Source organism: Amphiura filiformis, chromosome 10 (genome assembly GCF_039555335.1).
Source record: "Amphiura filiformis chromosome 10, Afil_fr2py, whole genome shotgun sequence".
Lineage (NCBI taxonomy): Eukaryota > Metazoa > Echinodermata > Ophiuroidea > Amphilepidida > Amphiuridae > Amphiura > Amphiura filiformis.
In genome coordinates this window covers 11,257,780-11,329,868 of record NC_092637.1, presented here as the reverse complement: position 1 = coordinate 11,329,868, position 72,089 = coordinate 11,257,780, and the positions used below count along the sequence as shown (strand labels likewise).

At 35.7% G+C, this 72,089-nt stretch overlaps 4 protein-coding genes across 4 annotated transcripts; all 4 read right to left on the bottom strand.

The window, feature by feature from the left end:
• Positions 1-3,673: 3,673 nt before the first annotated feature.
• LOC140162116 (melatonin receptor type 1B-B-like) lies at positions 3,674-5,207 on the bottom strand. The gene has a single exon (XM_072185391.1). The coding sequence runs from the start codon at positions 5,204-5,206 to the stop codon at positions 4,253-4,255; it is 954 nt and encodes a 317-aa protein (XP_072041492.1). The 5' UTR covers position 5,207; the 3' UTR covers positions 3,674-4,252.
• An 11,558-nt stretch (positions 5,208-16,765) lies between these two features.
• On the bottom strand, positions 16,766-26,631 carry LOC140162495 (uncharacterized). The gene is made up of 8 exons (XM_072185734.1): positions 26,583-26,631; positions 26,040-26,219; positions 25,733-25,888; positions 24,401-24,535; positions 23,269-23,385; positions 21,417-21,536; positions 18,311-19,684; positions 16,766-16,803 (listed from the first exon to the last, which is right to left on the bottom strand). The coding sequence occupies exons 2-7, from the start codon at positions 26,215-26,217 to the stop codon at positions 18,318-18,320; spliced, it is 2,073 nt and encodes a 690-aa protein (XP_072041835.1). The 5' UTR covers positions 26,218-26,219; positions 26,583-26,631; the 3' UTR covers positions 16,766-16,803; positions 18,311-18,317.
• A 1,100-nt stretch (positions 26,632-27,731) lies between these two features.
• LOC140161658 (uncharacterized) lies at positions 27,732-34,606 on the bottom strand. The gene is made up of 10 exons (XM_072184958.1): positions 34,470-34,606; positions 32,800-32,921; positions 31,299-31,418; positions 30,770-30,865; positions 30,382-30,501; positions 29,799-29,894; positions 29,016-29,105; positions 28,660-28,755; positions 28,224-28,319; positions 27,732-27,919 (listed from the first exon to the last, which is right to left on the bottom strand). The coding sequence occupies exons 2-10, from the start codon at positions 32,849-32,851 to the stop codon at positions 27,732-27,734; spliced, it is 954 nt and encodes a 317-aa protein (XP_072041059.1). The 5' UTR covers positions 32,852-32,921; positions 34,470-34,606.
• A 6,723-nt stretch (positions 34,607-41,329) lies between these two features.
• LOC140162114 (MAM and LDL-receptor class A domain-containing protein 1-like) lies at positions 41,330-47,559 on the bottom strand. Its single transcript, XM_072185390.1, has 4 exons — positions 47,499-47,559; positions 44,539-44,652; positions 43,698-43,811; positions 41,330-41,604 (listed from the first exon to the last, which is right to left on the bottom strand). The coding sequence occupies exons 1-4, from the start codon at positions 47,545-47,547 to the stop codon at positions 41,600-41,602; spliced, it is 282 nt and encodes a 93-aa protein (XP_072041491.1). The 5' UTR covers positions 47,548-47,559; the 3' UTR covers positions 41,330-41,599.
• Positions 47,560-72,089: the final 24,530 nt, after the last annotated feature.

The following is a 72,089-nucleotide window of genomic DNA, read 5'->3' as shown; positions in this document are numbered from 1 at the left end:
GACCAGCTTGATTTCGATGGAGCGGAACCAAATTGGCTGCGGAGGAGACGGGTCATTTGGATATGCAAATTAGGTAGTGTCGCTGCCCTGGTTTGTGTAAATATCGGCTGTTCATAAAATAAAACCTACCGGATTGAAGATAATTGGTGTCGCATTGTGTTGTATGTATATGCTACAACGCGCTTTATTCACCGATTCGGTTAGTTAAATTTAACAGATACTTCCCCGTCAAATGTAACGATCGATCTCATTGGTCTACTAGTTAATCGTTATATCGCCAACAATTGAACCATTAACTCCATCTTATCCTTGCAAGGGCGTAAATCGGATGGGGGACTTTTCAAAGTGGGGGACACAATATCAAATGTCCCCCCCACATTATGGTCCCCACCCCCAAAAAAAAGGGAAAGGAGGAAGAGAAAGGGAGAAAAGGAGAAAAAGAGAAGAGAAAGGGAGAAAAAGAGAAAAGAGAAAAGGGAGAAAAAGAGAAGAGAAAAGGGAGAAAAAGAGAAGAAACTAGAGCGGTTCTCGACTTTCGCGGTTCTCAGCATTCGCGGTTCTCAGCATTCGCGGTTCTCGGTGGGTTTGTGGTATAGGGTAGGGGAACCTTGTTGTGTGATCCTGGATGGTGTGTTTTATTGATTGGGCTGTTTTGGCCCGTATGTGTCGTTTCTGTTCAGAACCTTGTGTGATTCGAATGTGTATTGTTTTCTTTGTGGTATTTGATGTGTTTTAAATATATAGGCCCTATATGTTTGTCTGCCTGTGCAATTGGAATAACTAATGCAAGAAACATCATATGTGACTCCTCGCCACAACTGAGCCCGGATGTCGCCAGTGCCACTATTGAGATATGCTCCATCGAACTTAACAATAAACAATAGGAAACAAAGGATTTATTGACTGTTTTATTGATTTTTCACTACTTAAATGTCAAGTACTATAGACATGATATACATCATTTTAAAGCTAATTTAAAGCAGAATATTTTGGTTGAATATCTCAAAAATGATGATTGGCGACTTCCGGGCTCAGTTGTGACGAGGAGTCACATATAGTTTGATTTGAAGATGACAGTAACGCACAGTGTCATCGCCCCGATATCTTCATGGCAGAAATCGCCATGGTAGGTTGCATCCACAGCCACGCATGGCCATTTTGTTCCGACCTTTAAGACACATAATGAGCCGAAGGACATCCCGACTAAGGCTCCTGTCAATACCTCGGTAATTGCCTTTTCTAGTGTGTAATTGAAACACATTGTATTGGAATAAGGTGAACTTTTTGGGTTCCTTTTAGTAGTGGCAACACTGGTTGGTTGTTTATAAACAGTGATTTCAGCACTGCCGAGTGCCGACGCCTTCAGCTCATTTTGCTATAAATAAAAATAAATTTGAAGCGGTCTCAAAAAAGGAAGCGGGAGGGGATGAGAAACATGTTTTATTTTTTACTCGGCCTTATCATATTTACCGATGCTATTAACAACCGCGTGAGACATGGATTTGTTTGGATTTGTGAATAGACAAAATGTTTTTAAGGGTAGGCCTGCATAGCTGTTGAATCAATTGACACTTTATATCGCGGGTTGTCTTTCCAGATTTTCTGTTTGTTTGTGTAATACACAACCATTAACATTCATGCACCCTTAACCCAGCGCAAACATTATAAACTTTATCAAGTGGTAATTGTGTTTACTTTGCCAGCACTAGTCTGCTACAAAGCCGGTTTCTGTCGGTCCTAACACTCGTCGTTCCTAACAAACATGTTTGTTCGGGATAGCCACACACAGTCTGGCCCGAGACTAGGCCATCGCAAGGAATGATCAATTGCCAGAACCCCTAAACGATAAATATAAGCTCCCCCAAACAGGCGCCCAAAATAGCCTAAACCCACGCCAGAATGGGTGTATTTGGACAGGAAAATTCCAGATTTGGGCTAATTGTACGCAATTGTCTGCAGTGTCGAATTTTTTTTTTCGGCGTTTTTCTCATTAAATTAGGGTCCCGTTCAAAAAAAAAAATAAACTGGTGTCTAGATGTAAGCACAGTTAACACACCAGGAAAATTATAGAATATACAACCAGCTAGTTAGGCCGGTTCAGCGCGAACAACATGCACCTGGTCGGATCGCTTATGTGATTTCCTACGGATACTCCTACGAATCACACAAAAATTTTAAATTGCACGTAATTGAGTAGGCCCATCACTGCTCATACCTAAAAATCCGCACAAACGTGTCGATCGTAAGTATAATATATTATAGGCCTGTGATTATTTTGGGCAAATTGCTTGAAGGCGGGTCCTCGGCACAAAAGCCTGTACTGCGGGCCCGTCGATATGCAGGGCCCGTCACATTTGATCACCAAAGTCAGTTTTAAGACGGACTCAATGCTGACTTCAACATCAATCCATGCATGCTTTAGTAATAATTCCGAATCTCAAATCTCAAGTAAAATTTTGCAAATTGAGTTCGGTCCCTTTTTTGTTTGTTTTTATGATAACAGTGTAAAAATTATGCACCAAATGACTTCAATTGGACCTTCATTTTGCAGAATTGTCCAACGTTTTCCAGACACCCCCCTGCGTATACATAAACAAGTGGTCGCTTTCGCTTCTGTTTTAGTGAAGACTTGTCCACAAGTTATGCCGTTATTTCACAGTTTTTCAGCTGTTTCAAGCCAAAATTGTACACAATAATAGTGCCAAAATGGTCCACCAAATGGCTTCAAATAGGTCTTCATTTTGCACAAGTGTCTTACTTCTGAGGGAGGAACATCCCCCCTCATACACCCCCTGCGTATACATAAACAAGTGGTCGCTTTTGCTTCTGTTTTAGTGAAGACATGTCCACGAATCGCTTATTAGGCCGTCATTTCACAATTTTTCAGCTGTTTCAAGCTAAAATTTTCCAATAGTGCCAAAATGGTCCACCAAATGGCTTCAATTAGGTCTTCATTTTGCAAAAGTTTCTTACTTCTGAGGGGGCACATCCACCCTCAGACACCCCACTACGTCGCGGGGGCGCGACGTGCAGCGCTGTCGCGCCGAAGTATCAATGACTAATAATTTTCATTGTGTCCCCCCCACTTTCAAAAATGGATTTACGCCCCTGTATCCTTGGCTTATAATATATTAAATAAATTATACGAATTGCCATGGAAACATTGTTTTGTTTTTAGTAGAAAATGAACATGTTTCGTTTGTGTGAGCCCAATACTCACACAAACGAAACCCAAACGGTATTTGAACTATTGTGAAACAATAAATTTCGCAAAATAATTATCTAAACTCTTATCTTATCTTACATTACCTTACACTTTCAAACCGCTTATTTCTAGCAGCCAAAGCTTTAAATATTAGGAAGCTCATTAATTATCAATACAAATGTAATCCTTTAAAATGATCCTTATACCACAAAAGCACAAGCTCCTAAAAACTTAAAAATGTTTATAAATAAGCTATTTTGTAATAAGCAGTTTTAACAGGCCACATTTTAATATCAAATATTTTTAAACACATAATGTTATCAAACTTTCTTTGGTTGTTCCATATGTCTATATGAATCTTAAATAAATGTACACTGTGTAACCTTATCATCAGACAATAAAGCATAAGATCTTTTATAATACATCAATTTCCACTGTAGTTTTGTTTATTACTTGCCTTATGTCCCTTACAAACCTAACAATGAAGTAGCTGATAAACAATGTACTCATCACCAACCAATTTATAATATATATTTATAAATCTGACCAAAATGAGGTTCTCCCTGCAAACGCATGCGCAAAAAGTACATTTTGGTTTCTCGCGCTTTTCGAGCAACTTGTCAGAAAGCTTTTGCAAAGCGCACATGGCAAATAAAGCACGCGTTTCACAGGCGTACGCACACGCAACAAGCACTTTGCGGGTAGAACCTTGTTTGAGATGATCGGCGAATAACTTGAGAGATGAGATTGTCAATGTATGACGTCTTAAGGTAAGCTAATCTAATTTTAACAAAAGAAAGGAAGGCAATATTGGTTTAGAGCGTGGCATCAAATTGAGCATAGTAAATATCACCCACGCGTAAGATGACCTTACACTTGGCAAAACGTATCAGTATTTAAAAGGAACTCCTTACACTTACAAACATGACAAAAGAGTTGAGAGTAACATTAGGTGGAATGTGTATCTGGATACGAAATTTAAGACCCTGAACATTATCATCCGTAAACATAATCGGTCTCCGACCTGCTATGTTTTGTAAAATTTGTTTACGCCACAGAAGAATTTGCAACGTTTATATCTTTGATATCTTTGAAAAACGGACAAAAAATATACTTTTTAAAAATGTAAACATACGCAGTACGAAACATGTGATTAGTGAGGGCATATATACACCAGTTTATACAACTATAACTGTGCATTAATCCTGTTGAAAACATCCAAATTTTTCCAGTGATTTTTCCATCATCAAAAAGCAACGTAAACGAGAAAGGAGTGTAAAGTATTAGACCCATAGTACCTATAATGGCAACGGTGCGTATTAGTTTAACATCGGCAGGTTTTATGCTGCTCGTCGATACTACTACTACAGAGATTTCACTTGCGATTCGGTTCTGCAACCGACGCTTATTTTGGAGCACCAAGATGACTATTCGGGTATAACATATGCTGGTGATAAACACGGGAATAACTATGCTAGATACTATAAAATATATTCCATAACCTGAGTTAACAGTATCGAAGAAACATGTAGCTGTTCTCACATGGAAGACATGTCTCCCAAATCCAATAAAATTGGGGAGGTCGACAAGAGTGCTGAGTACCCATATACCAATAAGCACGAGAAACACTGTCCGGCGTGTGAAGATTTTAGGGTAATATTGTCGATGGCAAATATAAACGTATCGATTTATTGCCACAGCTGTGATGCTAAATAATGAGCTACAACAACTTATGACACAAAGTGATGCTAAAATTTCGCAAAGAACCGTTGGTTCATGCTCTACGCCATTGTAAAAATATTCCGGTCTTATTATACCGAGCGCTGTGAAAGGATGTATTATGCCTGCTACAAATAGGTCTGCCAGAGCAAGGTTAGCGATGAATAAATTGCTGAGCACTCGAAGTCTTTTGTGTACAAGAAGAGCGCAGATAACCAAGGAGTTTCCGATGATTCCAACAATTGTAACGAAGATCGTAATAATGAAGTACCCTTCATTCATTGTAAGAATATTTTCGCACAAGTAGCTGCAGAGTTTACGATCACAAGTCCATTTATTTGGTTGTTTTTTTAACCAGTGGCTATTCTATCTTCAGGCGTACTTATCTGTAGTAATCCTGTTGATCTCCTGCTGCATTACAAAGTGTTCTTGATCAAGATCCCAGTCTGGTAATTGTTCGCATGATATTTGATTAGAGAGTCGATGGCCTTTACCCTTTTGTCAGACGCTGCTCTCTATTAAAAATGCAGTCACAGATAGTCCGTATAGAGGGGCAGAGATGCCGTTCATAAAATCCAATGGCTTGTGCATAGACTGCTTCCAAGATTTAAGAAGTGAAGATAAGCATCGAGTGCTTTCAAGTAGAAAGTCAGATGACTTTTGTGTCTGCGTCCGAGGTCGGCGTCCGTAGATTATCATCACACTAGCAATATGTTGTTCCTGCATTCCAAAACAATAAATTCATTTTCACAGAACCATTTGTATAATTATATACATTCAACTCAGCAAAGAACAGCTGTTTGGGCTATGCATGTACGATTTAGGTTTGTGTAAATATCGGCTGTTCATAAAATAAAACCTACCGGCTTGTAGATAATTGGTGTCGAATTGTGTTGTATGTTCATGCTACAACGCGCTCTACATGCTCTATTCACCAATTTGGTTAGTTTAATTTAACAGATACTCCCCCGTCAGATGTAACGATCGATCTCATTGGTCTACTTAATCGTTATATCGCCAGCAATTGAACCTCCATCTTATCCTTGGCTTGTAATATATTATACAGAATACAGATAGTTGCCATGGAAACATTGTTTTGTTTTGTTTTTATTTGAAAAAGGAGCATATAGCGTTTGTGAGAGCCAAAAACTTCGCAGTATTTAAACCTAGTGTATCAGAAATGACAAAATAAAGTGGCTTTAATTGGAAAGCTGGCAAGGGGAAGGTGTAAACTTTAGGTCACCACCTGCTAGCATAGCCTTGATTATCTAGGTATAATAAGTATGTCAATCCATAGAATTGCAATTACAAGTGCAATAAATCGGCCACGACAACTTACATATAAGTAGATAAGGTTTCAGTTAGTTGACGTCAACGTTTATTTCTTGCAAATAATTTTACAGGTAGGAAGAAAACAGTGTATATAACAACAGTTTACACACATTTCATGCTCTCTCTCTCTCCCGGGGGTGGGATGACGAAAAGGGTAGAAACATGAATCACCGGTATGGTCGTATTTTAACCTGTTACTATAAACGATGGGTTATTTTTTTATGATACTACTATGTGAATAGGTCTTTTTTGTCAACTTGACTAAACAAATGGGTCGTTTTTGGCTGGGGTTGGTCAATAGCACTATGATAAATGGCAAAAACAGAAGAGACTTTAGGCGTTCAATTCAAAAAAGGTTTTAAGTGCAATATCAGATATTTATTTAGTAGGGTTGGCCACGGTCAAAATTTTTTTTCTTGCTGAGGTGAAAGGACTTTGGTTGGAGGTTACAAAAATGCATTTCGAAAATTCAGCTGAAGTCCGTTGCCATGGCAACGGCCCGATTTGTGTTTTTTACAATTTTCGCCTATTTTGGAGCTAAAAAAGTGAAAATTGCCCTTAAAAGGACGCCTTGTTGCCTTAATATACAAGTTGGTATTTAAAAATAAATTATATCATAAAAAGCCTTATCCTTGTTCTATTTACAAACGAAGTTGTGTTTAGAGATTTGTTTTCTAAATATCGATTTCAGGCCTGGCAACACTGCAAGTTTTTCAAATATGAAAAATGCCATTTTTTACCGATTTTGGCGATACGAAAAATTAACTTTCGCGCTCACCTGGGATTTTGTCGTTATGATTATTCGTAGAACATACCTTGCCCCCAACATATATAATAAGAACAGCTTGGGGAAAGTTATTTCTCTAAGGAAGGTGTTGCCAGAAAAACATACATTTTGTAAAAATTCAAAATTCTCATAAAAGGAACATTTGCTGCAATTTGCCCTAGATTTAGCACATGTGATGTAATGAGTCATTTTATCATCATGGTCAACGATTCTGAATGTTTGGAAACAATAAATGAAGTTTAATTTTAATGCGGTGTTGCCAGATGCCCAAAATTATGAAAGCTACATTACGCAAAATAGCCCAAATAGGTCAAGTTATCATGTATATTATAAATCATTTTATCATAATTTTCACCTGTTCTGAATGTTTGGAAACAAAAAAAGTTCCTCATACAGTGTTAATTGCCAGATGCCAAAAAGTAGAAAAGGTACAATTCTGGTTTACCCTATGCACCCTGTGTTTTCAATACCATGTTTGGTTTACCGTGCGCAACCTATTTTCATAAAAGGACATTTTTTCCAATTTGCCCCGAATTTAGTACATGTGATGTAATGAATTGTATGTAGAGTCACATTATCACCATGGACAACTATTCTCTATTTTTCGAAACTTTAACTTGCAGTGTTGCCAGATGCCTAAACTATGAAAAATAGGACAAGTTTTTATGTATGATAAATAATTTCTTTAATGATGCATCTAAAATACAATTAAATTATAATAAATTATGATATGACCCCTTAAACTATTTGTTTGGAGATTTGATACGGCGCCGAAGACCACAGCTGTGCCATAATAAAACTGAAACCCTGTTTCCAGACGAAAATTTGTATGTTGTTACAAGAAATTCAAAGTAATTTTATCATCAAGGGACCCACATAGAGCAATACGACATCGATCGTGAGCCAATCTGCATTCTGTTGCCTGGAAAAGCCGAAGATCAGAATGAAATTTTGAAACGACCATGACCAGATATTTTTCTTAATTTCTTGGTAAACTTAAAACATATCAAAAACGCCAAATTGCAGTCACAAAATATATGATATTAGTAAATCACCAAAGCGAATGGTATGTGCCCAAAGATTTGTCTTTGACATGTCGCTTTTTTGAAATATCACCAAAAATGTTACATTTTGGAAAAACACCCCAAAATTTAGAACGTCAAAACAAACACGAACCTTCCAAAATAAATACATATTCACACTCGGCGGCCAGCCACTACCTGCTGCTGTGATTTGGGGTAACTCGTTGCTTCCCTTCTTCAGATACCTGTACTTCAAGTATACCCCACGCCCACAGCAGCTGAAGGGAGTATCCCATCATGCATCTGTTGCTCCATAGCAAATACATACAAAACATAAGTACGAGATGTACGAGATGGCAACCATTGTTGCAGGGTAGCAAAATTTGCAAATGAAATTCTCACACTTCGTCAATCTATTGTGTACACTAAGGGATAAATAAATTGTAATTATTATTTAGCTGTCTCCTCATGTACACGTCAACATCATGCTTGCTTCTGCCATGTTGCGCATTTGCGGCTTCTTGCATTTATTTTGTTCTTTTGATCTAGGCCTAAAAGCATGATGGGCGTTTGATGAGGTTTCAGCTAACATTGCCTTGTGTTTATTTTTTTTAAATGTATATGCATGTTATTGTTTAAAAAAAAAACCTTGACTATATTTACATGTATTATTATGTGCTATTTATATGTATTATTTATGTGTTATATTTTTATATTGTATATTATTGTTTTGTCACTCATAAGCCAGAATTGGATGGTCTCTATGTGAGAGTGTGACGTTAATAAAGATTTAAACTAAACTAAACTAAACTACGAGTAGCTTAGATATTGAGCTTATATGGATAGTTTCACAATACTTTGGAGATCATATTTTTTCAAACAAAAGTCTTAACGCCCCTGAAAGTTGAAGTGAGGGATTTTGTGTACACTTTCTATGGCAGGTGCAATTCTACTGTGGTACTGCAGAGCATGATGGGATACACCTATCTGCTGATGTGCCCCACGCCTTAAAGAAATTTGTGTATTAAGGGTACTTGCCCATGAATTTCATTCAGGGGCGCGTTTGAAAAACGGCACAGCGTATTAGTAAAAAGAATAAAAAATACTAAAAGTTACACCAGGGTTCGAACCACTGCCGATACACTATGCTGAACAGTGAACGATGCCACTGTGCCACGGCGGTACCTGTGGTTAATGTCTGACGATTTTCAAAGATATACATATCAACACGTTTCTAGTGTATTAAAAGCAGATTTTGGTAGTAATACAGTCATAGTAAGACATTGGACTCTACTTGTTTGTTTGTTTTTCATTTAATATAAATTAATTTGAATTAATTGAACTGGTATGACTCTTAGGACTCGTAATAAACGACGATTAATTTTCTAATAAATATAATAAAAACGCTGGGTCATTCAAGACGTCCTTGTAATTTATGTCAAAACCAGGGGAGCGACAACACACCTCTACGTGTATAAGCCTACTTGCGCGATCGATACTGTCTCAATGATCCAGACAATAGCATTTGAATATACCGCCCTTATGTATGCATCTGCTTGACATGCCTGATACCATAATAGCTTCCAATAGAGGCCTTGCATTCTTTTATCGATTGGCTCCAAACAAAGGATTTGAACCGGTGTCCTTCACCGTAGTTATGGCGGAGTGCAGTCCATTCAATCAAATGTTGTCATCAACCTATTCGATCGTAGTGCAGGGTTATATGAGCGAGACGAACTGTCACGGTAGATTGCAATCATGCTTTTGTTGAATGCATTTGAGTAGTCCGCCATATTTACGGGATGATACGTCACATGCAAGGCCTCTATAGCCTACCCCACCGTAATTGGCTCTATTCATTTCCTCGCTGTCCCAATATATACGTGTCACGTACGTAATTTCGAGGCATATTTTGTTCAAAAATGATAGGAAGGGACTGTTTTAAGCCAAAATATTGGCTGTCACTAGATGCGCAATGGTACCGGGAAGTGTTGCAGAAAGGTAAGCGTACTCATTATTAATTCAATATATCACATTTTAATGAATTCGGATGCGAAAACCGAAAAGGGATTGACAGGTCAAAATTCTCACACTAGAAATATTGTGAAATAAAATCAAATCAAATTTAGGCTCCGCAAACAACGTCCAATTATTCCCACTGGGGTTTGCTACACGTGTATATAATAAATTATGATTTGGGGCTAATTTGAGAAGAGTTATGGCCTCGAATTTCAAAATACACCGAGTGACGTTTTTGATCATAAACCTCGTCAATTCAAGACTCTGTAAAAACAAATCAAGAATTTTCTGGGATAATTGCAACTAAAGTATATGAAAGTTATGATCTAAGCTACCAGATGCATCATTAATTTCCTGACTATGATATTTAGTTGTGGGAAAAGATTACTTTATATTTGTGCGGGATTATTTCCCGCCAAAAATTTTCAACCAAAAAGAGCATGTAGCCTTAACACTTTCTAGGGTGTTAAATAAAATTGTAGTATAAGATGCATTGAGATTACAAGTAGATAGTGTGGCAGAATGGTGATAGACTGTAGACAGTGTCTGTTAGGTTAGACCTGGTAAGAGTTATTGGAATGGCTCCACAGTATTCAATACTTCAACGTGCTTTCATAATTAAGAATTACTGGTTGACACGAAGCTATGGAGAAGTGCAGAGAAGATTTAGAAGACAGTTTCCAAGAGCATGCAAACATAATTTCAAAACTTTTCAAAATTTGATGCGGGCAGTTACAGAAATGGATCTATCCCAGGTGTTAAGCTCATTTAAGATCACGGGGCTTCACCACACACTGTCAGAGTCGTAAGGCAGAGACTTCGGGAAGTATCTTTCTAAGAGTATGTGTACAGCAATTTCATGTTATGTAGACTGAAGTGAGATAATGCTTGAGAGCATGTATGCAATAAATAGTTCAAGCAGTGAACCTATTCATCTTGTGCTGTCTAAGTAAAACAATGCTTAATTCGATCTTCGCTTAAATGACTGTAGCTCTCAGATGCATCAACCTGTTATCTTCAGAGTATTAGAACAATAAGTTAACATATTCCCCTTTCTATTTGTTTTAGCAATTTTTTGTTGATATATTTTTGAAAATGTCACATATCCCGGTACCAACCATTTTGATACACCCTGTACATCAAGAATGTCTTGTTAAACTCAAAATTATGTTCTGGGAACACTTTTTGATCAAATACCTGGTAATATAATCATGATAATGGAACACTGGTAAAGAGTGTATGTGTATTGATAAGATATGATTGGACAATTCCTTTTCCAACTTTTCAGCAATATCTGAAATGAAAATGAAAATCGGCGATACTGAGGACTTCTATTAAAGTAATGAAATTACAATTTTGTTGTAAACATGTTTACTGGAAAGTTTATGTCAATGTTAAAGTGGTTAAGTAAAGTACAAGGTTTAAAAAGCTCTGAGAGTGTATGGCATGTATGGTGTATTTTTTACAAAATCCTCCTATGTCTGCGAGTATTTGGCATCTGGCAACACTATGTCAAACATTCACAACTGACAAACAGATAGGTTAACATGGTTAAAGGGGTCATGTCGAAATGTATTATACATGTAATTTAATTGTATTTTAGATGCATCATCAAAGAAATGGTTTATCAATATCATACATAAAAACTTGTGATATTTTTTTATATATAGTTTAGGCATCTGCCAACACTGCATTAAAATTAAAGTTTCGAAACATAGAGAATAGTTGTCCATGATGATAACGTGACTACATACAAGTCATTACATTACATGTACTAAATTCGGGGCAAATTAGAAAAAAAATGTATTGAAAACACAGGGTGCACAGGGTAAACCAGAATTTTACCTATCTTTTCTACTTTTTGGCATCTGGCAACACTGTATGATGAACTTTTTTGTTTCCAAATATTCAGAACAGGTGAAAATTATGATAAAATGATTGATAATAATAGACTGTGATTTAACTGGATTGATTAGATTCATACATGAAAACTTGACCTATTTGGGCTATTTTGCGTAATGTAGCTTTCATAATTTTGGGAATCTGGCAACACCGCATTAAAATTAAACTTCATTTATTGTTTCCAAACATTCAGAATCGTTGACCATGATGATAAAATGACTCTACATACAACTCATTACATCACATGTGCCAAATCTAGGGCAAAATGCAGCAAAGTTTCTTTTTTATGAGAATTTTGAATTTTTACAAAATGTATGTTTTTCTGGTAACACCTTCCTTAGAGAAATAAATTTCCCCAAGCTGTTCTTATTAGATATGTTGGGGGCAAGGTATGTTCTACCAATAACCATAACGACAAAATCCTAGGTGAGCGCAAAAGTTAATTTTTCGTATCGCCAAAATCGTAAAAAAATGGCATTTTTCAAATTTGAAAAACTTGCAGTGTTGCCAGGTCCGAAATCGATATTTAAAAAACGAATCTCTAAATACAACTTCGTTTGTAGATAGAACATGGATAAGGCTTTTTTATGATACAATTTATTTTTAAATACCAAGTTGTATATTAAGGCAACGAGGCGCCCTTTTAAGGGCAATTTTCACTTTTTAGCTCCTAAATAGGCAAAAATTGTAAAAAACACAAATCGGGCCGTTGCCATGGCAACGGACTTCAGCTGAATTTTCGAAATGCATTATTGTAACCTCCAACCAAAGTCCTTTCACCTCAGCAAGAAAAAATTTTTTGACCGTGGCCAACCCTACTTAATAAATATCTGATATTGCACTTAATACCTTAAACTCCTCAATCATGCCTTTTATTCAACCCGTGGTTGAAACCTATAGAAAGTGGAAAATAATTGATATGCAAAACAGAATTAAACGGTCGATCTCATTGGTCTACTAGTTAATCGTTATATCGCTATCTTAGCCTTGGCTTATAATTTATTATACGAGTTGCCATGGAAATATGTTTTTGTTTTTATTAGAAAAGGAACATTTTTTGTTTGTGAGAGCCCAATACTTCGCAATATTTACATCTAGTGTATCAGAAGGTACAAAATAAAACAGCTTTAATTGGGAAGCGGCCAAGGTAAAGATGTAAACTTAAGGTCACCACCTGCTAGCATAGCCTTGATTATCTATAAAGTTATAATAAGTGTTTCAGTCAATAAAATTGCAATTACAAGTGCAATTTCAATCGGTCACGACAACTTAATACATATAAATAGATGATAAGGTTTCAGTAAGTTGTCAACGTTCATTTCTTGCAAATGATTTTACAAAAGTATTTTACGGCCAAAAATTCTGCGAAAAAAGCGAATTTCACCGGATTGTCTCCTAAACTACAAAGTTAAAAGTAAATATCTCTTGGAATAATTTCACAAGATCTAAATGAGAATCATGGATTTTACTGTGGAAACCTATGGCGGGTCTCAACAACCCCGTTGGTATCTTTGATGGTCGGCCCTCCCACGGGTAAAGTCCGGGGAAAATAATTTGATCACTAATTAGAGCAAAGTTTGGATTGACGATTAGCAAAGTCTTTTGGATGTAAACAAGAGCATTTTTGGGGTACAACCCTGGTATAGAACATAATGTATTTACAACTTGTATAATAGCAATTCTTAAAATAACATGAAACAGATTTATGTGTCCATGAAAAGAAGACAAAACTCTGTGTATTTTATTTTCTTCTATACAAACAGTTATTTGGCTCTCTACTGAGAACATACATGTGGTGCTTTAAGATGAAAAACATCAGCGCACAAAAAAAAATCAGCGCACAAAAACAACAACAAAGAAAGAAATTAATATAGAGAAGCAACAAAAATCAATATGGGAATGAAGACGTTTCAATATACGGTCGAAACAAGACACAGACTCTGCTTCACGGAGCTCTATGGGCATTTTATTCCAAATTTTTATTATTTTATTTGTACCTACAGCAAAGGAGGAATCACCGGCCATTCTTTGAAATCTCATCACTTCCTGCTCAGAGTAGGCAGGGGCCCGGGGCAGGGGTTGTAGTCACAGTGAGAGCGGAGTCAGTATCTAAGAAGGCGGAAGTTACTCGGCTTTTGTTACTGCGCGAGTCAATAAAGTCACGCACGCGTAAATTCACATAAGCGGACGCAAGCCACGCTTTACGCCATTCTATATCAATACACAGTGTTATGAGTTCTTATTTTTCCCCTTATATAAGCCAAGCAACCTTTAGTACCAGGTGGATTATTACGTTTTTGTAAACATATTCGCTCTTCCAAATAGGAGCTTCACCATGAATCCATTTGTAAATATACAACAGGATCTTGTACAGAAATCGATCTTTAAATCGGCAGAGGGCTGTCTCGGCCACGAGTAAAAACTGATCGCACAGCTTTTTTCGGCACTCTCGAGGTGTAATGTTTTGGACTAGTCTTTCTTCAAACCTGACATCTTCTAGTTCACTCAATTGCTTTAAATACAATAAGAACAAAAATAATCGATTGTAATAGTTTTGTCTTTTCCCAGTAAATTGTTTTCACATCAATTTTCAGCTGTCCCTATCTTTGTCTTATTATTATTATCTCATCCTATATCATTATATTTTGGATAACTTGTCTTGGTCTTGTCTTGTACTGTCCCGTGTAGGAGGGCGCTGTAACGCCACGCTTTGCGTTTAGCAATGTCCTCACCCCCGGCCTCATCCTCATATTGCATATGCGTTCAAAAATGATTTCTATATCAATGTAGCTACTATTTCGACTTAACTTAATATTTAGTTGTTTCAATATCATTGTTACCATGTCATTATTACCATGTGCAATATATATGTAAAAATGATTATTATGATTATTATTATGATTATTATAATGCATTCTCAGGAACTTTGCATAAAATATTGAATCTTACTATAATTCACCAGAATCTGTACATCTGTCCGTCTGTTTGTCTGTCTGTCCGCCTCTTTTCTCGGAGACTAGGGGTCGCGCGTTCCTCAAACTTGGTGGGTGGGTGCAGCTTGGTATGAGGAAGAATGAGTTTATATTAGTTAGTGGGTCAAGGTCATCCAGGGGTCAAATTAGTAAAAACTGTTTTTCTCGGAGACTGGGGGTCGCACGTTCCTCAAACTTGATGGGTGGGTGCGTCTTGATCCGGCACAGAACAAGTTTGTATTGGTTAGTGGGGCAAGGTCACCAGAGGTCATTTAGGGGTCAAATTAGTAAAAACTGTCATATGGGCATGAAACTTGGTGGGTAGGTACATCTTGACCTAGGACAGAACAAGTTTGTATTGATTATTGGGTCAAGGTCACCCAGGGGTCATCTCAGGTCAAATTAGTAAAAACTATCGTATGGGCATGAAACTTGGTGGGTATAAAATAATTTTTTATAATTATAATTATAATTTTATAATATTTGCTTTCTAATTTTTTTAATAATTTTTGGAAGGTCATTTTGGGTCATCCGGGGTCACCCAGGGGTCATCTGAGGTCAAATTACCAAAAACTGTTATATGGGCATGAAACTTGGTGGGTACAGTCAACATTTAGAGCCAAATTTTGGAAGGTCATTTCGAGGTCACACGGGGTCATCTGAGGTCAAATTAGTAAAAACTGTCCTATGGGCATAAAACTTGGTGAGTAGTCACCATCAGCCAGGTAATCGCGACAGCCGAGAACCGCCAAATACGGGTAACCGCCTAGTTACTATTAATTTCTGCAGTTCTGAGTTACGAGCATGTTGCATAGTATTATTTGTACTACACAAAATCGTTAATATATTTTACCTAATACATAGAGTATTACTCACACTGCATTTATATTGTGCGTGCATTGTTGGATAAATGAATTTGATTGAAATTGATTGATTAAAGGATATGCTTGCTTAGGGTGTTGAAAATAAATGAATTCTTGCTTAGGGGTAAAAAATGCCAATACTTGTTTAGGGTAGGAAATTATACTTGTTTAGGGTGTATCAGTCCTTGCATATACTTGTTTAGGGTGCTTTTATATATTATAAGGTTGATTTTTGTTTCATTTCAATAGGAGGTCATTTATAGTTTGATCAGCTCATAATAGGCGGGAAATGTTAGGAGGGAAGCAAAAAGAACTCTTCATTTCAGTTAAAATGTGTAGGATTGTTATACTTTATATGCCAGTATTAATTTTGTTTCACCGCTTTTTACAGATTATGAGTTGTATAATATTGGGGGGGGGGGGTGGAGAGAATAAAATGACTATCCCGGATGTCTTGCCAGATTGACACCCTTTCAGCCAAAGACCCCGTGTTGCGGGAGGGATGTTGCTTATCTCCCAAAGTGACCAAAGGATCTCCTCTTTAAATAGTTCTAAACGGATTCTAAATCTCTCTCCGAATGATCTCTTAATTTTTCTAAGTATACCAAAATGTTTCGATGTTTTTTAACTATTATCCACATTTTACGCAATCTTAGACTCTTCTATTCCACATTTTCGTTTATAGAATTTATCATCGGCACTGTTATCATTTGTTATGGGCCCTGCATTGTCCAGGTCGCACTGAGTGATATTAGGGCATTCTTACTTAAATGACCCACTTTTGTGCGTCAAAACTCTTACAGGAAGACTCTAGTTTTGAATAATGCTGTCCGCAAACCCACATCACTCCGAAATTCGAATCCCGCTTCTACTCGAGTGTACCTTTACAAGTATTGTGAATAAAGCTGCTCCAGTTTAGCCTCGGTGTTGATAATACTGCTGAGTATATGTTTGGTTTCCATGTTGAGTTATATTTAGTCACCTGTAATGTCAGAGAAATTAACAATATCGAAAAAAGCAAGTTATATAAGGCACTGAATAATAATGCTTAAAGATGTTAATTTTTTGGCACAACGTTGGCTTGTTGTTTGTTACAGGACCATCAAAATTGACAGAAGTAGGAAATTTAGTAGTAGTAAAAACAAGTAGGAAACTTGTAAATTGGTCATGGAGAAATAAAACAACAATAAAAGTGGCAAAGTCGAACAATATGGTTGCGTAAGCTGTAAGCGACACAATTGTCGTGTTGCTTACACACAGCCAAATATTTTGACATCGGCAAAATTTCGCCGATTTAGTCATTTAACGAGAAATTTTGAGTGCTTCACACGCAATAAAGATGAAATTATGACCGAAATTATTTTCTATTAAGACCAAATTAGTTATAAAATGGCAACAAAATCGAATTAATTATAACATTTTTAGAACATCCAAAAAGTAAACAAACGACCTTAATATACTGCAAAATGAGCAATCTCGACCATTCTTTTTAGAATGTTTTGACTCCATTATCCCTTTGTCATCTCCCAAATAGACTATGCCATAGTCGATTTTTGATAAATAAAAATATGTTATTAATCATGATGAACGCATTCAGTTGAACTCGAAATTATACTTATATTTATTACATCAAAATACTAGTATAAAATAGTTAAGAAAAAGTTTATATAATTATTATAAATTTATTTGTGACAGTAAAAGTAAAGTATACGTAGGCTTATATTATTGAATGCAACATATCATAATGGCATAACTATAATGGCACTTCAATACTGAACAATTCTAATTTTAGAATCTGCCAGTTTATTACGAGTTAAAAATAAGCTAACAAACATAGGGAGTAGGGTGACTGAAAAGATCAGATGTGAAAATCTATCAATTGTGCACAAATAATTGAATCGGAGTTTAAGCTTAAATGTAATAAACTGTAATAGCCAGAGTATGAACAATTAGCAAGTGGACTACGGAGAAGTCTATCTCCCGAACTGCATCCCCGGAGTATCAGAGTTTAAACGAGGGAAAGAGGTCCTTAGGTAGGAAGTATTACGAGGGAAGGGGGCGCAAAATTTCTAAAGTGTGAACCCTTTCCCCATGCAAACATTTGACAAATAAATCCATTTGGAACAGTTTAGGAAATATTGGTCCCTTTTTACAATTTAGTTTTTCGTAATTGAAGAGGTGCATTGCACCACATGCACCTACCCCACCTCTTTTTGGTGGATTTGGCCGCACACCGGCTTGCCATCCTTACATACTCACTATGTGAATCGAGGTTGGAATGAAAGCAATAATACGTTTCTTTAATACCTTAGTAAGTGGAATAATTGAGTTATGGGTGGCAACTGCATGGCTGGTTAAATCTACTGAAACTATGCTCGGAAATCAATAAGTCAACATGCAGTTATTGGGGTTGGACCAGAAGGTTTGACCATCTTGGATTTTTGATTTTAGGATATATATTATTGTAGGCGAAATTTTAGTAAGCCCACCTGTTCCTTATCTTTCTCCAGTTGTGGTTAAATTATTTCCAGAATCTCCAGTTAAAACTTCTTCAGTTGTGGCTACTTCAGTTCCAAAATCTTCAGTTAAAGCTTCTTCAGTTGTGGCTAAATCAGTTCCAAAATCTTCAGTAAACGTTTCTTCAGTTGTGGCTAAATCAGTTCCAAAACCTTTAGTACTACTTTCTTCAGTTGTGGCTAAATGAGTTTCAAGATCGTCAGTAAACACTTCTTCAGTTGTGGCTAAATCAGTTCCAAAATCTTCAGTGAACATATCTTCAGTTGTGGCTAAATGAGTTCCAAGATCGTCAGTAAACACTTCTTCAGTTGTGGCTAAATCAGTTCCAAAATCTTCAGTGAAAATATCTTCAGTTGTTGCTAAACGAGTTCCAAGATCGTCAGTAAACACTTCTTCATTTGTGGCTAAATCAGTTCCAAAATCCGCAGTGAACATATCTTCAGTTGTGGCTAAAACGGTTCCATAATCTTCAGTAAAGCTTTCATCAGTTGTGGTTGAATAAGTACTAAAGTTGTCGGTAAACATTTCTTCGGTTGTGGTTAAATCAGTTCCAAAATCTTCAGTAAACACTACTTCAGTTGTGGTTAAATCAATTCGAAAATCTTCAGTAAACATCTCCGTTGTGGATAAATCAAGCCCGGAAACTTCAGTAAACACTTTTTCACTTGTGGATAGATCAGTTCCAGCATCTTTAGCGATTTTTTCAGTTGTGGTTAAATCAGCTCCAAAATCTTTAGTAAATTTTTTTTCAGTTGTTACTGTTTCAGTTGTGAACCCACATACACCTGCTTCTTCATCACTACCATCAAAGCAATCTGCTTCACCATCACAAATCCAAGTACTAGGTATGCATCCACCTGTATTACAATTGAAATTAATACTTGGATCGCACACGCAACCATCGACTTCATCACTGTTGTCTTCACAGTCATTAACATAGTCACAGCGGTCTTCTTCAGGAACGCAAATGCCATTACCGCAAAGATACAAATCTTCAGCACATTCAGTACAGTTGCGTTCATCACTACCATCAAAGCAATCTGCTTCACCATCACAAATCCAAGTACTAAGTGTGCATCCACCTGTATTACAATTGAAATTAATACTTGGATCGCACACGCAACCATCGACTTCATCACTGTTGTCTTCACAGTCATTAACATAGTCACAGCGGTCTTCTTCAGGAACGCAAATGCCATTACCGCAAAGATACAAATCTTCAGCACATTCAGTACAGTTGCGTTCATCACTACCATCAAAGCAATTATCTTCACCATCACATCTCAGAGTAGATGTGATGCAGCTCAAGCCATCAGCACATGTGTATTCATTTGCAGCACAATCATCTGTAAAAACAAACAAACCAGCAAAACAAGATCCATCTTAAAACAAGATATCAACACAGCATCACCATCTGCTGAAGACGCTAGTCGGACTAGTGAAAACGTTCAAGGTGAGCAAAAAATAGTCTAGTGTTGAAGTTAAAACTTTAATTCAAGATCCATCTTCATAAAGCCTAAACATATTATAATTTATATAACTGCTCCAAAAAAGAAACTTACCAGGTAAGAAATTTGTCTGTCAAATTCAAACGACAAATTGTGTTACACTAAATGGGATATGAGTGGAAGCAGTGTTAATTTACGCGAATTTTGACACCTCATTTGTTGCAAACGGATGAGTATTTTTGAAGTTATGCTTATTTAACCGAACCTATCCACTGGAATGAAAGTTGCACTCATACCACTTGAGATGGTTGGCAGTATACAGGTGTAATCAGTGCTCTCCTCTTCTTCTTTGCATGACTAACTAAAGTGTGAGTTGACAAAGAATAAAAGTTCTGAACATCCTTTCATGTGTCTGTTTATTGTGTGAATTCATTGGGGCGGACCTGCAACTTTCAAATTTGATAGTAGGCTTGTTCAAATGAGCATAACTTCAAAAGTTTTGATCTGTTTGCGACAAATGAGGTGTCAAACTCCGCGTAAATGTACACCGCTTCCACTCATATGCTATTCAGTATAATACGATTTGTCGTTTGAACTTGACAGACGAATTTCTTACCTGGTAAGTTACTTTTTGGGACCAGGGATCTATTTTCACTTTCATATCTTGTCTACAATCAGGATATATCTCACTGATGACGTCATATGATTGACAGAATAACGTTATAGGATGTTACGATGAAGCATCGTAAAGACAAAACAGAACCCTTTAAGCAATCTGGGATTGTGTATCAAATTGACTGTTACATCGGCGAATCTGCCAGGAAGCTTGATAAAAGGCCTATTGGAACACAAGTATACTGCTGGCAGCTGCAAATCAGCGGTCAGAGAACATGTAGTGAGATATAAAGGTTACCAGATTGATTGGGAAAACGTCAAGGTGCTCGAACAGGAGCACAAAGAATTTTCCAGGAGAGTCCTTACAGATAAGGACTCAAAAACCGAGATTATATAGTGACCAAGGACTAAAAATAGATCCTATTTAGGATAACCTGCTGATGCCCAGGGGGCGGTGCTACATCGTAACATCCTATGACGTCATTCTGTCAATCCTATGACGTCATCAGTGAGAGATATCCTGATTGTAGACAAGATATCATCCATCACAGCTTCACCATCTGCTGAAGACGCTAGTCGGACTAGTGAAAACGCCCCAGGTGAGCGAAAAATAGTGTTAAGTAGTGTTGAAGTTCAAACTTTAATTCACTATTTTAAATTGATTAATTTGCCTTGTGAAATTCCCAGATCTATTTTAATCATTGAATGACATCATAGGGACACACTCTGAAGGGAATTTAATAGTGCATAATTGCAATGTAAATATTTAGGTGTTTAATATCTAATTAAACATAAGGTGATGTTTATGGCGCTTTTAATGATACACACAAAATTTACATGAAATCTGTTTTAATATCTGGTCTGAAGTTACCCTGAAGTTAGACCTGAATTAAAAGTGAAAGGTGTTTGCATGTTGGAATGTTTTCTGCATGTGCAAATAGTGTCTTTGGAACTAATTGAGCAATTATAATGGCAAAAAATAATGTTGTTATGCGCGTTTCTGTGTGTAACTTACCCGTGGGACAAGATTGCTCATCCGAGTAGTCGCCGCAATCATTGTCTCCGTCACATATCCATGTTTCACGTATGCAGCGTCCATTGGGACAAAGAAACTCAAACTCACCGCAAAGCACCTCTGTTGTGAAAAGAACGGCGAGACTTATGACAAATTACAAAATTCGTCCAAAGTATTAATTGAGGAAGTGTTCAGAAATCCTTGATGGGAGTGAAAAAAAAAGTAGGGGACCTATTTCGTCTATAAACCTAGAAAAGGTCAATAAAGGGTTTATACATTAAAGTTGGGATTAATGACAATTACAAAATTCGTCCAACGTATTAATTAAGGGAGTGCTCAGAAATCCTTGGTGGGAGTGAAAACAAAAGTAGGGAAACAAAAGTTTTGGACCTATAAAAAGTGGTCAACATTTTATGGTCCTCCGAAGAGGGAATCAATAAGAAAGGGTCAGTCAGGGTTCATACATTAGAGTTGGGATTCAATAAAATTCAACAATCACTATCGTTTTTATAATAATGAAGTCCGGATTAAAAAGACCAGTTTGCGCCTGACGTCAGGGCAACGGCGTGGTGTGATTGCTTGCTGACCTGCGTAGTACGGCATTTTTGGTCTGGTTGACAGGACGTCAGACCCAAACTAGTCTTTTTAATTCGGTCTTCAATTATAAATATATAAAAATATTTGCCCTGCAAAACATTATTGCTGGTTTTCTGGGACATTCCACAGACACTAACTCCACATTAGATGACTGAAGACTGTATAGAATCATTTCAATTGTACAGCATGCCAACTTTCGCATTTAAGGTTTTCAGTTTATACTTTGGCATATACCGTATTAGATATTAGATATTCTGAAGGTAAACTAAAAAACAAACTGAATCACGGACGGTGAAAACCTAAATGAAAAACCTAGTTTCTTTAAATTAGTAATTTTGCTTGCCAAAACCAGTAAGTTTTTACTTACTAATATTTCGTCCATCTCGTCGGAGGACTTCATCAAAGACCATGAATAGAGAGGAGGGCACTTATTTCCTAAGTCACGTATTTGACCAACTTTTGAAGACTGGAAGTAAGACTACCCACAACCGGAAGCCAGTTTCCCGGGAAAGTGGATCAGATGCTCACATCTGATGAAGTCCTCCGACGAGATGGACGAAATATTAGTAAGTAAAAACTTACTGGTTTTGGCAAGCAAAATTACTAATTTGATTTGATTTACAAACCTGATGAATCTATTCACTGCTAGTTTCTTTAAATCGAAAATTCTGAATGCAATCTGGCGAACCATCACAAAGTCCTTGCTCAGGAAACGTAAACAGTAAAGCGTCTATTTAAAAAAGTTACCACGATGATAAACAAAAATTGCAGCTATGTCCATAGCCAGGGAGTATAAGCCCCATCGCCATTGTAATTTCCGGTTTTCGAGAGCACTTTTGGGACACTTTGACCTCTGACATATCGGGGAAATTTCTCTAACTATTATTCATTTATTTATTATTGTAAATAATAATCATTAAAAATATTCAAATAATTAATTTATATAATAAACATAATTTTTGGATTTATTTTTATTCTAGTGAAACTTTTTAAATTATATTTTGTACACACAAAAACCAATTTTTCTGAATTTTCCCGATAGGGCAAAGTGTCCAAAATGCAAAAACTGTCCTACAATGCACTGCACACTTCCAATGCCGATTTGGCTTATTACGGCGGATGCCCTCAATCTCAAATCTACTTTATCTCTAACAAAGTTTACCTAGTCACGCATATTTGCATATTATTAAAAACATTATTGTTATACTAGTTCTGTTGCAAAATGACAAACAAATGAATCCAATGCGTAACTTACTCGTGGGACAAGATTGCTCATCCGAGTTGTCGCCACAATCATTGTCTCCATCACATACCCATCTCACTAGTATACATTTTCCATTGGGACAAAGAAACCCATAATCGCATGGTACATCTGTTGGATATAAAGTTGGTAAGGTTGATGACATTTACATGTACAGGATGTCTTACAGCTCGCAAAACCATTTTGAATGCTGATATCTTATGTGAATAATATTCAAAAAGCAAAATAATAAAGATATATTTCACAAGAAATAATTCGTATAATTAAGTTGATGTGTTGTCTGTCCTTGTTATGCCATACATGACCAAATAAAAATACCCCTTAATTGCAACATAATTGGTTAAAGACAACGATGTGCGTTGCGTTAATAACAATAATAAAATCACACCTCGCCTTGATAGTTGCATATGCAGCAACCAAGACATTTTTTCCTACTCTCATACATGCATGTTGCGTTTTCGGGAAATTTGGAGTTCCACAAACATTTTCGCAGGGCCCATACTTTACTATCCTCACAAATAAGTGTTTCAATGAGTGCAGTCGCATGGCGTTGTGGTACAAATTAATACATTCTAGCCAATATTAATGCATGGTGACATTTCTTTTGACGTGTAGTTACTGTACCACTTATCACAAAGGACATGAACTTATCACCATGAAAAATATAATGCTCGTTAATTTGGATTAACTCAGGTGTTGGCCTACGTTCAATGTTTTAATTTATTGAAGTGGTTTTGTTAGCTTTAATTTAGAGAATAAAGGTATTGTTTTTAGCCGCTGACGTCTCATATAACAAGAGGCCAAGCCGAGTTGTTTTACGCCAAAATTAATGACGTCGCTAGTGTTATATGAGACCATAGCAGCACGACAAAGGCTAAAACAATAACTTTATTCTCATTAAAATATTAATCATATGAATACGAATTTTTTATCAAATTAAATCACTTGACAAGGACTGGCTTAGAGTCGATCTGTCCCGTTATTGGTATGCTCATCCAATTGGTTCAAATAGCATGTACGCGTATTACGTCGACGCACACGGGCTGAACCGTGTTATATCGTGTCAAACCACACGACTAAGAACCAATAAGCTTGCAGGAAGTGTTTAAGAATTAGTTTTATATACCAATGCTACAAGTGATACCATCTCCACGATACCCAATGTTGCATGCACATGAGAAGGAACCATCGGTATTCGTACAAGTAGCATCGTCATGGCAGTTGTGATCACCATTTATACACTCATTGTTATCTGTAAAATCTGTAAAATATTTTAAATATACTTGTAACATTGTTTAGTTTCACAAACTAATTTGATGGAACAGACCAATACACCTAACTTCAAGCTCAAGCACACCAAGGTATCGAGCATTATGGTCTGTGCAATAATTAGGGATGCACCATTGGACTTCAAGGGGTAGGAATTTTAAAAAAAACTAATTTCCTCACCCAACACTAAAAAACTTCCCCCACCTCCCTGTGTATAAATGTATTAAAATTTAAAAATAAAATAAAAATCATGCCACCTTTGGCGGCGAAAAACACAATCAACTTCCTAACCTCCTTGAGGTCTAATGGTGCGTCCCTAAGAAGCCCCGGGGGAGGGTTAAATGCAGGGGCACGATTTTTTTTTGCCAGCCGAGAGGGGGCAAGTAATTTTTGGCAAACAAATAGGGGGGGGGGTCGATATTTGGCACACATTCATGGGGCGCCTGTTAAATAAAACGCTCTAAAAGGCTTAGAAAAACAGCACGGAAACGCTGAAATATACAAATTTTCATCCTCGCTGCTTTCTCAATATATACTTAGACCATTTAAGGTTTGCAAATTGGGATCCCAAAATTTGGAATATGCAGGGGGCATACATTTTTTGCAAGGCCGAGCGGAGGGAGGAAAGTGCTTTTTGGTACACCGTTTCGAAATGTTACAGGGGAGGGGACTCATGATTATTACATGGCCCCTTACATAGTGCATAATAGTTGTATATCATACATTGTATCAGCTTATTCTAGAGGAACCTTCTTGCACATAGCCTTGCATATAATTTTGTATAGGTCCCTGGGTCCGGACATTTAACCCTCTACAGCTTCATCCTTCTGGCTCCATTTAATTTCGCGTAGCTATAAGTGTTAGTAAACTAAAAAACGAAAACTAAAAGATTAAATGTGACCTTTACTTTTATTAGGTCCTTCTTGGTCTATCTCTCTCAGGGTAATTAGCACATTGATAATCTGATTTTGTAGATCATTTTTTCTGATTTAGAGAATCATTGATTCAGTGCCTTTAAAGTAGTATCCGATGTATTATTAATGAATTGGAATATAAATATAAATAACATCCACATTTTGAAGCTATTCTTTTCTGACAGAAAAGCAGTCTACTACTCAACGAGTTTTGAAGCCAACAAAAACATTGACAAAACTGTAAACAAGTTTTAATTCATTCTATAAAAACATACCACATGGTCCTGAAGAGCACAAAGCAGTTTCATTCACGGGTCCATCACATAATCCTCCGGTACCTTCTAAATCCAGACACGTTCGTGTTCTAGTCATTATACCTTCTCCACAGACCACATTGCACTGACTAAAAGGGCCCCAATTGGTCCAATACACTATAAATACAAAATTATGTTAAAGTTGTCTACCAGTTGCAGTTAACATTAAACATACGCAGTTCAAAAATAAAATTAATAATAAATATAACATATTTAAAATAAGATGATGATGAACCACATTTCTTTTACAATAACATATAACCCTTACCATTGACAGCCTTATTTTGCATGGAAATAAATCCTCCTGCTACTCCGGCTGTAATTATCAGCACACAAACAACAATGGCAGGAATAATGAGTAAAATTCGACGGTGGTTTCGGCCTTCCTTTTTAGGAAATAAATCACCAATTGTAGCGTATTGGGACTCACTTGGTGGATCATCCATCACTAATAATAATAATAATAATAATAATAATAATAATAATAATAATAATAATAATAATAATAATAATAATAATAATAATAATAATAATAATAACAGTTACAAACACAAGCACAAGTTAGCTCACACAATTTTACAGAGCAACTTCTATAGCTTCTTCTGTTCCTTTACCCTTTCTTCCTTTTTACGTCCTTCCCTTTTCCCTTCTTTTTTATCTTTCCCCACCTTGAATTCTTCTAAAAATTTAGGACATACAGTATGTCTCTTTAGTTTTTTTAGTCTTTTCTTTTTCTGCTGTTTTCGTCTACCTCGACATCTTCTTGTTTGTTCTTTACTTTCCCTTCTTTACTTTTCCTATCTTGTCTCACCTTGAATTTTGACTTCATAATCAATACACGTTTCTTGCTCTTGAGGAATTTGATCGACCCTTCAAAACAACGAAAAGTAAACAATAGCGTACACAATTGTATTGACCGATTCTTGATTTGTTCCTTCCGTTTTTAGCTTTAATTTGCATCAACTTTCTTCTTTATTTGTATATAAAGGGTCACAAAAAATAACTCCCCCTAAAATTACAAGACATTTCTTTGCATAACTTGACATACATTTCGTTTCTTTCTTTAAAAAATCTTTTTGTTTTGGCCAAAAATAATCACATTTTCCAAAAATGATGCTTTCAGAAAAAGTTGCACTTTTCCACATCCTATATATTTAATGTACAAACACAAGATTGTATTTAGCCGGTGTTTCAAAAATGGTAAAATCAATTTAGGAGTTACAAAACATTTCTTTGCATAACTTAACATTCACTTTGTTGATTTGAAAAATTTAAAAACCTGTAAATAGAGGCATCTTTTTGCTACCCAACCAAAGTTATCCCTTCTCAAAATCTTTTTGTTTTGGTCAAAAATAATCACATTTTCCAAAATGCTTTAAAAAAGTTGCGCTTTTCAAAATCCCATACATGTTATGTACAAAACTTTCTCGGTATCAATGTTACGATTTATTTAATTGGTTTTTTTCCTTCACCTTTTTGTCTCTGAACTCTTAGTCACCCATGGAACCATCACGTAGTGCAAAATAATGATTTGTTGAAGCTAATTTTGACATAAATGAGGATGTTGAAAAGTGCAACTTTTTCTGAAAGCATCATTTTTAGAAAAATTATTTTTGGCCAAAACAAAAAGATTTTTAGACGAAAGAACGTTGGGAGGGTAGAAAACAACCCCTTTATTCACAGGTTTTTAACTTTTTCAAATCCACGAAATGCATGTCAAGTTATGCAAATAAATGTTTTGTAATTTTAGAGGGGAGTTATTTTTTGTGAACCCTTTATTACTGATTTATCCTCGTTTACCACAGTTCAATCATTGCTATTCTTCCTTTTTACTTCTCTACTTTCTTTCTTTTCTTTTGTCCCTTCTTAGTTTTCCATTTCCCCCCTACTTCAATGCTTCTTTCTTAATCAATAAAACTAATTTGTTCTTGTGGAATTCGACCATTTGAATCATTATGCGCTATGCCTCTCTCTTCTGTACATGGAGGAGTTGACCCAAATTAGTCTCTATTTTTTTTAATGACTCACCTACAATCCTTCCTTCATAATCATTAGAAATCGCCCTCTTTCGTGGCCTTAAATCAGTTGAGGTATCTAGCTCCTTCATTTCTATGGACGTAGCACTAGCAGCTCTGGGATTAGCCGGCCCTTCAATGTAAAGATGAGTGTAAATATTCTTTAATAGATTAAATAATTGTTTCTGTTTTTGTTGTTGTTGTATGTTTCCTACTTTCAAAATGTGTGTTTATTTCTAATTCATCTTCTATTCTCCTTATACTTAAACCTAATTCCTATCATTCCTTATTATTCCTTCATTCCTCATTTTTCTTCTCATTATCTTTTACGTCTCATTCTTCATTTTTTCTTCTCCCCTGTTTTTTTTTCTTTTTTATTCGTTTCTTGTTTTCTTTTCTATATATCCATTTATTTTTTTCCTTTTACAGTTGCCTACCTTGTACTCCTCTTTCATAATCAATAAACACTTCTTGCTCTTGTGGAAGTCGATCATTTGAGTCATATGCCTGCGTAGTAGACGGGTCAGTTGAACCTACCAGGCAAACAATGAGCAAAAAGATATTTGCACAATTTTACGCTCACGTAGTTCATTGACCTAGTTGAAATTGTCCTTTTTGTCCTTAAACTGTGCGCCCACTTTCACCGTTTTCCCCTAATACCTTAATATACCTTTTGAGTCATAGATGTCTTCAGTAGATGAGGCATTCGACCATTATTTTCCTCTTCCTCTCCTATCTATTTGTGTATTTGTTTCTTATTCTTTACTCTTCTTTTTTCTTTTAGATAACTTTCTTGATCGTTTCCTTCATTATCAATTTATTTTTGCCATTTTTTCGTCTTATGTTTTTTTTCTTTCTCTTTAGCGGACTCACCCTGAATTCTTCTTTCATAATCATTATGATTCTCTTGCTGCTGTGGAATTCGAAGTTTTACTTCATCCGTGTCTTCAGTAGATGCAGGAGTTAACCCTATCAGACAAAATTAATAACGAGTTAACAATATAACTGCATATGTTAGCTCAGATGCAAATTTAAGACCAATTCATCTTCTTCTTTTTAATTCTCTACCTGTTCATAACATGATGTATTCTTTCCTTTTTATCCCTTAAATCTTTTAATCCATAATCCAAGTCATATTTTCATTCATCCCTTTAGTCATCGTATTCGTCTTTTTTCCTTCGCCACTTTTCCTTGTTCGTTGTTCCTTTCATTCTGTCCATTTGACCTACCTTCTATTCTTGTTTCATAATCACTGTCATGCGCTGGTGGAGGTCGATCACACAAGGCATCTGCTGCTTCAGTAGATGGAGAAGTTGACTCTGCACAACAAAAAGGAGTTCAACAAGAACTGGAATAATTACTCAAATTTTCACACACTTTAATTTTTCACACTCTTCCCTCTTTTCTACTTTTCCTTTTGCTCTTCATCTCCCTTTTGTTAATATCATAATACCGTATTCCTTAACAGCAGACGTATATTCTCTTTGACTTTTTCTTCTCCTATTCTTTTTCTCCTTGTTTCTTTTTCTTCTTCCGATCCTTCTTCTTTTCACATTTTATACTTCACCTTTCATTAGCCTCATTACTGTTCTCCTCACTCTGTTCCCTATATCCTTCTTTAGATTTATTTTCTCCTTTACTTTCCTTTCTTCTTTGTTTACTTTACCTTAAATTCTTGTTTCATTAGTAACAGACATTTCTTGTTCTTGCAAAATTCGATCATTTGAGTCATATATCTGCTATTTTTATTGTATTAAATTCCGTTTTTATCTAAATCAGCTTTTATTATACCTATCGTTTAATTTTTAAATGTTTTTTATCAGTTTATTTCTTACCTTATACTACTTTATTTCTGTCTCGTTTTTAATACATCACTTCCACTATTTCTCCATTCCTCATTTTGTTCCTTGTCTCCGTTTCTCCTTTTCCTCATTATTCTACCTTTTCTTCTTTACAGTAAATATTCTCTTTCATTGGTTCTTTGTTCTTTTCATTCTGTTCATTTGACCTACCTTGTATTCTTGTTTCATAATCACTGGACCTTTCTTGCTCGTGTGGAGGTTTATCACTCGAGTTATCTGGTTCTTTAGTAGATGCAGCAGTTGACTCTGCAAAACAAAAAGGAGTTAAACAATAACATGAAAGATTGCTCAAATCTGCACAAACTTTTATTCTTTATTCTGCTTTATATTATCTTGTTTCCTTACATTTGGCAGCTTATTCTTCTTTCAGAATACATTGACCTTTCACGTTCCCTCTTATTTCAGTAGTTGGAGTACTTATCATGCAAGACACCAAATGATTTAACAGGAACTAGTTTTTTGAGTAAGATCAAGTAGGAATAATATTGTTCTCTTCGTCTATATATTTCTGCTTCTCCAGCGACTGTTTCATCATTTCCTCCTCCTTCTAAAACACACGTTTTCATTTGAAATTGAACCAGGCATAACTCTAGGTCCCATAATAAGGTATAGGCAGTGGTAATGACCTTGGTTAACTTCGCGGATTATCTGTGCCAGAGAAACTCAGGAGGGGGTACTATTATACAATACCCATGTCTTATATTGGCCTTCTCCTAGACTAATGTTTACATACCACGTATTGGTCTCTCATAATCATAATCAGTAGACATAGACCTGTCATTTTGGTAATGTGGTCCTCCATCCACTGACTCATTATGGTTTTCTTCTATTTGCGTACTTGGATGAACTGGTCCTTCAAAAAAAAAATTATTAAAGTCACTATCAGAGATTTCTGCATTTATTTTTTCATCAGCTTCACCAAACTTGGCTGGTCATTTAGCCCTCTCTTTCATCCTTTTTCTGCACTTTTCTTTCGACCCTTCAACATGTTCAAGACAACAACAAGTAAACAGTAATTACAGAAGTTACACAAGTATATAATGCTAAATCGGAATTGTATGAATCTCTCTTTTTATCTTAATGAGCTTGACCTATCGCTTCCATTTTAATGGAAGGCCTACCTTGTATTCTTGTTTCATAATCAATAGACCTATCATGCTCTTGTGGAGGTATATCACTCGAGCCATCTGCTTCTTTAGTAGATTGAGTAGCTGACTCTGCAACCCAAACAGAAGTAAACAATAACTGGGAGATCTTATCATATGTGCGCACACATTAATTTTCATCCCCTTCCCTCTCTTCTACTTTTGCTTTCATCTTCTTCGTCTCGTTCTTGTTCATTTCATTTATTTTTCTTCATAGCTGACTTGTATTATTCTTTCATAATTAAATTTCTGTTCAGTATTAATTTTGTATGAGGCCTATAACATCGTCCACTCATGCGTCTTCTTTCTTTTACGTCTATCTTCTTCTTCTTTTCCATCCTGTTTTTTTTTCACCTTTCTGTTCTTCATCTTTCCCTTCAAACACCTAATACATGTTTCTTGAATTGAATTGAATTGAATATATTTCTTGAATTGAATTCAATTGAATACCAATACTGTACTAATACCTCCTATTTATGTGAACCAAAAACCGATGTTTACATACCACGTATTGGTCTCTCATAATCATTATCAGTGGACATAGACCTTTGCTGGCCATTCTGATAATTTGGTCCGCCATCCCCTAACTCATCACGGGTTTCTTCTATTTGCGTACTTGGATGAACTGGTATTTCAAGAAAAACAAAAGTACCTTACCTATTAACAAGTTCTACATTGCCACTACCCCAAATACCTTACTCATTAACATATTCTACATCGCCAATGCCCCAAATACCTTACTCATTAACAGGTTCTACATTGTCAATGCCCCATACGTTCCTAATAATTTCAAACAGACGCAGCCAATACTTTAAATCTAATAAAAGAAATCACACCCACTGACTTCATACTATGGGGACCCTAATGCTAATTACAATTTGGTTAATGAAAATAGTATCCTACGTGTCCTTTAAGAATGAGGACAAAATGATGAAACAGCCGCTGAAGAAGTAGAATAGATGAGAAACGATATCGATGTTATTCCCAATTAGTCTATATCAAATATTTAGGAGCTGTTAACTCATTGGGTGTCTTAAGGTTAATAATTAACTGTTGTGATTTGGTAGTTCACAGCATCTTACGAAAGGTAGTGAGCTTTGGCAAAAACTGCATTGCTCAATTCATAGCGAGCATGTAGAAGAGTTAAAATATCACAGATATACTTTTATAGGTGCTGCGGTTCTTGAGTTACGTTGTAAAGAGGGCTGAAACAACAGGACTTTTGTAAAACGTACGTAACTCATTAACAACAATAAATCAAGCAAGTTTGCAAAGTATACGATTTGTAGAATTAACTTTTACAAAACATCAAGGTGTTAATTTTTACTAATATATTGATCTAGATAATGAAAATCGATTTTTAGTTTGCTTCGATTGCTTCGACCAACAATACCTCGTCTACCCTTAAAGGATCAAGTACTCAATTTACTGAAATGAAAGATAACGTGAAAGGTCAAAAGATTATGAAAAAAGAATAAAGCAGACGCTTAAAAAAAGATAAAGAATAAAGCAGGATAAAGAGGAAAAGGAAAAGAAGGAGAAATTAAACGAAAAAAAAAAAAGAGAAGTGGGGAAAATAGAGGGAAATTATTTATTTAGAAAGAAAAGGCAGAAAAAAAGGCCAGTTCGGAATTCTATTAAATTCTGCTTTTATTTTAATGAATTGTGCCTATCACAAGTTTATGTCTTGCTTTTAAAGGAACACGTGGGATATTAATTTCATTAACCAAATTGGGATTAACATTAGGGTCCCATAAGTATGAAGTAAGTAGGTTTCATTTCTTTTCTTAGATTTAGAATATTGACCGTTTTATTTGAAATTAATATAACCATAACGTTAACTCCAGTAGCAAAGAATGGAGCAGTGGCAATGTAGAAGTTGTGGTGGCTCTGAAAAGAGCCGTTTGTTTTTATGCAAAGCACGTTTACTTGGAGGTTGTATATTTGGTGACAGCCTTTGTGCCTTCTCTGAGAGCGTGTTTCGCTGGATTGATATTTATACGTACCCTGTATTGGTCTCTCATAATCAGAATCAATGTGATCCCGTTCATTTTCCATATCATCTGTATATCCGTCCTTTAAATCAAGCGAAATGTATGGTTCTTTAAAGTTACGTCGTCTGAGGCTTCTTTAAGAAGAAAAAGAGAGTTGGAATATATTATAATGAAACACACCGTAATGAATTTGCACCTGGGTGACAAATGGAACTGTCAGGTACATATTAAAGGCCGCTCCAAATATCTGGAAAACACATGAAGTTGGGAGCTGTGCAAAGTTTGGTGGTATAGAGGTGAACATTGACTTGATTAAATTTTAAGCCTACTTAATTGGGTTGCTTGAAAGTTTGCCTGGTCAACTCGATGGGTCTTTAGGGCGAAATTTTTAAAGGGGCATGCAGGAATCCGTCAAATTCAAACTGCATTCATGACATTCATGACATTATTCCCCATACCCATATATTTTTTGCACTTTTATAATTTTTAGCAATATAGTACTTTACCTATCTAGATTCTCAAAAATTGTGTTGAAATGTATATGAAGGATATTTATTTATTTATTTATTTATTTATTTATTTATTTATTTATTTATTTATTTATTTATTTATTTATTTATTTATTTATTTTTCATTGAGTCTTCTTTTGTTATCAGTGCGGAGCACATGCAATACAGAGGAAATCTGATACATAAGACATAAAAAATAGAAAATATGAATATACATTAAATATAGCATAACACTATGTAATATTTCTTAAATATTAATTTTCTAGTTAAAATGTGTTTGCTCTCACTCAAGCACACGCAGCATTCTGCATAAATTTTAATTTGTGTAAGTCTACCTATGATTCCCTAGCAAACACAAAAACGTTTTAAAAACGTTTTAAATAAGTTATATTTTGGCTTTTGGTTCAGGTAAAAACGTTTTAATAACGTTAAAATGTCGGGTTATATAAAGGTCATGATAACGTTTTAAAACGTTTTGTATGCAAACACACTACAACAATATTTTTAAATGTTTTCAAAAAATTTTTTGCCAAATATTGTGTCATTACTTAAATAACATTATGTTAAAATATTTGAACCCAGCAAACACAGAAATGTTCTTAAAATGTTTCTTTCAAAACCTTTTTATAACATTTAAATGTCGGGTTATATAAAGGTCATGAAAACGTTTTAAAAACGTTATTGAAAATATTTTGGGCAAACATTTTTCGCAAAATATTTTTTCAACCCCAAAATAACATTCTGTTTAGAATTTTTGTATCAAGTTTTCAAGAATGTTTTTGGAATGTTATTAAAACGTTTTTATACCCTTTATATAACCCGACATGTAAACGTTTTCTGAAAAAACATTTTCTGTTTGCTGAGCAGTAGATTATCAAAAACTTTTTTTTAAACGTTTTATACCCTTAGTATCCCCTTTATATAACCCGACATTTAAACGTTTTCTGACAACCTTTTATAACCTTTTGCGAATGATGTCGAAAACGTTTTGTGTTTGCTGGGTTACTACATCTAAATTTTTAATGCATAATAGGAAATGATAAACATACCAAGTTCACCACTCTGGAACCGGAAACAGTGGAAGTTTTAAATAAAATTGGAATTGTTTGTCTCTGTGAGTTTGGTCACTGATCTTTTTCCCACCAAATTTACAACATATTCTAACAATCTTACCTCTTCCGTTAAGTCTTTAAAATAAAAATGTTCATATGTCGAATGAAACCACAAGCTTACATTTGTAATTGAGATTACCAAAAGTGGTACCATGTTCTTCCTGCTGCTGAAATCACATGATAACAATAAAGCATGGTTCATAACACAGTAACATTCAGTATAATAAAACCATTTATTGCATGATGTACGTGCTTATTGGTTTTTCTTTATTTACGACGTTCAGGTTCACCGAGTAATTCATAAAGAAACTAAGGTGTTGATCCTATGTTATGTATGTGGCTTAAACTCAGTAAGCCTAGTTACTGTTGTGAATTTATCGAATCGTGGTATCTTGTGAATAGTAATGACATATGGCACACATTATTGTAGAAGAATCTTGACAATGAATTCAAATATCACATTTTCACTTTTGTAGGTCTTGTGTTTCTTAAGTTATGATGTAAAGAATGTCAATATAAAACATCTCAATAAAACGACACATGTCTCAAGAACCAAAATATATTAAGCAATTTATAATTTTTTTTTGCATTCCATCACTATTCTTTTCATTACTTTCCCTAATCTAGACAATGAAAATTGATTTTTTTTAGTTGAACGACTATGACTACTCCGAGACGCCGTAATATAGGAAATTACAGACACATTTACAAACTAAAAAAAAACAAGCTTTCTTGTTGTATATTTGTTTGTGTTTTTAATCAATGCTTTTGTTTTGCGTTTGTTTTTTGCACGTTTGCCTGTTCTCTGTGCACATCAATCACACGTCAGTGGGAACCAGCAAACACCTTAATGCTGGATCAGACTTCGTTTTAGCTCCATATGCATGTCCAGCCTTTAAGTAGGTATGTCACAGTGGCTGCTCAATTATTCTGCCACACTGTGCTTGCAAGCATAACAGTAAATTGAAAAGCGCGCGCATCAAAGTTGTTCAATTTTGGCACACATCCATGTCGAAAAATTAGTTTCCTCATATGTGCTATTCATCCCAGTTGTTTGAATTTTTAATATATGGTGTGTGAAACCTTTGACTACCATCGGGTTTTCAAAAAATAAATTTTGTTTCCTTTAAGAGCTACTACCTGTTTTTATGGATTGTTGAATCAATAAATAAAGACTGTTTGAAAAAAACAACCTACCACCATTTAGCTGAAATACTAATCTTTCTTAGCATGTAAATTATTTCCGTCGACAACGAATGGCACACTTGAGGAAAACGAGTTGAAATATAATATTATCAAAGTGAATTTAGAGGGAGTAATATTACAAACCACAATAGCTCTAAGCCATTGTGTGTGTCCAAGGCCACACCATTTTTGTATACACGGTAGAGTGGAATAGCGGTTCGTTTTACCGTTTGCCCTCCCATGTTAATCCAGATGACAAAATGTTAATTTAAAGTCTCATTGCAAATGAATTTTTATATTTACTTTTCGGATTTGGCTTTGAGCAATGGTGACACATACCATGTTTACAGAAAAAAAATAAAATTCTATTCCAGACACCGTCAAAATGCCAAACTTTGCATTTTTTTGTATTATATTAAAGTAATTAACTGCAGTTTCCTTATTCAACATCATAAAAGGTTCATACTTGACAAATCTATGATGAATGAAAAGACTTTCATTAAATATTGAAAAAACCCAAAATTACTCATGCCTAATTTACATAATAATATCATGAATACATAATTAGCTGTAATTAGCTAATTTGCATAATTAATTACTTTTTGTGTATTTTTTTATCAATTGAAAGAACTTTGTATACATATGTGTGCAAAAAACCGCACCCTGATACCATGTACGGTTTTCTATTGGCATCAATTTTGCATATTAATTAGTCATTTTTTCAGCTTTAATTTGTCTGCAGATTGGCCGAAATTGCTAATATAGTATATTTGGTTAATTTATTTTAATAATTTAATAATTAAAGAAATGAAGCTCAGACAAACTGGCATTATAATAAAGGAGAGAAAAAATCAGAACCGTTCGGATTCGAACCAGCGCGCACCCACGATTACATGTCGTTGAGTTCACCACCACACGCCATAACAGCTCATGGCGGATCTGCCGGCGAATTGAACATGTAGTGGTTTTATTCTCTCGAAAATATCTCACGGCCAATGTAATAATTTATTATAATTAGAGAGGGCGGCCTATCTGCTGTGCGCTAGCAGGACATCAGTCAATATGAGACATTAAATATTAAATGCGAGGATCCAGAGGATTCATGGCTGAGAAAATATATAATAATTAAAGAAATGAAGCTCAGACAAACTGGCATTATAATAAAGGAGAGAAAAAATCAGAACCGTTCGGATTCGAACCAGCGCGCACCCACGATTACATGTCGTTGAGTTCACCACCACACGCCATAACAGCTCATGGCGGATCTGCCTGCGAATTGAACATGTAGTGGTTTTATTCTCTCGAAAATATCTCACGGCCAATGTAATAATTTATTATAATTAGAGAGGTCGGCCTATCTGCTGTGCCCTAGCAGGACATCAGTCAATATGAGACATTAAATATTAAATGCGAGGATCCAGAGGATTCATGCCTGAGAAAATATATAATAATTAAAGAAATGAAGCTCAGACAAAACTGGCATTATAATAAAGGAGAGAAAAAATTAGAACCGTTCGGATTCGAACCAGCGCGCACCCACGATTACATGTCGTTGAGTTCACCACCACACGCCATAACAGCTCATGGCGGATATGCCGGCGAATTGAACATGTAGTGGCTTTATTCTCTCGAAAATATCTCACGGCCAATGTAATAATTTATTATAATTAGAGAGGGCGGCCTATCTGCTGTGCCCTAGCAGGACATCAGTCAATATGAGACATTAAATATTAAATGCGAGGATCCAGAGGATTCATGCCTGAGAAAATATATAATAATTAAAGAAATGAAGCTCAGACAAACTGGCATTATAATAAAGGAGAGAAAAAGTCAGAACCGTTCGGATTCGAACCAGCGCGCACCCACGATTACATAATAATTTAATGATAGATTTTTAGATTTTGTTTTCTTTGACGAAGTCAGAAAAGATAGTCATTTATCCTGTGGTACTTAAATTAACGCTGCTTTTTCAAGCAAGCGTCCAAATAAACCTTCAAAATCTCGAAATGTGCCAATTTTGTGATTATAGCCATTTGTGGCAGATTTCCATTTCATTTATGAGCATCCTAAAATTGACACTACATCACAATGCATTGACCGATTTCTATTCCGTTTTTTGATTTTTGATGCTTTAATGAAGCTTTAAAGAAACATTAAATAACGTGTTTTTGCTGCGCTTATTTTTGAGGTGATATGCTTACTTTAAGAAGTCTTCCTTATTCAATTTGTGCCAAGTAACATCTATCTTATAACGAATGTGACTTAAATAATGGACAGCCCGATAGATGCTTATAGTGCAAGTGTTTTGGTATAAAACAAAGAATTTAATGTCTGTCTGCATGTATATAAAAATCAAATCAAAATCTACTTTTGTCTTAAAGACGAGTAATAGTATATCGTGAATTAAAGAGCAAAAGGCATAACGAACATATAGAGGGTTCAGAACCAGAAAACCTTACTCACTTTTTGGCCATTGTGAGATTTTGGTACCAAAATATTCACCAGCACCCACAGATTCTTCCAGTCTTAAAACTTTAAGCCAGTCAAACTTCATATAGCAGATACAGTACAATTCTACTTAGCCACATAAAATGAGCATAAAGTCGTCACGGCACTATAGAAGATACAGTCCATTAAGGGCTGGGGTATGAACGTTTGGACAGTATTTATTGTGGGACATCAGAGCACATCAGGCATATCGAATTGCATTATGAATACGAAGAATGTCATTCTGATATCAAATAATTTTGATTTTTGAAATTCGCAATTTAATACACATTTTATGGCAAATCATTAAAATTGATATTTTGATATTTAACAGTACTTGAAGTAAACTTTATAAATTTGTTGATTTATACTTAAAGTGTATGTAGGTGGGATGAAAAGCCGACGATCAATTGAAAATTTTGACCTTTCGTATTGAAGATATGGATTTTTTTCCCAAAACACCAAAAAAAATTAGGTCTTTTGGGAAAAAATCCATATCTTCAATATGAAAGGTCAAAATTTTCAATTGACCGTCGGCTTTTCCTCCCTGCTACATACACTTTAAGAATATGTCATTAGATTTATATAATTTACTTCGAGGACTGTTATATATCAAAAATTTTAAAAATATCAAATTTTTATAATTTGTCATAAAATTTGTATTATAATGTGATTTTCAAAAAATGAAAATTATTTGACATCAGAAAGACATGCTTCGCATTCAGAATGCAATTCGATAGGTCTGAGGTGCTCTCATGTCCCACAAAAAATACTGTCGAAACGCAATAAACGCTCATTTTAGATCCCTTAATCATGACAAAATTCAATAGAAAACAAAAGACATTGTGACGAAAATATTGATTTAGGAAGACCAAACCAAAGAGCCAACTTTAAGTTCATTTTGTGAGATCTGGTCATAGTGAGTTACGGGTTTCTGGTTTTGAGCCCTCGATTAATAACATTGAAAGTTAGAAGACGTAATCCACAGATTATGGATTTCAGTTAGCGCCAGAAAGACTTACATCAGTACTTAAAGGAATACTAAAGAATATATCAAATTCCATTATTCTTAATCATAATTGACATTTGTTATAATGAATAGGATACAACTTATAGGAAAAAACCGAGTTAAATCAGACACTTACATTGTGAGTTGTAAATATGTTTAGTTCGTAAAAATATTAAATCTTGTTTTTCTAAATGTCATTTCTTGAGTTAAGGCTTTCTAGTTCTCAACCCTCGATATTGCCTTTTTTTTGCAAAACAAAACACTTGTACAAAGGCTGGGTTAAACCCTATATTTGTCTATAATTATTACACCTATGGTACCAATACATAGCTATGGATCTCTGCTATCCAATGATATTTTAAATAAGTACAAATATTTCCAACATAATATCGCTGTTACGTCATAATCTAAGCGCGCACTCGCCAAATATGTACAAAAGTAGTTAAAATAAGATTTACACAAGATCGAAATAAAAATCACGGATTTATATATGGCGAGCGTCACCAGCCTCCTTGGCATTTTGATGGTCGGCCCTACCCCAATGTAAAGTCATGGGGTAAATATTTTACCACTAAGAGAACAACGTCTGGACCTATGATTAGCGTAAGTCATGTAAACACAGGCGTTTTTTTTATACCGGATGAAAAAGCTACAACCCTGGTAAAAACTTAAAATAGAAACACATATTAAAAGCGTTGTACTGTGAATAATGTCGGTTTACAATAAAATCATTTCTATAAATCAGGTCATAAAACAAAGAAATTGATACAGCTCAGAGGGGTGAGAGAACCAATAAGATAAGTGGACAAAATATCAAGATGGGAATAAAGATGTTTTCAAGATTCGCTTGACAAAACACAGACTCTGCTTCACGGATATCCCTGGGCATTTTATTCCAAATACGGAGGGAAAGCGAAGTCCGTGTTTAGCTACCATTACTTCTTCGTAAACAGATAAGCTCTTCCAAATAAGAAGGAGCTTCAACATAGATACATATACAACAGGATTTTATACTGAAATCGATTAATGACTTGCGTGCTAGTCATGCGCTTCAACGGAAAAAGTGTTGAAATATTTTCTCAAAATATCAAGAGCTATCTTAAGAACTACTGAACCAATACTAGTCTTATTTGTACTCATTTTAATGCATTTTTCATGCCGATTCCAAATATGGTCATGAAAATTTACATTTCTGAAATTGTTGAATTAAAAAAAAAATACATGTCGTCTGCAGTCGACACCCGCGTGAAGAGAGTTAACAGGGAGCCAATGCAATGCAATTCCTGCAACAAGCCGGCAGAGGGCTGGTCTCAGCTACAATTAAAAACTAACCGCACAGCCTTTTTTGGCGACACTGTAAACGCTTACTCTACGTGCGCCCAGCAACAGAGTTTGCATTTTCAAGGCGTGAGAGGACCTCTGACAGTATTATGACAAGCTTAACGGGTAATGAAGCTGCGGCGGGATCATTTAAACATTATTTTTTGAATGCTGCAGTGGATTATCTAGGATAAGTCAACAGGTGGGAACTTAGTCCCAATCTATTGCTCTCTTGGACAGAATGGAACGTCGGTTCTGGGCTTCCTTGAGTTTAGATTTAAGAGTGATATTACTCTTGTATTGTGACCGTGATTTTCTCCGATTAAAGAGCAGCCCTCTCAGCCCAATTCTGAAAGCATTCCACCCTGTTTACTCCAGAAAATATTACAATAACTAGATTTGGGAATCGCAAGCCTTTTTGTTAAATAGTACTGAAATGGCTAGATGGCTGTTTTTAGCCTCTCCAGCCTCTAATAATAGATATGTTAATAGCCCAGTCAAATTATGAAATCACCCACCAGCTTCACATGCGTCCATCTCCCAAAAGCTTATAAAAATATATCAAAAGCCCCGGAAATTGTTGGATATATACAAATTAGGCACTGCTCTACTGCTTACATTTTTTGGGACTTTCGATGTGTTATTTATTATGCTCTTCTGAAATGAATGATAATTAAATGGATTCTGCTGCATATTTTGAGACGTGTCGGAGTAGTCATGGCCGTTCAACTCCAAAATTTTGTTAGGTACTTTTTGGGAAAAAAATATATATCTTCAAAGTTCAAAAGTTTCAAATGATGGACGGCTTTTCCTTCCAGCTACATACACTTTAAGTACATATCAATAGATTGATAAAGTTTACATCAAGGACTGTTAAATATCAAAATTCTAAAAAATATCAATTTTTAAAAAATGGCCATAAAATTTGTATTATATCGGGAATTTAAAAAAATCTAAATTGTTTGATATCAGAAGGACATTCCGCGTATTCAAAATGCGATCTGGATGCGCTCTCATGTTCGACAAAATGCTCTGCAAACGTTGCCATTCGACTATCAATTTAATCCAAATGCACACAATCTGAATACAACGTGATGAAACATAATTAAATGCAGCTGCACATCTATATGACAGGGCATCCTTGTTTGGTTCCACTGAGGCTGTTGATAGTCCACTGCCTGGTTGAGTTGTTAACCTGTAAAATTGTGCAAATAAAAAAAAAGGTGAAATGTTTTACCCATAAATTTGATTCCTTTTACATGGAGCTAATGGTGTGAAAGAAAACATACAATATGGATCTCACCAAACGCACCTTATATATATTATCAGTCATATTATAAGCTTAAAATTTACCTGAATTTATAGAAGAAACCATAACAAAAACACCATAGAGCATTAATCATGTTAATGGGGTATATAAATAAATAATTTTGAAAAGGAATATAAATTACAGGTAGAGCAGGGAACGAAATGCATTCTAAGCAAACATTAACTGGGCCAACACTGGACCCCGTGATTGGACCAATACATATTTGCATACCAACGTCGGACTGGGCCAATACTGATGTTAAACTGGCCAAGTAAAAATTACCATTTTAAGCATGCTCTCTCTCTTTCCCCCTTTCTCTCTTACTCTTTCATGACTCCCACTCTCTTACCCACATACTGGCAAGTTCAGCCAGAAAATATAAATTTGTCAATACTACCCCAATTAGACGCCGGTGTTCAAACATTTATGGGTCCAATACCGGTGTCCAGTATTGGACTCTATTTACCAGTATTGGCCCATTACTACAATGTTTGCTTGGTTAAAGGAGTATTTCGTGATTCTAGCATCCTCTTTTTATGACATTTTTCAGTAGATATCCACGTAAAAAACCTATTCCCAAAATTTCAGTTGATTCCGATTTTGCGTTCGCGAGTTATGCATGATTATGTGTATTACACTGCTCCATAGACAATGCGTTGTAATTTCGTTCTGGTGCACCAGAGTCCTGACAATGGGCTGTGTTATATTACCGCAGTGCATGACTAGTTTTATGAACACAAACAGATTTTATAAAATCCCTACGTAATGGTCAGAATGCTATCAGTTTAATTTATAGAATTTTATTAAAAGTATGTAATTATGTGAAAACCTACCGATTAAATGTATATATATGCTAGACTTTCAGATAGCAGTTTTAAAACAGAAAACGAAATGAAATACAATTTATTTTACGCAAAATGTAAAGATAATACCCGACTCTGGAACATTCTGGTCAACAGCAATTTCGGGCAGCCCCGGGCACACAAATAGATGCGGGATTCATTTTATAATGTAAAGCATGTGCCAAGTATGCATATCAATTATTACCGCTAATTGGCGGTTTAGACGTAAATGCATGATTTCCAATATTTTGAAGTTTAAGAAAATCTGTAAGTATAGGGCAGAAATCGATATTTTGAATGGATTTCTGTAATTATGGATTACAAATCTAACATCCCTGTCACTTTTTTCCGAATAAAAACAACATACTTGAAACATAATCAAGAAAAACACGATTTTTGCTCAAAATAATAAACCTGTAAATAAACGAACTGGCAACAAAGGCGGCAAGTCTGATCCACATCAAAGACACGCTGACTACATTGTTATCACAATAGCTTGATACGTACCCTCTATAGAATGTTACGTAAATAATTCAATAGGTGTTGGATCGACCAGCTTCCATGTCTCTTACTTCCATGATTCATGTGAATACAAACGTTTTTTTATACCGGATGAAAAATCTTGGGGTACTCTACAACCCGCTCTACAACCCTGAAAAAAACTTAAATAGAATAAAACTGATTTATGTGCACCTTAAAAGAAGGCAAAAATTCTGTTTATTTTATTCTAATTCTATACCGCTTTCTAATAAAAACACATCTCTATAAATCAGCTCACAAAAAACAAAAACAAATAAACTGATGCAGAAATCTAACAAGATAAGTGGGCAACAAAAATCAACATGGGAATAGGAGGGCTAAAGATGTTTTCAAGATACGCTTGAAACAAGACAAATACTCTTCTTCACGGTTATCAATTCTGTCTCGCCCATCTAGACATTCTGTATCAATTTCAAACAAATCTGTGCACGTCACCTTTTGAAACAATGGATCTACCTCGCTAGAAGGCCCCCTGGCTCCTTTGCTGACAATGCCCTTTTCCTTAAATCTGAATCTGATTCGTCCAAATACATTACAGCTAACATTGGTCTGAAGGTCCAATACATGGCATATATATATAGAATATAACCTACTTACAGTTTTCCTCATCACTGCCATCATTACAATCAGGAGATCCATCACATTCTAGCTCAAAAAATATACATTCAGGATAGCCACTATTACACTCAAAACCATATTGACCACAACTTCCTACAAAAGAAAACGACAAGAAAAAAATTACTGGACACGGACATGTTATAATATTTATAGGTTAATAAGGGTGCATAAGATCAACATGTAGGCCTACATGCAACTAACCTAACATTTTCAATGAATAGAAACACCACAGTTTGAGTTGTGACCTTTTGGGTGCGTCTGGGACATCTCGGGAATAATCTCTCATCATTCAACCAATGGTTGTTATTCTAAACCCGTTGGGGCACGACAAAGTGCCCCTATAATAATTAGCCTTTTAGTTTCGTCTGCCTCGTACGTCACGTGTCACGTGCCCTATACCGTCTGGATAAGGCTAACAAAATTTGTTTAATGTCATTGCACACTCTCCTGCGTCGGTTGGTCACATCTCAAAAACAAACAAATTACAGTATGTTTGAGACAAAACATGATTTGTTCTAAAGGAATGGGACCTGCGTAACCCTGCCCATGACGCAGAGGTTGGGCTAATATGAAAGTGACAATTGCGCGCGAAAATTGTGCAATTTCAGACTTTGTTAGCCAATAATGAAGTGAAAAATGGTATTTGTTGGGCCAGTGCGGGAGGAGCGCGCAAACTTTCTGCAACTTCACCCTATTTTGTTTCAAAACAAGGTGTTTATCGAGCTAAAAAGGAAGATGCACATGCACAGGGAGTTCATGTTTTATTTGTCTTTTGTTAGGATTTTTTAGGAGGTCGTCCCACATGCGTAATGGTACATACCGCGGCAATTTTCATCTGAATTGTCTCCACAGTCATCTTTTCCATCACAAGTTAATTCAGTAGAAATGCAGTTGAGGTTGCGGCATGTGAAGTCATAAACGGCACTGCAAACAGCTGCTGAAATAAACAAAGAATATTATTCTTAGCATGTCACATTCAGATGATTATATTTGATAATTCTATTGGCATATCTCATATATCGTAGCAAAACTATAAAAACCCGTTCGATCGATACATCGATTTGTAATGGGCTGTGCCACTCAATTGGATAACGGCGTGATTTGACACTATTTTTTTTAACAATGGGGGGTCAAAGTTTATGTACGATAGTAATTGGGCTACTTGCCATTAAAACATTAACTCGTTAATATTTCATTATAGTAAGCAAAAGAATTAAGGTAGCAGTTGTGTTTACCCTGTATATCCTAAATAAAGACAAATGTGTCAAAATTAAAACAAGCAGCCGATACCTGTACTCTTTAGCTCTGATTTAAGACCTTATTTGTTAAAATTGGTTGAGAATTAAAGAAACAGTGATCCACAACCTAATAAAGATACGAAATAAAAAGTTGCACTTATGTGTTCTAATCAATGAAAGCACGACGCTAGTTTTTCGTGCTAATCAATGAAACCACGGCGCGAGTTATTTTGTTCGCGAACGCTTTGTGTGCAAATCAATAGGGCATGTAATGTGGCAAACTGCAACTTTTAAATTTGCATCTTCCTTGGGTTTTTGGATCGTCGTGTCTTTATTTCTTGAACAATTTCAAAGAATGAGGTCTTAAATTCGCACTAAAAGATGCAGCTTTTGGCTGTTGGTTCCAATTATGACATATCTGCCTTTGTTAAGGATATACAGGGGATGAACGTAACTGGTACCTTAATTATTTGGCTTACTGTACACATGGATATAGTGCTGTACGCTCTTTGACGTTGTAATATACTGTTTTACGATATTAATGGCTATGTTTTAGATGTTTTTGTATAACAGTTGTAATCAATAACCACTCGTTCGCATTCGTCTGTAATCAGGGCTATGATAATTTACATTGATGTCAACATCTCCGGACTGGTTTCTAACAATTACTGTGCCGTTTGGATCGCATTTCAGGTATAAGAAGCATGAAGGGCTAATTTTGTGTCTGTCTCTTCTTGATTACTGGACAGCTCGCTGGAGATAGTAACACTCTCCTTGGTAATGACATGGTAAACACTGTCGTTTGAGTAGAATAGTGTGTCACTTCTCAGTATCTCAAGAACATTGTCTTTAAGAAATGGCGTTTGTTTTCAAGTGTTCGGATACTCTTTGGGTACAGGATACTCTCCCGACGAAATGTCTTTCCGCACCCCCTATACCCCCGCAGAAAATGTTAAATTGTAATGATACTACAAATGGAAAACGTATCAAACCTAACTGTCACTAAAATATAAATCATTTAATTATTAATATTCATAATTGCAGGAACCGGGAACCCTCATTTATTACAAAAATAAAGAAAGAAAAAATATCCTTATTATTTTGGGGTAAATTACACAGTAAAATTTCATTGAAAAAAGTGGCGGCGCTGTTTAATGAGGCTCATTATGACGTCAATATCCTCTTGGTATCAAAAAGTTATCATGATCGACTTGCAGTTATCCCGACTGCACTGCTGGTCATCATCAACAATGTTTGATACAAACGCTATTTGGGTTCGGTTGTTATTATTATCTTGGTGGTGTTTTTTTTCGGCCGTCCAGATTACGGGCGATTGTCCATTGAGCCATGAATCTCCTTTTTTCTCAAATTATATCGAACAGATCCCTCGTCAATATTCAATAATCTTACAATTTCACGGGTTGATCGGTAATTTTTGGCATTATGAGCCTGATCTGATGTTAAACTGAACAATTCTGGAAATCGACATTAAACTAAAGTCTGCACAAAAAGTAACGCAGCTGCTATAAATACACCTATAGCTTCAGAACTAATAATTGTTTTCACAATATTTCAACATAGAGAGAAGGGTGATTTATTTACGCGCATTTTGATACCCCATTTGTCAAATGTGGTTCAATATTAAGAACACAGTAGTGCTTTTAAAGAAAAATGCTCGTATTTAAAAGTTGCAGTTTACAGCGCTCAATGGTTATTATGCCAGCCCTGTAGCTCACATAAAGCCTGCCATTATCTTCGCGCTTACTTCAAATCAATACAAATAGCTGCAACTTTCAAATACGGGTATTTTTCTTTCAAAACACTGCAGTATTGTTAATATTGAACAAAATTGGACAAATTGGGTATCAATATGCACGTAAATAAATCATCCTTCTTTTTATATTAAAATATTGTGAAAATAATTATTGGTTCTGAAGCTATAGGCGTATTTATAACAGCTGCGTTGCTTTAAAATGCGCTGCTAGATAGGAAATCCCTGTAGTTAGGCTGCATGATATTAACTGAATGGAAGTTTTCTCTTTTGGATCGTGGCAAATAACATAATCGCATAACAATATTACTAATCCGTTGTAATCGGGGGATACCTTTATTCCTCTAGTATCACAATTCATAACCTTGATCATTTGTTATGCATCACATGTTTTAAAAAAGAGTTCAAATACCCCGGGCGTCATCTGTTGTTATGGTGGTCGTCAAGGACTGACGTCATAATTAGCTAATTAAGCACAGCGCCGCAACTTTTCCTATGGTGATTTTGTACAGGTTTTTCATGAGATCATAAGAAAGTTTGTTTCGTTATTTTCCAGCAATATTTTGATGTTGAAAAGTTGATTAAAATGGATTAAAGGTATTATAGATGATGTTGAAGTAAATAAATAGGTTTCAAGTTAGTATTATTTACTAAAAATTCAACAATTGTTACTGCGGAAAGACATTTCGTCGGGAGAGTACTCTTATCTTTCAAAACACAAAGCAATTGCAAAGAAATGTAGATATGAATAGATTTTGGGTGACTACATACCTTGATCAGTTTTCATTCCAATTGTGGTATCGAATGTTTCTCTCGTCATGGACGCTTCTGTCTTTGCTGCTGGTGTAGTGCATAATAAAAAGAAATACAGAAAATGCATGAAATGCTTATTCAATCCAAAGCTATTGTGTGCTAATCTGATTGCATAAACGTGACCCTGTGAAAACAAAGGATTCAAAATTAAAGGAATCTTTGTTATATTACCACTGGGACTTCCCTTTTTTAATGATAAGTTGTTACCCAATCAAGTCAGGTAGCATTTTTGTCCTTGACTAATCTTGCTATCTCTCAACGAGGGCTTTGAGCCAGAACCACTTATATCCAAAAATGGCATTCTGAGAAAAAGGAGTTTGAAAGTTTGATCACAACTGAAAAATCAGAAAATCTAACATAAACAATAATCTTCCAGATATTTGTTACCAGTACTGTTTCAAAGTTAATGCTATTGTCTCATACTTATTAATTCCCTGGGTGGGTCATAAAATGGCCGAAATTGGACATAGCCAGTTCAGCTGTCATCTATTATTTTTCTATTTTATTTTACAAACACAAGTGTTGCTTTGAATTGATTATTATTATCACCTATCACATGCCATTGTAATACAAAGAACATAGCCACTTTTGGTTAGGAAAAATTTACGTTAAACTGGACATAGCCACTTTTGGCACAAAAAACTGGACATAGCCACTTTTGGAACAAAATATAAAAATCGCTTATGCACATAAGCGCTATTGACATTGCTATGACGCCCTCTTTGTTCACTATTGGAAGAGTATCCATAAACATACCTAATAGTGAACTCATTTTGGCCAAAAGTGGACTTTTTTAAGCCCTCGTTATTATGTAGGGCCTATAGAACAATGGATGTTAACACCTACTCAAAATTAAATATATTCAACATGATCTCAAATCTGGTTATTAATAAAAAAATTATATACATAGAGTCTAAAAATTCTCCATCTATCAGTAATTACATTAGACCAACGCCCTCCGGGGTTTGGATGTCGTACAGGGTGTATCAAAATGATTGGTACCGAAGACTTCTCATTTTTTGCCGAATTTGTTTACTATTTTTAGTGCCAGTTTGGGGTTAATTGTTTAAATATTTGTAATTATAGTAGTTTTATCTTCTCTAAGAATTTTAGATTATAAAGATAGCACATTCTATTCAGAAGTTACATGATTCTAAAGGAAAGTAGGTGTTTTTACACTTTTCATCGTAACGCTGGATCAGTAGCGCACCATTTCAAAGCTCTTTTTTACTGCAAATACCTTGTGAGGATGATATGTTGAAAATCATGGAAATGTTTAATATTTTCCTTGCCTATTTCTTCGTTCATATATATAAATGTTACAATCAATATTTATTGCTTGAGAGTAATATTATTGACTTGAATAATTTAGGTGGGGTGAAAGAAGTTTGTGTATCAACACCATCCAGGGCGGTAATTTAAATTGTTTTGCTTTATTGCAAAATTGCAGAAAACCTTGATAAAAAGCATCATGTTGCAGGCATTTTTCTTGACCTCAGTAAGGCATTCGATACCTTAAACCACAACATCCTCTTGAACAAACTCGATCATTATGGTATCAGAGGTCTGGCCAATACATGGATTCGAAATTATCTCAGTGATAGGAAACAATGTGTGGTATTTAATGAAGCAGTTTCTCCTCTCACGAATATCACCTGCGGAGTTCCACAGGGTCAATTCTTGGTCCCTCCTCTTCTTATTATATATTAATGACCTTCCCTGTGTTCCAAAATCCCACATTTTATCCTTTTCGCAGATGATACCAACATACTTTTCTCGCATGAAGATCACCATCACCTCGAATCAATCATTAATGCTGAGCTTATTTTAATATCAAATTGGTTTAAATTAAATAAACTTTCACTAAACATCAAAAAAACTAATTATATGCTTTTTAAAAATAAATACAATAATAAATCTGAAATCAATATAAAAGTACTAATAGATAATACAGAATTAAATCTGGTTCATACTACCAAATTTCTAGGCCTACTTATTGATGATAACCTCAGCTGGAAATCACACACTACACACATCACTAAAATTGTGTCAAAATATAATGGTATTATACGTAAAGTCCGCCCTTTTCTACCGGAGGCCTCTTTGCAAACCTTATATAATACACTTGTGCTTCCCTATTTAACTTACTGCGCAATTGTCTGGGCAGATAAAAACAACGCCAATCTGGATTCTCTTTTTCTCCCACAAAAACGAGTTGTTAGGACGTGCACAAATTCTTTGTGGCTCGCCCACACTGACCCACTTTTCCACCAATTAAATGCCCTTAAGATCCATGACATTTTCAAATTTCAAACAGCATTTTTATGCATAAATTTCATTACAAAATGCTACCAAATGACCTCTACGACAACTTCTTTACTACTAATGACGACATCCATACACACGATACCAGACATTCTAAAGACTTTCACATCCAATTATTTAATACGGTTTTTGCTAGCAACACCATCAAAACACATGGCGCTCTCCTCTGGAATGATCTTGACCAATCCCTTAAACTCATCCGTCTCCTACAGTATTTAAAACCCACACCTCATCAATGGATATTTACATGATGATGTTTAAAGTGCTTTCTCCTGCATGATGGATTTACTGCGCTGCTTTAGTTCGCATTTTATGCTTCATTGATTTTTCGGACTTTATGTTGTCTGTCTATGGCATTCATAGAATTTGTAACCTTATAAATATCGAATATTGTATTTAAGCTATAGACTTGTCTGTAACTTTCAAATGGGTGCCACAACTTTACACGCTTTGCGTTTCTGTGGCATCCACATCTCTCATACCACATTGTTAAAATATTATTTTGTAATATTAATATTGGTATCTCAATTATAAATTATTTGGCATTGCATTGTTACTAATTTATTACAAAATGTTTTTTTTTTTTTATTCATGTTATTTATATGTATGTGTGTTGAGATGAAAATAAAACTGAACTGAACTGAACTGATTGTATTATTGAGATTACTAAGTAGATGGTGTGGCAGAATGGCTATAGACTGTAGACAGTGTAGGTTAGTTTAGACCTGGTAAAATTTATTGGAATGGCTCCACACTTCAGTGTGCATTCATAGTTAAGAATTACTGGTCGACACGAAGCTATGAAGAAGTGCAGAGAAGATTTAGGAGACAGTTTCTAAGAGCAAGGCGTATCCCATGCAAACAGGCTATAACTTGCAATGCTTCAAAATTTGATATGGGCAGTTACAGAATGGACCCATCCCAGGTGTTAAGTTCTTTCAAGATAGGGCTTCACCTCACACTGCCAGAGTCGTAAGGCATGGACTTCAGAAACTATCTTTCTAAAAGCATGTGTAAAGCAATTTTATGTTATGTATACTGAGGCGAGATATTGAAGAGTATGTATGCAATAAATGGTTCAAGCAGTGAACCTATTCCTCTTGTATTATGTAAGTCAAACCATGATTACATCGATCTTCGTTTAAATGACAATAGCTCCCAGATGCATCAACCTATCAACTTCAGATTAATAGATCAACAAGTTAACATATGCCCCTTTCTATTTATAGTACAAAAACTATATTAATTAGCAATTTTATATTTTTGATATATTTTTAAAAATGTCACATAGCCCGGTACCAATCATTTTGATACACCCTGTATGGTGGCCTTTGACACGACATCTAACTTCGTTAAAGTAATATTACAATTAAGGGCTGTGCAATAATTATTGCCCCCCCCCCCTTCGGCCTGCCAAAAATCGCTTGCCTCCCCTTGCACATGCCAAATTTTTGGGAGCCCAATTTGCACACCTTATTTGGTCCAGATATATGTTGCGAGTGCAGCGAGCAGGATAATTTGCATATTAAAGCAATTTAACCCTCCCCTGGGCTATTATTGCACAGCCCCTAAAGTAGTATTGTTCTAAACTTTTATAGTGAGCTGGTCTATCAGTAATGCATGCTTCCTCAACACGACTACTTAATTTTGCAATTAAATTCTAGTGTCTTTAAGAAATGGATGTTGATTTAAGTGTTCGGATACTTTTAGGGCGCAAGATATATACTCTAAACCTTCAAAACACACAGCAATTTCAGAGAAATGTAGATATGAATAGATTTAATAGATACATACCGTGATCAGTTGTCATTCCAATTATGGCATCGAATGCTTTTTTCGTTATGGACGCTTCTGTCTTTCTTGCTGGTGTATTGCATGATAAAAAAAAATGCAGAAAAAGCATCATAGTATGATTTTTAAAAAATCCAAATAGTGCCAAAAATATGACTAAATACAATGTTTGTAAAACAAGTATAGTGATATGCTGAAATTAAACTAACCTTTAGAAATCCAAATATCTTATTCAATCAAGAGCCTATTTATTGTGTGCTAATCTGATTGTATATGACCTTGTGAAAACAAAGGATTCAATATTAAAGAAATCTTTGTTATACGAGGATCGGTCAGTATGTAATAAGAGTTGACTTGTGACGCCATAAATGGATTATTTTCATGGCATTTCTCAATGATCACATAAACACTGTACCTTTGTCTTTCAATCAACACATGTAAAAAAAATCACACACATGATTACGTATCATCATTAGCATAAAGTCAGTAGACTATGAACACTGCCAAATCACACAAAAAGGCGGGCCTTTTAAATTACAGCAAAGGTGTGTGTTTAAAATGTCCAAGAACAGGGTCCGGGTGGGGCAAATGGCCCCTCCCCAAAAACTGATTATCGATGTTTTATAGTTTTTCTGATTTATAGAATTATTGACAATGCCGTTAAGTTAGTAGCATCCGATGTTTAATACCTTGGATCATTGGAAAATAGCAAAGCCTTATCAGGCATTTTGAAACTATTCTTTTCGATTCTGGCATTAAAAATATCTACCGCGATACGAGCTCCTACCGTTTGTTTTCCAAACCAAAGAAAAAAGTCAACAAAATTGAACTAGTGTTATTCAATTAGCATAGAACATACCACATGGTCTTGAAGAGCACAAAGTAGTTTCATTCACTGGACCTTCACATAATCCTCCGGTACCTTCTACATCCAGACACATTCGTGTTCTTGTTATTATACCTTCTCCACATACCACATTGCATTGACTAAAAGGGCCCCAGCTGGCCCAATAAGCTATAAATACAATATGTTAAAGTGGTCTAACACTAACACTCTTTAAAAACATTAAACACACGCAGTTCAAAAATATAATAAATAATAAATATAACAGTTTTAAAATGAGATGATGAAGAACGTTTCTTTTAAAATAACATATAACCCTTACCATTGACTGCCTTATTTTGCATGGAAATAAATGACCCTGCTACTACGGCTGTAATTATCAGCAGGCAAATAATAATGACAGTAATAATGAGTAAAACTCGAGGGCGGATTCGGCCTTCCTTTTTAGAAAATATATCACCAATTGTAGCGTATTGGGACTCGACGTCTGATTCCCGGCTTGGTGGATCATCCATTACTAACAACAACAACAACAATAACAACAACAACAACAACAACAACAACAACAACAACAACAACAACAATAATAATGATGATAATAATAATAATAATAATAATAATAAAGAAGTTGCATAATTTAGCTCGCACAAGTCAAAATGTTATTGATTTCCTCTGAATCCTTACAAGTGATTAATTTGTTCGTTCCATTTTTCCATAAGTTTCTTCTTTTACGTGTTTTATTTCTATTACATCGTTTTCCTCTAGTTCCCCTCTTCCTACTTCTATAATTCCTTTAGGTCCTTTACCTTTTATTCTTGTTTACGTAATTATTTTCTATCTCGTCTCACCTTGATTTCCTATTTCTTCTCTTCTTTCTCCTTTAGGTGACTCACCCGGAATTCTTCTTTCATAATCAATAGACCTCTCTTGCTCTTGTGCAATTCGAACTTTTGATACATCTGTGTCTTCAGGAGATGCAGGATGAGTTAATCCTACAAGACAAAATAAATAATGAGTTCACAATATAATATTGCGTAAGTTAGCTCACACGTAATTTTAGGGTCAATTCATCATCTTTTTTCTATACATGTGCATGATTTATTCTTTCCGTTTTCATGACTATTGTTGTATTCTTTTGTCTTCTACTTTAATTCTCATCGTGCCCTTCTTCCGCAACACTTGTCCTCATCCTTTAGGTCAACTTCATTTGTTCTTTTTGTGCTTCTTCCTTTATCCTTTGTTCGAACGACATCTACCCAGTGCATAGGAAGTTATGGAAAATAGTCCGCCCTGGACGGTTATCAGTACGCTTAATTTGTAAAAGGAATTCTGCAAAACATATATCCTGATATTTACTTTTTTCTTTTTAACGTTTTTCTTATCTTTTTTACCGCTTCTACACTTGTGGTCTTCGATCAACTGGAGCATTTATGGAAAATAATATACCCTGGACGGTTAGCAGTATGCTTAATTTGTAAAAGGAATTCTGCAAAAAATACATCCTGATATTTACTTTTTTTCTTTTTAACGTTTTTCTTATCTTTTTTACCGCTTCTACACTTGTGGTCTTCGATCAACTGAAGCATTTAGTTTCTTCATTTCAAAGAACAGAGCAGTCGGCCCTTCCTTCAAAGTTAAAGCCAGTGTAAAATATATCATATAGGCCTAATAATTTTGCACTACATAGGGTCCTCTCAATCCAAGTCATATTTGCATTGATAGTCCTCATATTCGTCCTTTTATATGGTCACTTTCCTTTATTCCTTGTTCTTTTCATTCTGTCCATTTGGCCTACCTTCTATTCTTGTTTCATAATGCACTTCTGGAGGTAGATCACACGAGAGATCTCCTTCTTCGGTGGATGGAAAAGTTGACTCTGCAAAACGAAAAAGAGTTCAACAATAACTGGTACTTTGTTCTCATTCACGTCTTATCTCATTGACTTCTTCACATCCTCTTATTACTAACATTCTCTGCACTTTGTTCGTTTTTCATTACCTTCTTCTTCTTTTCTTCTTCTTCTTCTTCTTCTTCTTCTTCTTCTTCTTCTTCTTCTTCTTCTTCTTCTTCTTCTTCTTCTTCTTCTTCTTCGTCGTCTTCTTCTTCTTCTTCTTCTTCTTCTTTTTTTCTTCTTCTTCTTCTTCTTCTTCTTCTTCTTCTTCTTCTTCTTCTTCTTCTTCTTCTTCTTCCCCTTCTTCTTCTTCTTCTTCTTCTTCTCTTCTTCTCTTCTTCTTTAATTTCTCCTTTAGGTGACTCACCCGGAATTCTTCTTTCATAATCAATAGACCTCTCTTGCTGTTGTGCAATTCGAACTTTTGATACATCTGTGTCTTCAGTAGATGCAGGAGTTAATCCTACAAGACAAAATGAATAATGAGTTAACAATATAAATGCGTATGCTCACACGTAATTTTAAGGCCAATTCATCATCTATTTTCTATACATGTACATGATTTATTCTTTCCGTTTTCATGATTATTGTTGTATTCTTTTGTCTTCTACTTTAATTCTCATCGTGCCCTTCTTCCTCAACACTTTGTCCTCCTCCTCTAGGTCAACTTCATTTGTTCTTTTTGTGCTTCTTCCTTTATCCTTTGTTCTACTTCACGTCATATCACATTGATTCATTCACATCGTCTTATTACTATTATCTGTTGCAAGGTTCCTTTTATGTGTTAACCATCGCGTATACGCGTGCGACGTCTAGCCGTCCATAGGAAGTTGTGGAAAATAGTCCGCGCTGGACGGTTAGCAGTACAATTAATTTGAAAAAGGAATTTTGATATATACCGTATTCTTATATATACTTTTTTCTTTTCAACATCTTCTTATCTTTTTAGTTTTGTCTTTTAAAAGAACACACGGTGAATTCTTGTTTCAAAATCAGCAGACCGCTTCTATACTTGTGGTCTTCGATCAACCTTCATTTCCTTCATTTCAAAGGACAGAGCAGCTGGCCCTCCAAAGCAAAAGCCAGTATAAAATGTATCACATAGGCCTTATAAATTTGCACTACGTAGGGTTTTCTCAATCCATAATCCAAGTCACATTTGACTTGATCCCTTTATTCCTCGTGTTCCTCCTTTTCCTTCGTCCTTTTCCCTTATTCCTTGTTCTTTTTGTTCTGTCCATTTGGCCTACCTTGTATTCTTGTTTCACAATCACTGGACCTGTCATGCACTTGTGAAGGTCGATCACACGAGCCATCTGCTTCTTCATCTTCAGGAGATGGAGAAGAAAAAAAAAGCAGTTCAACCATAACTGGAAAAATTGCACACACTTTTGCTTATCTTCTTCATATATTTCTTCACATCTGACTTGCATTCTCTTCGACTTGTATTTTCTTTTTCTTCTCTTATTCGTCTTCTCCTCCTTATGTCCTTGTTTCGTCTTCTGTTCCTTCTCCTGTTTGCACCTTTTTCTTCTTGCCCGTTCTTTTCTACCTCCTGATACTAATACCCAATATTCGTCTCATTCTTTTTCTCCTCATTCTGTTCTCTCTATCCTACTATAGATTAGTTGCTTTCTTTCTTTACTCTCCCTTCTTCTTTGCTAGCTCACCCTCAATGGACAGTTCTTGCTCTTGCGGAATTCTGTCACTTGAGCAATAGGTGTCTTCAGTAGACGACACAGTCGACCCTGCAAGACAACATTAAGTAAAGCAACAAGTCAGCCCACCACAATTTAAAATTCAAATCTGACATGCATTAATCTCATTTTTGCATTTACTTTTCATCAATTTTCTTTACTTTTTGCTTCCTTGACAGGAAGGGGATTTTTGATGTTTCGGGGAAGATCATTCCATGCCTTAGCCCCCCTGAACAGGAAAGTTCTATTGCCAGAGCGCATCTTATTAATAACCAAATTCCCAGAGGTTGATGATCTATGTAACAGATTACATGCAAATCTGTGTAATTACTATAAGCATCAATACACTTGGTGAACATATTGCACAGGTTGGGGGTACCACCCCAAGACATTTAAAAACATTTACATTGAGACAGAAAAAGTTTCCCAGTTTAGGGAATCAAAAACAAAATGAGTTGGAGTGCGCATTAGGACGCCAATGGTTGCGCTACCAAGACGTTTTTCAAGACGATCCAGCCTGTTCAGGGGAGATAGACCTGCATTTGACCAAAGTAGATAACAATAATCAACTTTAGGTAAAACAACGGATGTATACAACGGCTTCAGGGTGTCAACAGCTAGAAACTTTTTGATACGATAAAAAGACCAATATATTTATAAAGTGACATGCACATTTTATAAATTTGGTTTTCCTAACTTAACCGCTGGTCAAAAATAATGCCAAGATACGTAAAATGTGGGACACGCTCAAGGGGCTGATCATTGATATTAACAGTCAGACGACCAGCGGATGCATGTTTACGTGCAGATCCAAACAGCGTAGTTAAGGTTTTAGTAACATTCAATGTACGTCTATGTTGCTGAAGCCATTTAGCAACACTTTGTACATCAAAATTGAGAACACTGTTTATTTCATCTGGCAAAGAAAATGACAACCGTAGGGAGATTGTTGATATATATTGTAAATAAAAGAGGCCCCAGGATTTATCCCTGTTGTACCCCAAACGTCACAGGTGCGAGTACAGAAAGTAAATTTCCCACTTTGGTAGCCAGTTTTCTGTTACTCAAGTATGAGGAGAACCAGCGTAGTTCCAGTCCACAAACACCAACACTCTGAAGTCTCGAGAGCAAGATAGGGTGATTAACCGTGTCAAAGGCCCTTTTCATGTCTAACAATGGCCCCCACATAAGTATTACGATCAATGTGATTTAAAATGTAATCTGTTACATCAACAAGAGTGGTGAGCGTTGAGTGCTTGGGTCTGAAACCACCCTGTTCAGGACATAAAATGTTATTTTATGACAAAAAAAGATCTTCATGATCACCGGAATAACAGAGATGGGCCTATAGTTGCTGGAGACATACGGGGCCCATCTTTATAGATAGGACTTACTTTAGTTTGTTTCCAAACTGCAGGAACAACACTTGTCTGAAGGCTGAGGTTAAAATATGAGCAACAGATGTAACAAGTGTACTAGCACCAACTTTCAGAAAATTCATCTGACTATCTTCTCCTTTTTCTTCTTCATCTCCCATCTGTTTTTGTTATTGTTTACTTTTTTCTTTTTGATATAACTTTCTTCTTCTTATCCTTCATTATCAATTTGTTTTTAACTATTTTGTTTTCTTATTTTGTATTTTCTTCCTCTTTAGCTGACTCACGCTGTATTCTTCTTTCATATTCGATAGACCTCTCTTGCTGTTGTGCAATTCGAACTTTTGATTCATTTGTATCTTCAGTAGATGCAGGAGTTAACCCTACAAGACAAAATTAACGAGTTGAAAATATAATTGCGTAAATTAGCTCACGCGCAATTTTAAGGCCAAGTCAGGATTGCTAAAATCTAATTTTTTTCTCTACCTGTGCAATATTAATTCTTTCCGTTTTCATGATTATTGTTGTATTGTTTTGTCTTCGTAACGCTTGTCCTCCTTCTCCTCCTCCGTTTCAACTAAAGTTGTTCTTTTTGTGCTTCTTCCTTTATCAGTTGTTCTTCTTCTTATTGACTTATTCACAGCCTCTTATTGCTATCCTTCTGTATAGTTTTGTTTCTTCTCAATGTATTTCTCTTTTAGTTTTGTCTTTGACAAAAATACACTGCGAATTCTTGTTTCATAATCAGTAAACTACATAAAAAAGGGTAGAAAATGAAATTAAGGCAGTGTAGCCATTGTCACATATAGGGTACTATTATGCAATACCATGTCCTATATTTGGCCTCCTCCTGGACGGATGTTTACGTACCGTGTATTGGTCTCTCATAATCATAATCAGTGGACATAGACCCTCGCTGGTCATTGTGGTAATGTGGTCCTCCATCCCCTGACTCATCGTGGTTTTCTTCTATATTTGCATGTGTTGTATGTACTGGCCCTTCACGAAAAAAAAGAAGACTTTTATCATTAAAGTCATTTATATCAGTTATTTTCTGCATTCTTTTTTTACCTGCTTCTCAAAGCTTGGATCTCTTAATGGATAATCAGATTTGCTCTGTGTCCTTCAGTCCTCTCTTTCATTGTTTTCCTTGTTCACTTTTCTTTCGACCCTTCAAGACCCTTCAAACTGTAAACAATAATTGCACAAGTTGGCTTACATGCAATTGCAAGGTCACATCGGAATTGGTTAAAATTCTGTTTTTATGTAAAGCTTTATTTTTAATGTTTTGTATTAGTTTATTTCTTCCTTTATTCTACACCCACTTCTCATTTTGTTCCTTATCCTTTCATTCTACCTCTTTTCCTTTTATCTTTGTTCTGTTTTATTTATACTTTTTTCTTTACAGTTCATATTTTATTCGTCTTTCATAATCAGTTGAATTTTCACTTTCTGTTTCATTTCAGTAGATGGAGTACTTGATCCTTCAAGACACCCAATGAGATTGATATAAACCAAGTTAGAATAATATTGGTCTCTTTTCTCATTTATTCTACCTCTTCAAAGGCTGTTTCATCAATTTGTCCTCCTTCATAAAACGCATGTATTATTCTGATTAACTAACCGAATTACAATTAGCTAGAGATATGTTCACATTTCCATCAGAATTACAACGGCCAAACAAATTGAGATTACATAAGTATTTTGTAAAGTACGGGGCAATGACAATTTAGACCTTGACTTCCTGTGGCAACTAAACTGACCACATGAGAGTACTCTAATGCAATACCATGTCCTATATTTGGCCTCCTCCTGGACTGATGTTTACGTACCCTGTATTGGTCTCTCATAATCATAATCAGTGGACATAGACCCTCGCTGGTCATTGTGGTAATGTGGTCCTCCATCCCCTGACTCATCATGGTTTAATTCTATTTGCGCACTTGGATAAACTGGCCCTTCAAGAAAAAAAACCCAACAACTTAAATCATTAAAGTCACTATCAGTGATTTTCTGCCTTCATATTTTTACTTATTTGCTTCACAAGACTTGGATCTCTTACCCCATCCCCAATGTCACATCATGGTTTTCTTCTATTTGCGTACTTGTTGTATGAACTGGACCTTCATGAAAAAAAACCTTTAATCATTAAAGTCACTATCAGTGATTTTCTGCATTCATTTTTACCTATCCGCTTCACTTAATCCGAGTCATATGTGTATTGTTTCTTTTAGTCCTCTCTTTCGTCCTTTTTCTTCTTAACTTTCCCGTCTTCTTTTCATTCTTCGCATTTGGCCTACCTTGTATTCTTGTTTCATAATCACTGGACCTGTCTTGCTCTTGATCACTTGAGCCATCTGCTTCTTCAGTAGATGGAGTAGTTGGCTCTGCAAATCAAAAAGAACAATGTGGGATAATTTCTCAAATTTGCTCCCACTTTGATTTTATCCCCTTTTATTCATCACAGCTGACTTTTATTCTCCTTCATAATCATTAAACATTTCGTGCTGTTTTGGAAGTCGAACCTTCAAGTCAACGAAATAATTGCACAACACGCATGCAATCCTAAACAGTTATGGAAACATCTAAAAGATCTTGGCTACCAATCTAAGTCAAAAGAGTCAACAAATATTGTTTTAGACGTGGAAGGTATAAAGTGCCATGACAAAAAAAAGATGTTGCTGATCATTTTAACATTTTTTTTTTACTCAGATTGCCTCCAATCTTGTCAGTAAACTCCCAAAGCAAGAGTCTTTTTCTTATGATGTTGAATCAGAGAAGTTTAAAAACCAATATAAGGACATTGTTACCGATTCTTTTGAACTTCAAGAGGTCAGTGAAAAATTTGTTCTCAATGAGATTCAAAGTCTGGATATAAATAAAAGTACCGGTCTCGACGGTATCCCTGCTCGGTTTATAAAAGATGCAGCAGAGGTAATTGAAGGTCCCATCACTTATATTGTTAACTTTTCCTTGAGATCTGGCATTGTTCCAAATGATATGAAACTTGCAAAAGTTATTCCAATTTACAAAAAGAAAAGCAGACTTGATGCCGGAAATTACAGGCCAGTGAGTATTCTTTCTGTTGTTTCAAAGATTTTAGAGAAAGGAGTTTTTACTCAATTGAACAATTACTTGGTTGAAAACAAGCTTCTTTATCAATTTCAGTCTGGTTTTAGGGGATCATACTCAACTGACACCTGCCTCATTCATTTGCAAGATCACATTAGGAAGCAAACAGCCTCCGGTTACTACACTGGGATGATCTTACTGGACCACCAAAAGTCTGTGGAATAAGTTGTCGGCTATGGGTGTAAAATCAACACCTTGATTTCATTCTTATCTTTCTGATAGAAAGCAGATTGTTAACATCAATAGGGTTGAGTCTGATCCCCTTACCATAACATGCCGGGTACCTCAGGGCAGTATCTTAGGGCCTCTTTTATTTCTTTGTTATGTGAATGATATGCCAAACTCTGCTGATTGTTTACTATTACAATATACTGATGAAAGTGCCCTGATGTACTCTGATAAAGACCCAGAAAAAATTGCCAAGAATCTTAGCACTACTCTGCAAAGTTGTAATAAATGGTTAATTGAAAACAAATTGTCGCTTCATATGGGCAAAACTGAACTAATTCTCTTTGGATCTAAGCGTAAATTTAACAAATATCCTGATTGTTCCATCACATGTGACGGTCAAATTATCAACGCAAAACAGTCTGTATAGTTTATCTTGGGCTCGAACTAAATCAATATCTTGATGGTGAACAAATTGTTTTTAATATAATTAAGAAAGTAAACTCTCGCCTAAAATTCCTTTATAGGCAAGCTAATTTTTTTAATCATAGCATCAAAAAACGATCTGCTCAGCTCTTGTTCTTTGCCTTTTTGACTATTCAATCTCTTCATGGTATGCAGGCATCTCCAAATATCACGCGCAAAGACTTCAATGTGCTCAAAACAAAATCATTCGTTTCATCCTGAATAAGGATTTTCGGTATCACATCAGTCACTCTGACTTTCAAAATCTTGGCATTTTAAATATAAATAACAGAGCTGAGCAGCTCCGTTTAAATCATGTTTTTAATATTTTTTACAATACTTGTCCTGACTACATGAATGAGAATTTTACTAGACTATCAAGTGTGCGTCATTACATCACAAGGGGAAGGGACTTTAATTTTCAAGTTCCACGGATCAAGTCTTTTAGTTCTGGTTCTTTTTATTTTAATGCTATCAAAAACTGGAATAGCTTGCCGGAAGATATTAAATCTGTTTCACTGAAATACAAGTTTAAAAAAGATGTGAAAGCTCACCTTTTAAATCAAATGAAAGTCTAGTTTGTTGTTTTTTGCTCCAATGCTTTGTTATTGATGTTTGGTGTTTTTTACCAGTCTTAACTTTTATTATCTTTTTTTCTGTAATATATATAAGGACCCCTTTGGAAATAAGTTTTTAAGCTTAAAGGGTTATCCTTGGCATGGTGTTATGGATTCTGTATGTGAAATAATTTGTATGTTTATAATATGTATTCTACCTGTAAGTGCAATATAATGTTTGTAATGTCTTTCCATATTAACATGCTGAATAAAATAAAATCAAATCAAATCAAGGCCAAATTGGAATTGTATTAATCTCTATTTTTAACAATATGAGCTTTACCGATATTAAAAATTCCTTCCTTTTTAATGTTGTCTATTTGTTTACTTCTTTTTCTATCCTATTTATTTCTGCCTCTTCTTTCTTACTTCTTCTTTTCTTTCTTTCTTTGTCTCTTTATTCTGCTTTACTTTTTTTTCTTTACAGTTGATATTTTATTCTTCTTCCATAATCAGTTAAACTTTCACGTTCTCTTTCATTTCAGTAGATGGGGAACATGATCCTTCAATCAAGACTCATTTTTTAATTTAATGGAATAATATGGATCTTTTATTTCATCTATTCTACTTCTTCTGCGGCTGTTTCATCATTCTGTCCTCCTTCTAAGACACGTATTACCTACAATTAGACAGAGCTATGATCTCATTGCATTACAAATGCAACGGCTAAACAAATTGGATCCACATAAGTTTGAAGTAACTAGATTTGGTTCTTTTCTTGGATTTAGAATATTGACCGCGTTCATTTGAAATTAAACCAACCATAATGTTAGCTCTCACAGTAAAGTAGGCCTATCATGGGTTAGTAGCAATGTACTGAGCTTGATTAACTTCGTAGATATCTTGTGCCAGCCAAAATAGTCAAAATAATGGAAGCGAATGAGATTAATCCAGTGCAGCCATTGTCATAATTTGCATGTTAGTCGCTCGGAAGGCGAGACCCCGAGCTTCCGAGCGACTAACATGCTCACCATGCCTCAACAAGACACCGATTATCTATGGTAATAGTCTGTTTTGAACCGTTTATCTTACATATACGGCGAGCCAAAATAAACAAATTTGTAGTAATGGTGTATTCATTTTCCAAAAGACAAAATGGAAAAAAACTGATATATTATTTCGTAAAAGTTGTGGGTTTTTCCCAAAATAAAAACACCCCGAGATAGAGTAATATTCTTCCCATGTGTCCTGCGTGCGAGTCTACGAGTCTATTTAATGACAAATGCAAGTGATTTAATCAAATCAATACAGAATTGATCTCAATTGATATCTCAGTATTTGAAGTGGTTTGGTAGGTTATTCACTTGCATAGTTAATACGCTGGAGCAACGCTCTGCAGGGTCTATTGTTCTATTGTTTCCGATTAGAGCGCTGACATATTGGAAAATGTTGCCAATCAATATTCATGAGATTGTACATTCAACGTCCAGTTTTCGAAATTGGGTGACTTGTGTTTGGCAGGTGTGAAATGCATCTGACTGGGCGTTTTAATTACGTAACGAATAAAGGCATTGACATCATCGAATGGCTGCCCAGTGCTGTTATGTGTTTAGTTATTATATAGGCCTATAATAATTATTATTAAATGTATTCATCATTCCTTTCTTTTCTCTTCTCTGTACATATCGTTCCTAGGCCTACACTTTATCACTCCCTCGCTCTCCTTGTCCCCTCTCACCCTCCCTCTCTCATTCCCATCATTGTCCTTATATTTCTATTTATCTACTTGTCTTTATTATATCTTTTCATTTCTCCCTTCCTCCAGCCCTCTCTCATTCTCCATATCCCCTCCCCCTCTTCCTCCCTCCTCCCCTCCCAAGACTTCTCACAGGGGTGAATCTGCCGCTTCCCAACCCCTCCCCTCTTTGGGTACGCCACTATTTCTATACCAATCTCCTTCTTAAAATAAAATAAAATGGAAATTTTTTAAAAACAACCTTTATAGGCCTACACTTATACTTACATGTATACGTATAGCGATTACCATTATAGTGTAATATATGTGGAAATTGCAGCCTTCATACATTCTAATGTGTAATCGATCAGCAAGAGCATTCAATTAAATGAGGCGCCTAAAGCCAGGTGGGTGGTAAAGATGATTGCATCGACAGCTAAAACCTCCTTTAAAGACTTCAGACCCACACAATAGTTAGGTGAAAAAGTTCGATGTGGTGACCACTCTCTGGCTAGTAAGGTTTGACGATTGATTCCATTTATGGACCATTTAGAAAAAAAATAGCCACCATGTCCCTTTAAGTTTTTTTAAGTTTTGAGCCAGAGCACCTATAATCATGCACAAAGACACATTCAAAAATCACATTTACGCTCTACCAAATGGGGGCCATCTTGGATTTCTGGGCAAAAATTATGTTGTAACGTAAAATTAATGTCAGATTCGGATTTCTTGGGGTCGACTTACCAGAAAAAGTGTCTTTGTACACGATTTTAGGTAATCTGGTTCAAAACTTATTTTTTTCAAGATGGCGCCGGCGGCCACCATCTTGGATTTCTGGGTAAATATGAGTTCGTAATGTCAAAGTAAGGTCAAATTTGAAATCCTTGTGGTCGACTTATCCAAAATTGTCTTTGTACACGATTTTAGGTCCTCTTGTTCAAAACTAAATTTTTCAAGATGGTGCCGGCCACCATCTTGGATTTCTGGGTGAAAATGATGCCGTAATGTCAAACTAATGTCAAAATCGGAATCCTTGTACTCGACATATCCGAAAAGTGTCTTGTGCATGATTATAGGTGCTCTGGTTCAAAACTTAAATTTTCAAATTGGTGGCGGCGGCCATTTCGGATTTTGGCCTCTAGCGAAAAATGCCGGGATTTTCGCGAGGGACATGGTGGCTATTTTTTTCCCTAAATGGTCCATAGAAGTCGAATCAATCGTCAAACCTTACTTACTTACGAGAGTGGTCACCACATTGAACTTTTTCACCTAACTACAAGCACACATTGGGATACATGGATACAATGGTACCACTTTACACATGACTGCCCTTACTTGACTGAATTGTGGTCACTTATTGATACTCGCCTGTTGTGTAGAGCGTTAATATGATGCCGGATCAGTGACCAATTTAATGGCGTAACCCCTTTGTTCGAAACAATGGTACCACTTTTATGAATAGCCTGTCGCAACTTCTAAACGGCATCAAAGGAACAAAGCATTATATAATCTATTGCGACTCTATTTCTATTTAAAAGCTCTTTGCGCTGGAGTGTATTCACCAGCGCACTGAATGGTCTATTGTTCTATTGTGTCCGATTTGAGCGCTGAAATATTGGAAAATGTTGCCAATCAATATTCATGAGAGTGTACATTCAACGTCCAATTTTCGAAAGTATAACGCGCCCCCAATACATCTGGGCACAAACCAGGCGAAAACGATCCAGTTTAATGAAATGGCGGACGGGTATTCCCATCAGGCACCAGTGATATGTTTTTTCAAAGAAAGTCTACTAATTTGATATGAAATGACATTTTGCAATAGCAAAGTCAAAATTAGGACTTGCTGTCAATAATATGAAGGAAATACGTGACAGAGGCAAGGTGTGAAACACAAGTAGTATTTGAAGTTAAAATAACCTTTGATACCCGACCTGACCTTCCATAGCTTTCCATCATGGCGCCTTATTCGTCTTTATGTATTTCTATTATGCTCTCAAGTAAAATAAAATACCAATCTGCACTAAGCAGACAGAATGTTACTTGGCTCCCAGCATGAATTATTGATTTTATACGGAGGTAAAGAAATACACAGTTGCCTATAAGCCGTGCACCATACTTCAAATACTTACGGTAAATCTGAATAATGGTCACATGTTGACATATCATGTGTTCGGGAAATCACGTGGCAACATTTTAAGATTTCAGACTTGTTTACTAGTTAAATTGGCATTTGTATTATTGATTTTTTTTATCTTTGTTAATTAATATATCTTTTAAATGCTGATAAATCGTGGTTGGCTGCCCATATTATATGTTAAATTCAATGTTTTATGAATATAATTCTACCACGCAGAGGGGTCACACAGCATAATTTTACACTACACGATTTAACTAGATTTGGAGCTCTGCACTTCAAATTCACGTCAATTTCAAAGTTTATACATTTAATATATTTAATATAATACTTATTTTTTTGTTATAACCAACTGGAACACGAAATATACTAGCTTATTACCTATACAGAAAGGGGATTTATACACATTCACTCAGCAATTTGACATGCCTGGCGCATCAAGACATTCTCTGTCTGGATAACATGACTGTCGCCCTCAATACGTCTGGGCATAAATTTAAATAACAATACGCTATTTACATATGAATGCGGGCTCATGCTAATTTCTAGTGACGCTTCCAGGTATTGTTCTATGGTCACAGTAAGGCTTTGCACCCCAGCCTCTTGACTTGTAATGAGTACCGCAGGTTAGTTTGCGAAGCTCCCCTGGTCGGGTAGCATCCCGGGGGTTCTTGCCTAGTAGCTAATTCGCATGGACCGTTGAGCGTTTTGGGGTTGGGCAAGGATAAAGACAGATTCCCTTCTAAAAACCAAGTTTTTGGCGAGTTTATATACATGTACTGAGTATACATTCAATGAAACGGTTACTTATTATTTATGAATATTTACTTCGTTATGCTAATTAAAATTTAATTTGCATAAATTTAACTGAGCACCAGTGGTGTTATATGAATTACTGTTATACGGATTGCAGGAGCCCTCTATTATTTTCTCTTGTCATATAACATTTGCATTTAAATCGAGCTGTAAACGCATTTGTTCCGTAATTCTATCCGAGACAAGTAACCAACTCAGATTCTACATGTATGTTGTGATCCTTTCCATAGTTTTGTTTAGCTCGCTGCCCGAGACCGTTATCTTGAGCTATTGTGTTGATAATGGTCTCTGGGCAGCTAGCTGCCTCCATTACTTTAGGTAAGGCAACGAACCTTATAAACAAAAGGAATACAATGGATAATCTGTCAATAGAAAAGGGCTAGACGTATATAGGAGGATACTATTTAGAGAATAAACGATAGGAATTTTTGTGAATTTGCCTGATATTGTCCTCATCAACATTCCCAACCCGTGCTTCTTATTCATACTTCGCCAACGTTAAATAGTTCAGGTCGTTTACATGCAGTAATATAGCATAATTTAATATTAATATAAACACATAAAAGAGACACGGGCTACCCGAGCATGAAACGTGCTAATAAAATCTACTTTGATTATTGCATTCGAAATAAACGTGTAAAGCTGTTACCTTGTGCAGTTTCAAAATCAAGAGATTGATAGGGTTCTTCAGGGTCACGTGGTCCTAGGGGTGTATATTTCCGTTCATTTTCCATATCATCTGTACATCGGTCCTTTAAATCAAGCGAAATGTATGGTTCTTCAGGGTCACGTGGTCTGAGGCTTGGATATTCTTGTTGGTTTTCCTTATCTATATAATATCTCCCCGGTAACCCTTCTTTAAGAAAAAACAATTGGAACATATTAATATAATCAAACACACCGTAATGGACATCAGATTATCGTGGATCAATTCAACCCTAGATTTGCACTTGCGTGTCAAAGCGAACTGTCAGGTAATTACTACTTAGTAGGCGATTTTTATGTCTCTGTCACACAGGGTGCACAACTTATAGTTCCCTCCTAAATACTTTTAAAAATAAATCGAAAATATTTGACGAAATGCAAACTTATCAAAAGAGATGTGTAGCCTTATTTGTTTTACATCTATGGGCCAAATAATAGCGTCACACGTCATTGCGTTCTGTCACAATGGTTCATTATGTAAAAAAAGAGACCGTTTTAAACAGTGTTAAGGGTTCAGCCTATAGGAATAAAGACCAATCGAACATATTCTTGTTTATGCCATAATATTGTAGTCTTTCAACCCTTTCATAACTTCAGCTGTGTAACTTACGAAAATTCCCGCTAAAAAGTGGTTCTTTTAATTTTTGAAAATCTGGATTTTTCGTACTGATCATACTATAATGATCACCAGACAATAATGTTCTAATCACACTATAGACTGCGTTGACATGAGACGTCAATTGCTAGGCAATTTCGGTCATATGCCCACGGATATGTTATGTTCAGTACGGTGTACCATGAGAAACATGCTAACTTAAAATAATTTTTGCAAACTTTGATAATTTTTTACAAACTCAAATGATTTTTTACAAACTCGAATAATTATTACAAACTTTAATTTTTGTTGTTGCAAACTTTAATATAATTTATTGTGCATGTAGAGGCCCATTTATTGTCGGATTTCTGTATTTAGATCACGCAGGGGACGCACCATTAGATTCTCAGGGGTGCATGGGAGTTTGGGTCAGGCAGAATTTTTTTGTATTTTTTTATCGCTTCCAAAGGGAGGATTTATTTTCACCGCCTTTTTTATTTATTTATTTATTTTTCAATTATAATGTATTCCTTTATACAAAGTTGGGTGGGAGAAATTTGTTTTACTCACCAGTGAGGCAAAAAATTTTCCATCTCACTAGTGGGCGAAGTTGTTTTTTCGTCTCACTAGTGGGCGAAGTTTTTTTTTTTTATTTTCTCATGCTCCTTTGAAATCAAATGGTGCGCCTATTAACGCGGCTGTGTACTCTCGACATTGTTTCTTTCGCAAAATTGAGTGTTTTTTTGATGTTTGCACTTTGTTATGTTTTTTATAAATAAAAGGAATGAAAATCCAGATTTGTAAACTCCAACTGCAATATTTTAAGGATTTTATTTCACTATTCCACTCGTGTTTGAAATTGAAAAGGAAAGAAAATCTTTGTTGAACCAGCAGGGTACACGCGCCCAACAACGCATCGCGTGGCGTATCGCGCAATTTGTTAACGCACAAATACGCTACGCATACGCGACGCTTATCTGCATGCGCGGCGCATCTTATGGAAACACCACGGAAGCACTGATTTCACAAAAACCTAGTGGTCAAATGGCTCCGTTTTAGCTGATAAAATGTGGGTTTTTTCTTTTTTTTTCCCCCGATTTAAATATCAAGTTATGAATGGATTTCGCTCAAACTTCTCAAGGGGCTGTGGATTTACCCGATGTTCACGTAATATAAGGTACAAAAACGAAAACTGCCCTATTCCCCTGTGAAATTCGATGAAAGTGCAAAATGTGATGACTTTAAACTTCAACGGCCATTATTTCAATGTTCATTTTCTCGGTAAAATGACGATTTAGGTACACGATAACTCAATAAATACAGCATCTATAGGTAAGCCAATATGATCATCGTAAAAAGCACGATTGACTCAAGAAACGGTTTTCTCATTTTTTTATATTTTGGTCTATTTCCGATTTTAGGCATCATTTTGTGCAAATAGGCGTTTGTGAATTTTAAAAAGTTCAATTTGATGTCTTATATGGTCAATATCTCAAAATATAAGGCCAATTGATATAAAAAATATATAAAAACCGCTTTTGGAATGGAGCCTCAAGTTGAGCTAAAAACAAAATAAAATATTTTGGAAAGAGTGTTTTTTTTGTTATGATGTACCTAACAAATATTGCCAAAAACTCACTTTTTTGTGATTTTCTTCAGAATTGTTGTTTTTACCCCAAATCTGTATTTATATTAAGATTTATTGATGTCTTGCCTTCATACAAATGTATACTTTTATATGTCTTGTGCGAATAATTACAAAGTTATTGCACTTTTACTACATGCATGTCTGAGAGTACACAGCCTCCTTAACAACAATTGGGCGCTATTAATACACATTAATGTTTTTAAGCAAATAAAATTCCAAAATATGGTACGTTTTCTGCCTTTGCTTGCCACGTGGTAAGCCTATGTTGAGGTTGCGATTATATGTAAAAAAATTCAAGATAGATACCAACAAGTCGTGTGGCCGAGCGGTCTAAGACCCTTCTTTAAAAAAAAAATCATATCGCATCGCTATAGACTCAATCTCGATAGCCTGAGTCTCGCTGGGAGTCTTGCTCTCTCGTGAAAGTCGAAAGTTTGCAAAAAATATTTCAAGTTTGTAAAAAAATATTTGAGTTTGTAGAAAATCATTTCAGTTTGCAAAAAATATTTGAGTTTGTGAAAAATTATTTTAAGTTTGCATGTCCCTCATGGTACACCGTAGTTCAGGGACTGTGCTTTTAAAAACCCGCCAGATCGCAATCAGGCCATTGACCTGTGTAGTGGTCATACGTTGCTCGCTCAACCATAACATCATGACTGTCCCTAATAGCTACTCATTAATAATGCGTTGCGTCAGGTCATGGACTCTATTCAATAATTTTAATCCTTTCTTTAAGGTCAATAGATGAAAGGGAGACCTTGAAAAACAGATGCGTGTTTCTAGATAATATTTTATCATCCAAGCTGGTGATCTAAGATATTTCTAGGAGGCGACACTTATTAATTCATACCGCTCACATCTTTCTTCATCCAATGGACTTTGGGGAACTGCTGAGTGCTGAGATAATAAGTGGATGTTACAATCTAATCGGCTACAATCGGCATAGTTGATGATATCTGATTCTGATAATTCACTAGTAGCAGCGAAATTACAGCGCTTTGTATTCTCTGGTGCACTATATAAATCTTATATGGATTCATGTTATTTATTTATTTTATAAATATTTCTTGTAAACACAATCTAATGTGGTGCTCACTACATGTAGAAGGCCTGGTCTGCAAATGTTCAGTGCATAAATCTAGTAAAGATAAAGCTTCATATGTTTAGTGTAATCAAATGAAATACCAAAGCTGGATATTATACAATCGTGATGCATTCCTTCTTGTTATGGACGACAAGTATTAACTTTGATATTATTATGGCAATATCCATTCCCTTCTCAATTGATTATGCTTTCTTTTCGAAAAATAAACCATGAGGCCTAGAGGCCATGATATAAACCTATATTCGGTATGCGGAAACCTTCCACGGTTAGGGCGGCGCTTGCACTCGCATATTCGCTAAACTGCCGCCTCCTTCATTTGCCAACCTTTATCGAGGGGCGTGTTTGAGGTTTTATAGTCATACATGTAGGCCTACCATTTTTCACCCTGATGTGGCAGTCAACGTCAACGCGTTGAAGCAGCTGTTTCGCTCGCGCATCTATGTGGCGTATTAAGCGTGTGCATGTGTACACCAGCGCTTTGACCGAACGCTAGTAATTATTTGGCTGTGCCCAATTAAATGCTCACTGTACTGACATCACTACCACATCAGGATGAAAAATCGCATATCGCAAACCAGCCAAATTTGTCATAGGTTTGAATTGTAATAGGAAAACCGTGAATATATGGTCTCAAACTCTGAAACATCTGAGCAGAAACGTGTCCTTTTACTGGTTTAAAGTGAGTCTGTAGCTGTCGCCATCTTTGGAATATAATACAACATTCTCTGGCCAAACATCGGGTTAAATGTAAGTAAATAGTTCAAATCGTCTAAATTCAATAATATCAAACAGTCACGGACATTAAGTCAAGGCTACATGAGAAGTTTGGGGTAGGTCACGCATTTCCTTGGTATAAAAACAGCCAAAAGGATGTCCAAAATTCCCTCTTTTTATCACAACGCGATTTATTACGAAACAGCATTTTCATAGGGCATACGCTGGTTCTTTCAATTCTAGTTTAAAATCTGTTCGTCACATGCAGTCTGATTTGGTATCTATGTTTTCATCAAAGTCTTGGGAACTAATGTGGACAGTAGTTTCGCTTAAAAAACGGATACTGTTTAAAATATCAGTATTTACGCGAGCGACATTTTGAGTGTGTAAATTGCATTGAAAATTGTCGGCTAAAGAATGCATAAATTAAAATCGCGAACAGTAATAGCAACAATAACTATCTACATTCCAAGCGGAAACGCTTTTCATAAGCATACCACCTATTTTTGGGCAATCGCTGCAACCGAAATATGAAATTCCAGGCCATCTGTAAAAAAGAGCGTGAGCATATTTTACTACGAACTTGGGACATCAAAACACATGTTTTAATTGGTGTCAGACCTATTTTAATGATACGATAATTATGCCCCCAATAATGGCTTTTATTTGAACTATTATTTGTTAAACTGCTATTTTTACATTTTGAGAAATTAATGAATTTATCGAAAAACTCGACGGAGGGTGTCACATTAACAGCTACAGGCCTTAAAAGCTGCATTATGAGTCCATAGGAGTCAACTCAAACAAAAAAATACAGACGGCCGAGCATATTCATGTGTTTGTTAAAG

Excerpts from the sequence above, each read along its gene's own strand:
- LOC140162116 (XM_072185391.1), bottom strand. The coding sequence starts at position 5,206 with ATGAATGAAGGGTACTTCATTATTACGATCTTCGTTACAATTGTTGGA.
- LOC140162495 (XM_072185734.1), bottom strand. The coding sequence starts at position 26,217 with ATGGATGATCCACCAAGTGAGTCCCAATACGCTACAATTGGTGATTTA. Across the intron at positions 21,537-23,268 it reads TGAGCAATCTTGTCCCACGA|AGGTGCTTTGCGGTGAGTTT; the intron begins GTAAGTTACGCA and ends TTTTCACAACAG. Across the intron at positions 19,685-21,416 it reads TGAGCAATCTTGTCCCACGG|ATGATTGTGCTGCAAATGAA; the intron begins GTAAGTTACACA and ends TTGTTTTTACAG.
- LOC140161658 (XM_072184958.1), bottom strand. The coding sequence starts at position 32,851 with ATGGAAAATGAACGGGATCACATTGATTCTGATTATGAGAGACCAATA. Across the intron at positions 30,502-30,769 it reads TTATGAAACAAGAATACAAG|GACCAGTTCATCCAAGTACG; the intron begins GTAGGCCTTCCA and ends TTTTTTTTGAAG. Across the intron at positions 28,320-28,659 it reads TTATGAAAGAAGAATTCAGG|GTTCAACTGACCCGTCTACT; the intron begins GTGAGTCCGCTA and ends TTTGCCTGGTAG.
- LOC140162114 (XM_072185390.1), bottom strand. The coding sequence starts at position 47,547 with ATGACGAGAGAAACATTCGATACCACAATTGGAATGAAAACTGATCAA. Across the intron at positions 44,653-47,498 it reads TGGAATGAAAACTGATCAAG|CTGTTTGCAGTGCCGTTTAT; the intron begins GTATGTAGTCAC and ends TTATTTCAGCAG. Across the intron at positions 43,812-44,538 it reads TTCAGATGAAAATTGCCGCG|GAAGTTGTGGTCAATATGGT; the intron begins GTATGTACCATT and ends TTTCTTTTGTAG.